This window comes from Tauraco erythrolophus, unplaced genomic scaffold (genome assembly GCF_009769465.1).
Source record: "Tauraco erythrolophus isolate bTauEry1 unplaced genomic scaffold, bTauEry1.pri scaffold_45_arrow_ctg1, whole genome shotgun sequence".
NCBI classification, from domain to species: Eukaryota; Metazoa; Chordata; class Aves; order Musophagiformes; family Musophagidae; genus Tauraco; species Tauraco erythrolophus.
Window position 1 is genome coordinate 153,479 of NW_028238615.1, and position 62,467 is coordinate 215,945.

Below are 62,467 nucleotides of genomic sequence, written 5' to 3' on the forward strand. Positions count from 1 at the left end.
GACACAAACAGCACCAATGGCCTCATCCCGCCCTCCTCACTGGCTGTGAAGGTCTGTTAGTGGGAACACATGCGTACAACATGGAGCTCCCCAGTAGCTGGGCTTACACACAGTCTGCCCATAGGTGCCCCGGATCCCCAGTCTCCCCAGTTGCTGACACCTGGACGTGCAAGTCCCTGAGGCCACTGCCCCACTCCAGCTGCTGCAAACCCACCCCTAAAGAAACCAACATATGCAGAGACACATATGCTGTGGATCCCTGTGGTAAGTGGGCTTAGAAAATCAGTCTCAATAGCTTGCCTCTGGATCTCCTCTCCTCCTGCTGCCTAACACACAGATGTGGACACACGAATGCTTCTCAGTTATCTCCAGACCCTACAGTCTCTCTGGCAGTTGGTCAGGACTGCCCCGATCCCTCTGGCAGCCTTCTCCCCTGTGCTCCTACTCCCTCCTACACACACACTCTCACTCCCCTCCCTCCCAGGCCACTTCACCTGCTCACTGCCTACTCAGGATTGCTATTTGCTAGCAATGGCACTCTCACTCACACACCTATACTCACTCTCTCCAGTCACTGGCACCATGGGCACGCTGGCCCTGTGACCTGACTCCACATACATCTGATGCACACACATGCACACAGAATAGAGTCCCCCTGACCCTGGAAAATACTTAGTAATAGAGTTTAAGAAGAAGACAGGACAGGCTGTGCAGTCATCAGATGCAGGACATGGCCAGAAAAATGTACTGACCATCTACATGTGACCAGCCACTTCTATCCCTTTTTCCCTGTTTTCCCATTTTTTGTTCCTCCCCAAACCATCTTGATCCTTCCCTTTCCTCACCTTTTTGTTCCCCTGCTGAACATCGCGTAATATCTTAGTCCTAAAATGCTCTGCCGTTTGCTTCCCATAACGTGTCCCATAGTCAGGCAGTGCCCCTCCGGCCTGAGGCATGACTGGGAGAGCAGCTCCCATTCCCTCCTTTTGATGGGTGCCACCCTCAAGACAGTGGGATTGATCATGAGCCAGCGACAGCCTGGGCAGCGCTGGGGAAGGGCGTCCCCTTCTCTGACGGCATTATTGGGGTTCCTCTGCCTGCCCCTGTTTCTCTGTGATACTTTATCACACAACCTAACACCCTCCATCTCCCTGACCAGTGGCAACAGCAACACCGGCGCATGCCGGGCACGCTCGCTTCTCTGTGGCTGAGACCGAGCTGGTCTTTGGCCGGCAGAAAGGCCCTTGATGTTACTGTTCTCCCCCTGGCATTGCCTGACCTTGGGTAGTCCCGACTGTACAGAGGAGGGGGCACACTTGCTTCCATCTGCAGGAATGGCACACAAGCATGCTCGGGGCGAGCAGAGCTCTACCAGGACACCTTGGCAGCTTCACTGGATCCTCAGGCTCTCTTGTCCCCTGCCTGCTGCAGATCAGCTACTCAGACTAGCAGCAGATGCTTGTTAGAGTAATTAGCTCTGTCAGGGCAGCCTAATCTTTACTGGCCAGACAGACGCAGGAAATAATCTCCTGCAAATCTCATCCCACTTAAAGTCCTGCCCAAAGCTGTAACCAGCTGGACAGCTGGGTGGGCTGCAGCTCTCCAGCCGCGCACACTGCCCAGCACCCCAGGCCCCCAGCCAGCGCGCGTCAAGGCTGAGCAGCAGCGAGTCCCTCCAGGCTGCAGCTGCAGCTGCTGGGCCAGTGCCATACGGGCTGGGGCAGGGGACCGGGAATGGGATGGTGGTGGGACTGGGTGAGGGTGGGGACACGGGAATAGCTGTGTGCCCAGGTGCAGGACGAGGAAGCAGTAAGGGCTGCACAACTGAGAGTGCAGTGCAGCAGACTGGGAACAGCCAGAGGTGGCCTGGGTGCAGGGACTACGCTCTGCCCTGCAGCCGCTCGTTCTGGTGCCATCAGGGCCCCACACACCTCCCTGCACATCCCGAGTCTTCGTTTCCTCACAGGGTCCTGGGAAGGGATCACACCCTGGGCCACCTCCAGATGGGCAGACCCATCCTTCAGCACGCAGGACAGGTGACTCCCAGCCCTGACAGGCAGCTACCTCCGTGCGGCTGAGGAACCTTCCTGCTGCACGGCAGAAAGCTCTTCCCACCACCGAGGCTGGGGGACAGGGCTTGGCTGTGAGTGAGGTGGTGCTGAGCTGCTCCCTCTAAGCTGCCTCGGTTGCACTGGGCCCCGTGTCCCCTGGTCCCCAAGCCCTAACGGCTGCCCTGCACCCACCATGCCCAGCCCCTTCCCTTGTGCTCCCTGGCCACAGTCCCCCCCCCCGCCAGCTCCCCTGCTCACCGCCCCCCCCCAGCCCCAGGGTGCAACTGCACCGCTTCGGGCAGGAACCAGCTCCAGCTGCTGCAAACCACACAGTGCCACATTCATGGAAACTCCGCATCTGCTTCCAATTGCAGGGACCAGAAGTGCCCCAGGACTTCGCACAGACACGCACGCTACGGGCAGCACCCACAGAGGAGTGCTGGTGTCCCACAAGGAATGGGGATGGAGCGGTGGGTTCCTAGAAGGCACAAGAACTAGCCTCGAGGTGGCAGGGGAAGCACCTTGGAGGCCAGACAGGGGCTTGGGCGAGCCTGAGGAACGCAGGCCAAGGTCCCAGTGCCAGGGAGTGATGTTCTGTGAGCAGGAAAGATGCTGGTTAAGGCCCACTGTGTCTCCTGGCTGCCTCCCTTCACCCAAAGGGAGCAGGGCCAAAGGTCTGCAGTGGGCACTACCTGTCTGGGCACATGGCATCCCCACCATGTGGAGCTGCACACATGGGGCAGCAGGAAAAGCACTGCCAACACAGCAGGGCTAAAAGCGGGAAGGAGGACTGCAGGACTGCTACAGCAGCCTCCTGGCCTGTCCTAGGAAAGCACCTCCACCTCCTCTGCAACAACCTGAGCATCAGCCCACTTCTCTAGTGGTGCCTCATGCTGCTTCTAGAGGCAAGAGAGATCATAGAATCACAGAATGGTTTGAGTTGGAAGGGACCTCAAAGATCATCCAGTTCCAACCCCCCTGCCATGGGCAGGGACACCCTCCACTACACCAGGTTGCCCAAAGTCTCATCCAACCTGGCCTGGAACACTTCCAGGGATGGGGCAGCCACAGCTTCTCTGGGAAACCTGTTCCAGTGCCTCACCACCCTCTGAGTGAAAAATTTCTTCCTTATATCCAAGATCCTCGGGGCCTCTCTCTCCCAGGCAGCTGCTGCTCTGGACAGCCACAGTGGGGCTCTGGCGTGGGAGACATGGCAGCCTGGGCCAGGCAGGTGGTTTTCCCATTGTCTGTCTCTTCCTGGCTTGGACTCTGCTCTACAGAAGCAGGAAAGCAACTGGGAACTGCTGGAGCCACAGAATGCAGCATGTCTGCACATGTGACCAGGGCTGGGAGAGGACAGGCGAGCTGAGCCCAGCCAGCCTGGGGCAGACAGGGTCACAGCACCCTCTGCCTCACCAGCCACCTCCGAAACACCCCTTCCAGCACTGCCCTTGCGCTCGTGGGCAGGGGCACAAGCTCCATGGTGTCTGAGGCACCGCCTCCAGAGCTCCCTTGCAAAAATTGCTTGAACCTTCCACAACCCTGAGATCTGCAAGTATCGTAATACCACCGTTGTGATCCTAATCAGGAGAGCTCCTAGTGCCAGAACAAGTATCCAAGAGAACGACGGAGAAGCTCAATATGAGCCGGCAATGTGCTCTTGCGGCCCAGAAGGCCAACCGCGTCCTGGGCTGCATCAAGAGGAGCGTGGCCAGCAGGTCGAGGGAGGTGATTCTCCCCCTCTACTCTGCCCTCGTGAGACCTCACTTGGAGTATTGCGTCCAGTTCTGGAGTCCCCAACATAAGAAGGACATGGACCAGTTGGAGAGGGTCCAGAGGAGGGCCATGAAGATGATAAGAGGGCTGGAGCACCTTTCCTATGAGGACAGGCTGAAAGAGTTGGGGCTGTTCAGCCTGGAGAAGAGGAGGCTCCGGGGTGACCTTATAGCGGTCTTCCAGTACCTCAAGGGGGCCTACAAGAAAGATGGGGAGAGGCTGTTCAGGAGGGCCAGTTGTGATAGGACAAGGGGTAATGGTTTTAAAATAGAGGGAGGTAGATTCAGGTTGGATATTAGGAAAAAATTTTTTACCATGAGAGTTGTAGAACACTGGAACAGGTTGCCCAGAGAGGTGGTGGATGCTTCATCCCTGGAGACATTCAAGGCCAGGTTGGATGAGGCCCTGAGCAACCTGATCTAGTTGGAGATATCCCTGTTCCTTGCAGGGGGGTTGGACTAGATGACCTTTGAAGGTCCCTTCCAGCCCTAATGATTCTATGATTCTATGAACAAGCACAGAAATTGGGAGCTGCAGCTCAGCAGCAGTGGGAGCCAAGCGGCTGCCTGTGACAGTGCCAGCGGCACAGCCGGCTGCACCAGGCACTGGGTGGTGCGGGGTGGACACAACTCCTGCCGCATGGCCCATCACCCCCTCGCAGCCCACTCCCACGACCAAGCAAGAACATGTGCTCGTAGTCCCCTCAGCCTCCCCTACACTGCTGTCCCTCCATGCTCCTGACCAAGACACCCAGGGCCCACAGCTTCCCATAGCCCTGCATGCAGTCCCAGCTGGCTGCGGCGTGAACACCAGCAGCCCTGGACACGCAGGGTACGCAGCTGTGCTCTGCCGCCAGCTCCATGCCTCCTCGCCCCTGCTGGACTCACTGGTGATGCCCAACCTCTGCAGAGGGCAGCCTGGGCACTCACGCCCTGGGCTCCAGCCTGCTCCTACAGCTTGCTGCGCCAGGTAAGCACAGAGGAGCAGTCCCAAGGGGAGCTCAGACCTGCCAGTTGCTTCCCTGCAGCCACTCCCTGGAGCAAAGTTCCACCGAGGTGCCAGCCAGATGGAAAGGGGACCTCCAGCCCCACCCTCCCTGTGCCGGCCCTGCTGCTCCCGAGCACCCCTCCCTCGCCAGGGCCCGCTTCCCCCAGCACACCCCCCAGCCCTGTGGGGGTGCTGGGCAGGACCCCTGCCTCTCCGCAGCCGGCCCCCAGCCCGGGCTCCTCAGCCCAGGACGCGCACGGGACCACCACCCTACGTGGACCCGCGCCCCAGCCCGGGACCCCACACGGACCCTCGGGCCAGGGCAGCAGCCGCGGCTGCATCTCCCGTCCGGGCCGCTGCCCCGGGCTGCCGCGGTGCCGGCTCCGCCGCGCTCTGGGAAGCGGCTGAGAGAGAGACGGGGAAGATCGGGCCGGGGCACGGACGGGACCGAGCCGGGAGGCGGTGGGCTCCGTGCCCGGCGAGCTCCTCCGGGCCTCCGGCAAGCGGCCCTCCCCATCGAGCGGGTGACCGGAACCCGCCCCGGGCCTGGCGGCGGGGCGCACCGCGGCTGGCGAGTGGCCGGGCGGTCGGGCTGGCACCGATCCCGGTGCTCTCGGCCTCGGCCACGGCCACGGTCCCGGCCCCAGCCCGCTCCGGCGCTCCCCGCCACCGCCTGCGGCCCCGCCGGACCCCGGCGGCCGCGACCGGCGCTGGAGGCCCCGCCCACCACGTGACCGCGGCTTCGGCCTCCTCACGTGACCGGGACTCATGCGCCCTCACACGTGACCGGGGCGCTGCGGCGGGAGGCGGCGGGATGGCGCGGGGGTAACGGGGACCGGGGCGACGGGGGGGGTCGGGCGGGACTCCCGGCCCGGGGCGACGGGGCATCGGGGCGGGGGGTCGGGCGGGGCTCCCGGCCCGCGGTGACCGGGACTCGGGGGTTCAGGCAGGCACTGGGCAGTTCCCGGGTTTCCCCTGGTGCGACCGGTGGCCCCGGGGCTGCGCCGGTGGCCGCCGTCCCCTGACGGCCTGTTGCAGGTGTCGGGGGGTGCCCGCCGTGCTGGCGCTGTGTGCAGCCGCCTGGAGCTGCGTCGCGGGCCTGGCGCTGGAGCGGGACCAGCCGTTCCGGTAGGTGCTGAGGTCGGTGGGACGGGACAGGGCGCTGGTGCCCGCCTGCCGCTCACAGCCTGCCCGCAGCGTGCCCCCCGGCTGGAGCCATGCCGGCCGCGTGGGCCCGGGCCATGAGGTGCAGCTGACCTTCGCCCTCCGGCAGCGGGGCGCAGGGCCCCTCGCCCGGCTCGTCGATGCCGTCTCAGACCCCGGCTCACCGCGATACGGTAACGCCTGCGCGCCTGAGCCCTGCCGGGCCCCGCCAGGCCCTGCAAGCAGGGCGTCCTGACCCTCTCTGTGCCTCACAGGCCAGTACCTGTCCCTGGAACAGGTGCGGGACCTCGTCCAGACATCTCCAGCCACACTCATGGCAGTGCTGAAGTGGCTGCAAGGCCATGGTGTCGAGGACTGCAGGAGCGTTGCCACCCTTGATTTCCTGGAGTGCCGCATGGCAGCGAGGTGAGCCCTGGATGGGGCTGGGTCCCACTGTGGTGGTTGTGCCATTCCTGCAAAGACAGGAGAAGCCAGACCCTGACCCTGCCTGCTGCGGCTTCCCCTTCCCCCAGGCTCTGCGGTGCAGGCCGGGTGACGGAGGGCTGAGCCTCATCTCTGCGTGGGCTCTGAGGGCTCCGCAGCCAAGAGCTGGCTGCCTCTGTGCTGTCTTGGTGCTGGGAAAGCCACAGCCAGTGATCTGGAGTGCTGGAAACAAGGCGTGCCTGTCCATTAGGTGCTTGGGCCAGCCCCACGTCTCCTCTTGCCTTCTGTGGGGCTGCAGGTCCCCACTCGAGGACTGGGGATAATAGACTGGCAGAGGACCCACCCCGCAGCGCCAGACCTCCGGTTCAGTTTGGTGGTGGGCATTGGTCAGGTGTGGAAGGTGCTCTTTGCTTTATGAGGTTAACTGTGCTGGTGACTCATCGTCCCTTGCTCATCCCAGCACCAAGCAGGGTGGAGAGGGTGCGGGAGGCAGGGCAGAGGGCAGGCACGCTGCTGGACAAGTGCGCTGGCGGCTCTCGCGGTGGCGCGAATCCTCACGTGGCGGCTGTCCCTGTGTTGCAGCACGGCTGAGCACCTCCTGCCAGGGGCTGAGTTCCACCGCTACGTGAAGGGCCAGCGCAGCGTTGTGCGCTCCCCGCTCCCCTACGCCGTCCCCGAGGAGCTGGCTGAGCATGTTGACTTTGGTATGTCCTACACGGGTGAGCTGAGGCTGCCCCGAGCTCTCAGAAGCTGGGGTGCAGGTGGGAGGTTCAGCACTGAGCAGCCAAGACTGGCCATCTTGGTGTCCCAGAGGACAGGGTGGCAGGCCCTCCAGCCATGGTCCTGGCTGCCCCGAGGCCACCCTGAGGTACTTTGTGCATAGGATGTAGATGCCCCATCCCTGGAGACGTTCAAGGCCAGGTTTGACAGGGCTCTGAGCAACCCGATCTAGTGGAAGGTGTCCCTGTTTGTGGCAGAGGGAGGTGGACTGAATGACCTTTAAAGGTCCCTTCCAACCCAAACCGTCCTGCGATGTGGACAGGCAGCATCCATAGTGTTGCTTACTGGTGGTCTCTGGTCTGGCCTGGATGCTCAGTGTGGAGAGCTCAGGTGCAGCCTGTCTCTCTGGATGTGCAGCTGCTTCTGAGGTGGAAAAATTCCCTCCTGTGAGTCCCTTGTGTGTGGGCTCCCACGGCCATTCCATGAGGAGAGCAGAGGGGTGCCAGGCTGCAGTAGTGGCCTGGCAGTGTGGAATCTGAGCCGTGCAGCTTGGGAAGATCTGAGGGCTGGCGAGGAAGCCGAGGGAGTACTTCCTCACCTCCTGCGCAGCGCTCAGCGCCAGTGCTGCAGGGGATGGGCTCTCCTGAGCCCTGCTGCAGGTCAGCCCTCTCGGACATGAAGCCTGAGTGAGGATGGTGAAGGGGGAGCTGAGGGACCATGATACTGTCCTGCCAGAGCTCTGGGCCCCAACAGCTGCTGCTTTTTCTGCTTCCTTGTGTGCCAGTGGGTGGTCTGCACCGGTTCCCCGCGGAGAGAAAGGTGGTCAGCAGAGCCTGGGCCAAGAAGGAAATGGAGTCAAGGCAGCACTATGGAGGGAGAGCGGCGTTCCACCTGGGCGTGACGCCGTCCATCATTCGTAAGCGATACAACATGACAGGAGACGACATCGGGCTTCTGCCAAACAACAGCCAGGCCTGCGCCCAGGTAACTGGTGGAGCCAGTCCAGGTCAGAGGCCTGTAGGCTGTGGGAATTCCACACATTGGTGCTTCTCCAACACTTTGCTGCTCTGGTGGTCCCAGGACAGCTGTGGGGATTCCTCAGTGGCTGGTGGGAGTGCTCAGTGGGCTAGCGTTTCACAGACCTGCACTGGGCCAACTTTCTAAGTCAGGAGAAAAAACTTACCTTGTTTTTTCAAGAGAAAATGAGAAAAAACTTGTCCGCTCCTTGTCCCCCCAGTTCTTGGAACAGTATTTCCACCAGGCCGACCTGGCTGAGTTTATGCAGCTCTTTGGCAGCAGCTTTGGCCACCGCTCTCAGGTTGACCAAGTGGTTGGGCACCAGGGCAAGGGCAAGGCTGGGCTGGAGGCCAGTCTGGACGTGGAATACATCATGAGCACGGGTGCCAACATCTCCACGTGGGTCTTCAGCAATGCAGGTACTGATCCCCCTCCAGAGCTGCCCTGTGACTGCTTCCATGCATCCCACTCGCTGTAGCACCAACACACCTGCCAGCTGTTAAGGGCGACGCTTGCTCTCTGCATAAAAACGTCTGTGCCAAGTCTGTCTGGTGCCTGTCAAAGGGGTATGCCAGGAGGGGCATACAGGAGTGGCATGCTGGCTGTGGTACATCCCAGAGTGCTTTCCCAGCTGCTGTGGCCACGTACTTTGTGGGCTTCTGAAGTTGAGGCTGATGCTGGTTTCTAATGGCTTGTAGGGAAATCATCTTCCATTGATTTGTGTAGTTCCTTTGAACCTGTGAACTTTCAGCATCCAGAGTATCCTGTAACGGGAACTTCAGCGCCCGGACTACACAGAGTAAAGCAGTCACCCCATTCTGCTGCCTTTCCGCGGAGAGAGCGCAGCAACTGTGTCTTTTTCTTTTTTTCCTGCTTCTTTGGGGTTGAAGCTGATCTCTCACCTATGAATCTACCAGTAGAGTGAATAAAGGGGAGTGAGGCGATTTGAGAAAACAGGTTGCAAAACAGCCTGTACAAACAGCTGCAGTGCTGTAGGACGGTGTCATCTGTCCCAGATCAGAAACTGGCTGAACAGGCGACGGAGCGCCCTTAGGACTGCCAGCTCTGTCTTCCTGATGAAGGTGGGCACAGCTGTGCATTAGCTTCCACCTCCTCCGTGCAATTAGTGATGTGGGAAGGGTGCAGAGATGGGCAGTTACGGGAGCAACCGAGAGTGAGAAGGGGTGGCTGGGGCTCTGCTCTCCCCACCTCATGGAGAGAGGGGGGTGGGCAGGAAGGGACCTTGGAAGGTGGAGGTGGGATGTCAGACTGCTCTGGGACCCGCTGTTACAGGTAGAGGGGCCAAGGCTTGGCTGAGTCTCAGAAGGGCTGCCTGGATGCCAGGGGTGGCTACAGCCCTGCAACATGCTCAGAGGAGTGGGTGAGTGTAGATCACCTGCTCTGGGGTTCAGGGCGACCCTTTCACTGGAGCTGCTGGCAGAGCTGGAGCCTGGTGCTGTCCACCGTGACGATCCCCGAGATCAGCCGTGCTGCCAGCACGAGCTCACGGGAGAGCTGTGAACCAGCTGTGCTGTGGATCTGCTCTCTGTAGGCAGAGCAGGAGCTGGCAGGACCCCCATCCCACTCCTGGTGCTAGTGGTGCTGGTGGACGTGGTCCCCGCCTCTGCCATCCCCCACTTTCCCTCGAGCCTGGTGTCCTAGGAGGAGGTGGACCTGCCCCCCTTCCCCTCTGTCTCTGCAGGGCGGCACGAGAGCCAGGAGCCCTTCCTGGCCTGGCTGCTGCTGCTCAGCAACATGTCGTCGCTGCCGTGGGTGCACTCCGTGAGCTACGGGGATGACGAGGACAGCCTGTCCCGAGCCTACATGGAGCGTGTGAATGTGGAGTTCATGAAGGCGGCTGCCCGGGGCTTGACCATCCTGTTTGCCTCAGGTGGGTGCTGTCGCTGGCACGGCACGGGTGAGTCCGGGGGTCCCAGCGCGGTGGGCAACCCCCATGCTGAACACCGAACAGGGACGCTGTGCCTGGGCAGTCGGGATCCCCTGCCTGGGAATCCAGGCTGGGAGGTGGAGAGAGCCCTCCCCCGGGTCGCTCCTGGGAGCGTTTGGTGGACGGGGACGGCTCGGACATTGCCGGATTACCTGGTCCATCTGCCGGCAGGTGACGATGGCGCTGGGTGCAGAAGGGTGCCTGGCGGGAACCACACTTTCCGGCCCAGCTTTCCAGCCTCGAGGTGGGTGTGGCGAGGTGAAGCCGGGTGCTGCGGAGACGCGGGGCTCTGTGCAGAGCGGGGCCAGCTGAAAGCTGCTGCGGGCGCTTGGAGCCCCAGCCCGCAGCCGGCTGCTGCCTGGCACTGCTTTTGGGCCCCACTGGGGCACTCCTGAGGGTCAGCCCCACCAGTGCTCCCGGGGACGCTCACAGACCTCCAAGCCGGGGGGACCTGCGCAGCGCCTGGGGAGCGGCAGGGCTGTGGGGTGCTGCTGTGGCCCTGGGCAGTCGGGTGCTCACCGGCAGTGCCCACCTGTCCCCTCAGTCCCTACGTCACCACCGTGGGCGGAACGTCCTTCAAGAACCCCTTCCTGGTGACCACAGAAGTGACAGACTACATTAGTGGGGGGGGCTTCAGCAACGTCTTCCCCATGCCCGGTTACCAGGTGAGGCGGCGCCCGCTCCGCCGGACCCAGGGGCTGCAGCTGGGGCCGGGGGGGGCTGCATGGCGCTGGGCAGGGGTGACGGTGGGCCGTGGTGGGCACAGGCAGCTGTGGTGGGCACAGGTGGCCCTGGGGCTGGGCTGCGGGCCGGGGGAAGGAGGGGTGGAGGTGAGCGAGGGCAGGGTCCCGCTGCCAGGCGCCCTGCTCCTTATCTTGTGCTCCTCCAGGCTGCTGCAGTCGGGCGCTTCTTGCGCCGCACCTCGAAGCTGCCTCCCAGTTCCTACTACAACAGCAGCGGCCGTGCCTACCCGGACCTGGCCGCCCTCTCTGACAACTACTGGGTGGTGACGAACCGCATCCCGCTGCCCTGGGTGTCGGGGACGTCGGTGAGGAGGACAGCCCTGTGCTGGTCCGTGGCAGCTGAGCCGCTGGGTGCTGAGGCAGTTGTGTCTCCCGCAGGCGTCCACGCCCGTGGTGGGGGGCATGGTGGCACTCATCAACGACCGGCGCCTGCAGCGGGGCCTGGCGCCCCTGGGCTTCCTCAACCCCGCGCTCTACCGGCTGCGGGAGCAGGGGCACGACGCTGCGCTCTACGACGTGAGCTGGGCAGGGGGCCGGGGCTGCCGTGGGGTGGCTGGGCTGGCACGGGTGGGTGCTGGTGGGGAAGCCCGGGTCTCCTGCGCCCAGGGCAGGTGTGGGGGTGATGGTGCCTTCCTGCGGGAGGGGTGTCCTGGGCGGATCCATGGCCTTCCTGTGGGGTGCCCGGGGCAGGGTCTGCTGGCGGTGGCTGGGGGGGTCTCTGTGCTGCGCAGGGGTGTGTTGTCTGCGGTCGGTCTGTTGCTGCCAGGGGAGAGGCTGCCCGTGCCCGGGGGGTGTCCCGAGGGTTCCTGTCCCGCAGCGGGCTGCGGGGGGTTCCTGTTCCCCCGCGGGGCGTTGGGAGGGAGGTCCCCGAGTCTTCCCCGGGGGTGCGGACAGGCGGAGCCCGTTCCCCGGGGGCGCGGGCCGGGGGAGCCCGTTCCCCGGGGGCCGGGGGCGCGCCCGCCCGCGCTGAGGCTCGTCCCCGCAGGTGACGCAGGGCTGCCACCTCTCCTGCCTGGACGGCACCGTGCAGGGACAGGGCTTCTGCGCCGGCCCCGCCTGGGACCCGGTCACCGGCTGGGGCACCCCCAACTTCCCCCGCCTGCTGCAGGCGCTGCTGCCGGCCTGACGGCCCGGGCCCGCCCGCCGAGGGGCGGGGCCGCCGCGGGCCCGCGCCGCGCCGGGGCCAATAAAGCCGCGGGGTCCCGCCCCTCCCGTCTCCGTCTGTGCCGCGCGGCGCCGCCGGGGGGCGCGCGGGTGCGCGCGGGGCGGGGCGGGGAGCGGCGGGGCCAATGGGGCTGCGCGCGTGCGCAGGCGCGGGGGAGGCGGCGCTCGGTTGTCGCGCGGCGGCGGGCCATGAGCGGCAGCGCCGAGGCAGACGCGGCTCCCGCGGCCCCGGCCGCCCCCGCGCCGCCTGCCCCCGCGCCCGCCCCGGCCGCCGACAACAAGCCCAGCCCGGCCGCCGGCGGCAGCGGCGTTCCCGGGGCGCCGCCGGGCGCGGTGGGCGGCGCGGCGCGGGGAGCCGAGGGCGGCGCGGCCGGCGGGAGGGGGCCCGGTGAGCGCGGGGCGGGGGGGGGCGGGCCGGAAGGGCCGGGGTACGGGGCGCTCGGAGCCCGGGCAGCGCCGTGGCCGGGGGTGGCGGAGCGAGGCCGCGGGCGCCTGGGCTGCCCGGTGGCGGCGGGGGCGCGGGAGGGGGTGGGCCCGGCGGGCACGACCCGTGCGCTGCGCGGGGGGTTCCTGCGTGGTGCGCGGCCCTGAGCCCGTCCGTCCGCCGCGGACGGGGTCTCGGCAGGTGGGGGGCCGGGCCGGGGGCAGCGGCCCGCTGAGCGCCCTGTGCCCGCAGTGCCCGTCTCGGCAGCAGTGGCCGCGGCTCCCCCGGAGGGGGCTATGTCCAATGGGGTGTACGTGCCACCCAGCGCGGCCAACGGGGACGTGAAGCCGGTGGTCTCCACGACGCCGCTGGTGGACTTCCTCATGCAGCTGGAGGATTACACGCCGACGGTACGCGGGGCGTGCCGGGGGCAGGCTGGCGCGGGGGACGGGCTGCCACGGGGACGCAGAGCGCCTCAGGTTTTCTCTCGTGCAGATCCCGGACGCTGTCACAGGCTATTACCTCAACAGAGCGGGATTCGAGGCCTCTGATCCACGCATGTAAGTGGCAGCAGGTGTGGCAGAGTGCGGCCTCACAGACCCCGCACAGGGTCTGATAGCTGGGGACCCCCGCCGAAATTCCTTGACCCCAGTGGTGCTCTGCGCGGTCTGTCTGGAATCACCCTCTCTCTCTCTCTGCTGGGTAGCATCCGATTGATCTCTCTGGCCGCACAGAAGTTTATTTCTGACATTGCCAACGATGCGCTGCAGCACTGCAAGATGAAGGGAACGGCCTCAGGCAGCTCCCGCAACAAGAGCAAGGTGAGAGAAGGACAGAGCGGCTGCTCGGATGAGGGGACACATCCTCTCCTGGGGCTGCGTCGAGCCGAACTCGCCGCCACTGCATGCGGCGATGTGGGTTGTAGTAAGTCCTAAACCTGTTGTGTTCCTGAAGGGTCGACACTCCTAGCAGTAAGGTAGAGTCCTGCTGGTGGAAGAGGGACACTGGTGGGAAAACGAGGTGGGCAGTGGAATTTGTGGAATATGCTTTGATGGCTTCACAGGAATGCGTGAGTCGCTGCACCTCATCAGACGGAGGGCCATCTAGCCTCATGTCCCTCTGACAGTGACCAAAACTGATGCTTGGTGAAGAATGTAAACGGGCAGCAAGCATGTAGCAGTAGTTTCTGGGAATTCTCCCAGTCATCATCTGTTTGTGGTTCGGGGGCCTCAGGAGGGCGACATGATTTGTCTTTACAGTGTTGAGTAACGCTCAGTGTGTTCCTGCCCGTTGAGCAGCTGAGGGCTCAGAGCAAACGAAACGTACGGTACTTAAGAGCCAGTTAATACCCCAAATGCTGGTCTGCAGCTGCTGCTGGGGATTGTGCACGTACAGCTCTCCACAGCTTGTAGGGGAAAAATCCTAAATCCACAAGGTTTTGAGGAATGCCTGGCGTCTCAGATTGTCCTCGCTGTGACTGATGCTACTCCTTGTTCCTTCAGGATAAGAAGTACACGCTGACCATGGAAGACCTAGCACCAGCACTTGCAGAATATGGCATCAATGTGAAAAAGCCACATTACTTCACATAAAGACTGAGGGATTGTCACTGGGAACTTTTTTAGGGTCGCTTCTGTGCCATTAAACAGCTGGGTAGTTTTTTTTTTGTGGGAAGGCATCTTGTCTCCTGCTCATGCGCTCATGCCCTGCCTACAAGTAAAACAGCACACGAGCCGACCTGCCAGGGGCTTCTGTTCTTGCTACACCAACGAAAGCTGGCGCTGTGCCTTTGAAAGGCCAGTGCAGAGGGGCTGGCTATAGGGCTCGCACCTGGGGGATTGTGGTTGCACCTTCTGCCATCCCCAGGACTCAGCCCTGCCGCAAGAAGCTGAAGGTACGTGGACAGAGTGGGAATAGGGCTGCCCAGCCATCTTCGTTTCTTCCTCCCCGGCGTACCAGTTGCCTGCCAAGAGGAACGCTCTGGGGCCTGTGCAGACAGCGCTGCAGACAGAGCCTGGGCCCTTCTCGCAAAAGAGGGGGCTGCTGTTGGCCCACCTGCCCGCCCCGCTCCAAGCACTGGAGAAGGGTTGGTACAGGTACCGATCCAGAGCCTGGGACCCTGCAGACTGTGGGGCATCCCCTGCGTCACTCTTCTCCCCTTTCTGTGGACAGCGCCCTACGCACATACACACCCCGCCACCCGCAGCCAGTTTTCGTAACAAATGTTTATTTCGGGTGCTGGCAGCTTTTCCACATCGCCTGGATGGAGACGATAAAGAGTGAAGCGCGAAGCTGGGGTGGTGCTGGGCGCAGCGGGCAAGCTTCACCCCGCTGTGCTGCGTAGGGACGAGCACCAGGACCGGGCATTGCCTAACGTGAGGCTGTTACACGGGTGCGCTGCTCTGGGCCTGGGGCTGAGGAGGACAGGGTGGCCCCGCAGTCCTGTCCCAGCCCCGCAGGTCGCAGAGCCCAGCCGTGCTCAGTGCCACGGGCCAGGCCTCCTGCTCACCCTCCGCCCATAGCTGCCAGGGAGGATGGAGGCGCTGCCATTGATTTGGTGCTACGGCGTCTGAAGCCTGCAGAGCAGCTCCAGAGAAGGCAGCGCGCTCTGTACCGTGTGTCCGTGGCTGGCTCAGGGGAGGGGTGTTCCCTGCTCCCCCTTGGCTCTGGGGTTAAAGAAGGCACTTGGGGGTGGTGGGGAGGGAAGCGTGGCAGCGTCAGGTGGCTGGGAGGCACCTCCCTCTCTACTTCTCCTGCATCTTCTCCAGGATGGGCACAATCATGTCAAACTTGGGGCGCTTGGCTGGGTCCTCATTCATGCAGATCTTCATCAGCTTGCAGATGTGTGGGGATATGCCGGGTGGGATGGTTGGGCGTAGCCCCTCCAGTGCCACCTGGGAGCATGAGAGAGCAGGGCAGGATCAGAAATCTGGTCCCAGCCCCGCGTTGAACAGGCGCTCCTGTGGTGGGTCCAGCCTCCCCTCCCTGCTGCCCGCTTGGGCCCCGTTACACCCGGGCCGATGGGGTCTGGACTGGTGCATTTCGCCCTCTCCTCACCTTCATGCCTATCTCCATGTTGGACAAGTCTGCGAACGGCACCTCGCGGGTCACCAGCTCCCACAGCAGCACGGCGAAGCTCCACATGTCAGCCGAGCGCCTGTTGATCTCCTCTGGCTTCTTCTGCAAGGCTGTAGGGAACACAGCACAGGGGCTGAATGGGCAGAGGGCGAGGAAGGGGCCGGGCAGCAGGAGGGGCCTGGCTACCGGGTGCTCACCTTCCGGGGCCACCCAGGCTGGTGCGTACATCCTCCCCGGGCACTGGAAGGAGAACTTCACGTCAGCCATGCTGATCCGTGCCGTCATGTCCTCGTCGATCTGGGGAGAGCGGAGCGGTCAGAGGGGAACCCACCCTGCCCCACGCTGCAGGAGGAAGGGCTGGGCTGTGCCACGCTGGCGCTCACCATGATGCTGCGGCTGTTGAGGTGGTGGCGTGGGATGAGGGGCTCCAATGTGTGCAGGAAGGCCATGCCCCGTGCGATGTCAAAGGCGAATTTCACCGCCTGCATCTGGTCCACCACAAAGTCTGCAGGGAGGGGGGGTGGCACGAGGGTGAGAGAAGGGGGTGCCACGCCATCAGCAGCGCGTGTGGGCAGGGAGCAGTGCTGGCAGACACACGGGGTGCGGGAAAGGTAAGCGGGATGGAGACCCAGCTCGCCTCACGCCCACCCTGGTGTTGCAGCTGGAGGGGCCCCCTGCCACCCCCTCCCCGAACACACAGAGAAGCAACTTCTCAAGGATGGGGAGACGCCTCTGCCCACGGCTCTGTCACCCCCATCAGCACTCACTTGTCCCCTCGTGTAGCACGTTGTAGAGGGAGCCGTAGGGCATCCAGTGGCTGATGATGATGGGGTGGGGCGCTGGGGGGGACTGGCAGGCACCCAGCACCGGCAGCACGTTGGGGTGAGAAAAGATCCTGCAAGAGAAGCGACAGCCCTGAGAACAGCGGGTGCTGCCTGCGCCCCCTCACTGCCTCCCTGCCCTTCGCACCGCTGCCAGCGCGCTGCCCTCCCAGGGCCTCCTCGCATCCCCTGGGCACCGCTCCGAAGTGCTGCCGCCCAACCCTGCAGCACTGCTCGGCTCCTGCCTACCTCGTGTGCCTCTGGAGAGAGCGGCTGCCCTCAGGAGCCGCGGCTGCCTCGAAGCAGGATGCTGGCACTTACCGCAGCTTTGGGTATTCCTCATTGAAGTCTCGGCTCTTCCGAGTTGTCCAGTCCCGGATTTTCAGCATTTTGATGACAATGTCGTTGCCTTGCCAGCGCCCTTTCCACAACTGCAGGGAGACAGGTGGAGACAGTCACTGTGAGAGGGACGCGCGGTCCCCGAGCACCTCCCAGCCCTGCGCAGAGGAACCTTCCGTGGGGCCCACGGGACTGACAGGTGCGCAGCATCGCGGCGTGGCCGATAAACCACGAGAGCGAAGCAGGGCCCTTCCGTCCCGGGCAGGCGCCTTCTCTCTGTGTAGGCCGGCCCCGCGCCTGGACATGGAAACCCACCAAGCAGCTGTGCCCCAGTTCTGCACCCCGCAGCCAGCCAGGGGATGGGGAGAGAACAGTGGTCTGCGTGGGTGCCGCCCCCCGTCCCAGGGCGGCCTACGTACCTCTCCTGACTGGTTCTCATTGAGTTTTTGGCTCAAGCTCAGCTGTTTGAAGTCTATTCCAGCAAGTTTGTTGAGAGTCCCATTTCCTGTAGGAAAAGGAGGAGATGCAGCCTGTGGCTGCAGGGACCTTCCCCCTGACGTCCACCTGGGACCGCAGAGGGAGGCAGTACCAGGGGCGTGCCTCACCCCCACTCCCATGAGAAACCACCTCCAGCGAGGGGACTTCCACCTCCAAACTGAGCCGTTCACAGTGCAGATTCCACCCGTCCCCACGAGCCTGCCCAGCTGCGCAGGACAGCCGTGCTCTCCCCTGCACCAGCACCCCCAGCAGGGAAGGCGCTGTCCTTACTGGGACGCGTGCGGGTTGTGCCCTTCCAGAAGGTGTCCTTGTAGGGGATCTTGGTGAGGCTCTGGCCCAGCTTCTCCGCACGCTCTGCAGAGGGACAAGGAGTTGGCAGCACAGGCAGAGAGGTCGCTGACGCTGAGCGCAGGGGCTGCAGCAGGAGCCAGAGGCAGGCCGGGGGGTTGGGACAAGAACCTCCTACCTTTCAAGACCTCTCGCAGTGGCGTCTTGGCTTTGTCAATGGGCGTCTCACCATACTTGTTAGCAATGCTGACCAAGGCCCCGTTGCCCACGAGGTCCTGAGGGAGGAGAAGGCAAGCATCTGCGGTTTGCTGCCCTCTGCTCAGCCTCTTCATGCGCCCCCAGCCTGCTGCGTCGCCCCTCCTCTCCCTCCCATGCCCCCTCGGCCACCCCCCTCACCCTCGACTCCTGTCCATGTCCAAGCGCTCCCACTCACCTCCGCCACCTGGTCGTGGCCCCAGAAGCAGGCATAGTGTAGAGGCGTGTTCCCGTGCTCGTTCACGGCGTTGATGTCTGCTTTGAATTGGATCAGCTGGGGGCAGGAGGACAATCCCCGTAAATCTAGAGCAGGTCCCCTGCCCTCCAGCACCTTGCCCTGGTGCTGATGAGGTGCTGCTGGGAGGAGGCTGAGGCTGGATGTGCTCAGCGGCACCGAGGTGAGGATGCCGCAGGCTCACGGCAAGGAGCCCAGCGGGTGACAGTGGGGATGGAGCCCTGGGGGGGTGGGCAGAGGGCTGCCCAGAGTCCCACTCAGTTTGCCCTGTGTGCAAGGCATGAGGTGGGGGCCTGGAAGGCAGCGGGCAAGGGGCTGCAGCAGGCAGGTACCTTCTGCACGATGTCGCGGTGGCCGTGGCTGGCAGCCAGGTGCAGCGGGGTGTCATCGCCGCGGTTCATGACGTTGATGCGTGCTCCACGCATGATGAGCATGTCAACCACGTTGGAGCGGCCCTCGCGGCAGGCCCAGTGCAAGGGGCTGAAGCCGTGGTCATCCCTGCGGAGACGGCCAGGACAGCTCTGCTGAGCAGCTGCCATCTGCTCACCGCGTCCTCCCCCAGCCCGGGTGGGGGAGAGAGAAGGGCCACGTGTGGCCGGGGCGCTGCCGACAGCACCAGTGCCAGGCGGGCATCGCTGGGCGGGCATCGCCCTGCGCACCCGCACACGGGCTGCGCAGGCGAAGGGGACAGGCCGAGCGTCTCTCCCGCTCTCTCCCGTCCCCGCCGGGGCCCCGCAGGCCCTGGCCAAATCCCATCCTCTCTGGGGCTGAATCACGGAGCCGCTGGCAAGAGCCGGGTGCCTCCCCCGCCCCCCCCTCAGCTCTGCGGTCCCTGGCCAAGTACGGCCCGAGGAGACCAGCCGGGCCTTAAAAGGAGACCAGGGCCTGGCAGGGGCGGCTGCCACATCCCCGGCTGCCCTCCCGCTCCCCGGCATGGCACAGCCCCTGTCTCCGTCCCCCCCGCACAGGCAGGGGCTACCCCAGCACGGGCACCCAGCACCAAAATGCCCCAGTGAGTGCCAGCCGGCCCCGGTCTCTCCGGCACGACCCATGGGACTGGGACAGCTCCGTGCGACTGGGACCCCCAGGAGGGACCCCCAGGCACAGCCCAAGGCCAAGGGAAAGCCCCTCGCCCAGAACGAGTTCAGGACAGACGCTGCGCCTGGCCACTGGCAACGGAAATGGCTGCGGGACACCTCGGGCCTGGCCAGAACGCTGCTCCTGAGAGGCCAGCGGGCAGCATGTCGGACCACAGGGTCCCAGGCTAGCTCCGGAGCTGGAGATGTGCTGCAGGGAGGGGAGTGGGGCACGCACGGGCAGGGCGCGGGTCGGCCCGGCGCAGCTCCTCACCCCGGCGGGGTTCCCAGCCCTCCCGTCGGACCCCGGCCATGCCTCCACACGTCAGACCGAGTGCTCCCGGGAGAAGGGACGGGGGAAGCGGTCACCCGGGCACACCAGCCACCCCAGGGATGGGGATGGGGAGATTCTCCGCGGCACCCCCAGCCCAGCCCCTGCCTGAGACACATCCCAGCCCGCGGCCGGGGCAGCGGCGGCCAAGGAAGCGGCTGGAGGACGTGCAGCCTGAGGATGTGCAGCCCTCATGCCTCGGCGATGCGGTAACTTCCTCCCGGCGGGGAGGAGCCGAATCCCACCCCCTCCCCAGGACATGGAGCGCAGCGGAAACCAGCTCCAGCCCCGGTCCAGCGCCCGCAGCCCCTGGTGCAGCCGAGCCGGGATGGCACCCCGGGGTGCAGCCCGGGCCACGTCCCCTCCTGCTCACCCCTGGTTCAGGTCGTTCTCGGTGTTGTCCAGCCAGAGGCGCACGGCCACCGCGTTGCCCTCCCGGCACTGCGTGAAGATGTCGTCCATGGCGGCTCCTGCTGCGGGGAGGGGTGCGGGGGTGTGAGGACATGAGGCCCCACTGCTGAGCGCAGCTCCCTGCTCCCCTTTCCCTCACGCAGCCCTAGGACCTGGACATCGCTTTCCACAGCCCCTCTGCTCCTGGCAGCCCCTCCACTGGGGTGTCTCCCTGCAGGAGCGGGACGGGAGCCTCACGTCGCCCTGCTTGGCAGCCCTACGGAAAACCGCGGGGACTGCGGAAGGCCGGCGATGGAGCTGGACTCACAGCAGAAGGGGAAGTCCACAACTGACTCCACGGTCATGGGTGCCTGCGGCAGCTCTCAGGAAGCAGATCTGGCATCCACAGGCTTATCTGCAGGCCCAGCCAGACCCGGGTGCCCACATCTCCTGGGAGGTGGTTGGGACGCAGAGCTGGAGGAGGTCCAGCACCACCCCGCACAGGATCCCATAGCTCCACAGACCCTGCCGATCCTCAGCTCCAACCTAGTCTTGGCTGAACTTGGCACGCTTAAGAAACTGGGAACCCAAAGGTCCACAAGCTCCCCTTCTCTCCGCTCAAATCAACAGAGTCCAGCCCAGAGCCAGGCAAAGAGAACACACGGTGGTTCCATTTTTAACCCCTTGACAACAGCAGCCTCGCTGAGACCCAGGGCTGTGCCGCCTCAAGCTCCCCGGCAGTGCAGGCAGGAACTTTCCTGCCTGGGGGTCTGCGGCATCAAGCAGGGACATGGGGCTGCTCTTGGTGAGTTCCACAGTGCAGGTGCAAGGACAGACCAGGCACAATGCCCCTGACATACACCCATGAGGGCTTAAACCTGGTGCCCCTTGGGGCCACCACAGGGTCTGGCGCAGCGGCAGCGGGACCCCCACCCACTCTGTGTGGGCAGGATGGGCCCCAGTGCGCTCCTTGCGCCTGTGCGGGCAGCAGCTCCCCAAGGACAGCTGCTCCAACTGGGTCGTGTGCTCCAGGCGGCGACACCGGGTGAGGGGAGCAGCAGACCGGCCTCATGGTCCGGAGCCCCAAAGGGGCCTTACAGGCACCAGAATGGGCTCCGGCACTTTTAGGGAAGCACCAGCCCTGCTCCCAGATCACCAGCTGTGGAGGACAGGGCAGCCCTGCCCGGGAGCTGCAAGGAGCCAGTGCTGCACCTCGACCCGATGTGCTGCAGGTCCTACCAGTCCCAGCACCCCAGGGCTGATGGCACTGCCCCAGGCTGGACTTTCACCCACCCACGTGGGACGGGACCAGGGAAGGGCATCCCCTCACCAGCTGCGTTCCCTGCCCGGGGCTGCTGCGCTCCTGTCCGTGACACCAGACCCTGCCTTGGCCCCGGCCGCGCTGCCAGGTCTCCCCCAGCCCCATCCCTGCCTGAAAAGAGGGTCCCTCTACTCCATTGCCAAGTGGCCACATGGGCCCTGCTGAGCCCCCCCATGGCCCCTCTCCCCACCACTCAGGCCGTGGCCCCATGACGCAGAGCCAGGCCCACCCCACGCTGCCCCCCCGGGCCCTCACCAGCCCTGACCCAAGACCCTTCCCCAAGACCAGCTGCAAAGGGCTCACCCTTCCCGCAGTGCCCCCACCCCTTCCAGCGCAGTCCCAGCGCCGTGCTGCCCCTCGGGCCCCAGGGCTCGACCCAGCCGTGAGCTGCCGCCTGCCCTGCCCCGGCCCACCGGCACGGGGGCCCCGCGGGTCCCTCCCTGCCCGCCCGCCCCAGCGCACCCCAAACACGGCTGCCCCAGCCAGCCCCTGCCCGCGCAGCACAGCGCAGCGCTCCCTGACCCCCCTCTTTTGTTTCCAGCCCCATCCCCACCCCGACCCCATCCCCGCCCGGCCCGGCCCAGCCAGCCTGCGCGAGCCCCAGCGCTGCCCACCCGGTTCTCATCCCTCCCCGGCCTGCCGCAGCCCAGGCCGACCCCAGCCCCGGCCGCGGCCCGCTCGAACCCACCCCGACCCGTCCCTGAGCCCGGCCCAGCCCCAGCCCCAGCCCCAGCCCCAGCCCCAGCCGGCCCGACCCCGACCCGGACCCGGCCCGACCCCTGCCTGTCCCAGCCCGGCCCGACCCGGACCCGGACCCAGCCCCAGCCCGGCCCGGTGCGAGCCGATCCGCAGCCCCGGCCCCGCTTCCTCCCGCGCCGGATCGGGCCCGGCACGGCGCGGCACCGCACGGCCCAACCTCCGCCCGCAGTCGGCGCGGCGCGGCCCGGGCCAGCCCGGCTGCCCTTACCGGCTCCGGCGGCGGCGCAGGGCGGCGGCTCTGCGGGCGCGGGGCAGAGCGCGGGCTCCGCCCCGGGCCGGCCGCCGCCAGCGCCTCCTGCCGGCGGGCTGCCGCGCTGCGCCGGCTCCGGGCTCCGTGCGGGCAGCGGGCCCCGGGCAGCGCAGCCGCGGCGTGGGCGGCGCTGGGCGCGCCGGGCCGGGTGCGCGCCTGGGCGGGGGCGGGGCCACCGGCCGGGGCGCGCGGCGCTGGGGGCGGGGCGACCCGGGCTGGGGGCGGGGCACCCGCGGCACCGCCCCGCGCAGCTCCGCTGCTCGGCCTCCCGGCCGCAGGGGGGCGCTGGTCCGCGGGTGCTGCCGGGGCCGCTCTAGACCCTCCCGCGGATCGGCCGGCGGGGCGCACGTGGGTAGCGGCGGCGGCGGCGGTCGCCGTTCCCGTTCCGGGCAGGCTCTGCAGCTGCCGGGCCATGTTCGCGGAGGAGGAGTGGAACGACGGGGTGGAGGGCCCCGCCCGGGGGGCTCGGCGGGGGCCCCGTGGCGCCCCCGAGGGCCCGGGCCGGCCGGTAAGAGGTGCGCGCATGGGGCGGCGGCGGGCCGGGCCAGGCCGGCCCGGCCCCTGGGCGCGGGGGGAGGTGACCGGCCCCCCGCCCTCCGCAGGCCCCCGCGGCGGCGGCGGGGGAAGCGGCGCTGGCGGCTGCCGGGGGACCGGGCGGCCGAGTCCGGCCGAGATGGCGAACCCGCGCGGAAGCGGCCCGGGAAGCGGAAGCAGGCAGCCGGGCGGCAGGCTGCGGCGGAGGGGCGTCCGCCCGGCTCCGGGGAAGCCCCAGGCGAAGCGGGAGCCGCAGCAGCGCCCGGACAGAGGTACCGCCGCCCGCCCCGCTTGGCGGCGGCGCCGGGGGCAGAGCGGGGCTGCTGGGGGTCCCCGGCAGGGAGCCGGGCGCCGCCCGCCGCCGCCCTGATTTGCCTCCCGGTGCCCCCCAGGCGTGTCGGCTGAGCCGCCCCGGCCGAGCGCGGAGCCTGGGGCGCCGGCGGCCGCGGCCGAGGAGCCAGCGCGGAGGCCGAGCGGGCGGCAGTACAAACGGCGGAGGAAGCGGCGGCAGAAGGACGAGCCCCAGGCGGACCCCGGAGGGGAGCGAGGCGCGGGCGGGCCGGCGGGCGCGGGGCCGGGCGCCCCGGAGCTGCCCAGCCTGGAAGCGGCCCCGTCGGGGCGGTCGGCGGCCCTGAGAGCGCGGATGGAGGAGCGGCTCCTGGCCGCCCGGTTCCGGTACATCAACCAGCAGCTCTACACGTCCACCAGCCGCGAAGCGGCACAGCTCTTCCAGAGCGACCCCGAAGCCTTCGAGATCTACCACCGTGGCTTCGCTCGGCAAGTGGGGCGCTGGCCGGAGAACCCCGTGCATCGCATCATCCGCTACCTGCGGCGGCGGTGAGCGGGCAGAGCCGAGGGGAGCGGCGCAGCCGGGCCCGAGCTGCCTCTGAGCCCGGCCCCCGCCCGCCCCCAGGCCAGCCTCGCTGGTGGTGGCGGATTTCGGGTGTGGGGACTGCAAGATTGCGAGCAGCGTCAGGAACAAGGTTCACTGCTTCGACCTGGTGCCCCTCAGCCCGCTGGTCACCGTCTGCGACATGGCCGAGGTAGGGAGGCCGGGGCGAGGGGCGGCAGCTCTGCAGGGGGGTGGCGGCGCCGCGGCGGCGTGTGCACCGCGCCTGCCGGGGTGGCGGCAGGGTGGGCTGTGTGCCGCCTGGCAGATTGCAGGGGCGTGGGTTGGGGTGGCGATTGTGGGGGACCCGAGAGAGTGGAAGGGTGAGGGTCTCGTGCGTGAGAGGGAGCACGCGTCTCTTCGGAAAACTGGGGCACCTCCGTTTGCGAAGAGGCTCAGTTGAATCCAAGAGCCCAGGGAGCAGCGAGGCACAGAAGGGCTGCCTCAGCACTGCTGCCATCCTCCTCCTCCTGGGGCGGGCGTCCCGGTTGGCAGGTGCCTTTGGCAGCCGAGTCAGTGGACGTTGCAGTGTTCTGCCTGGCGCTGATGGGCACCAATCTGCAGGAGATCCTGGAAGAGGCCAACCGCGTGCTGAAGCCCGGGTAGGCAGACATGCGTGCCAGGCAGTGGGGGCCAGGAGGCATCGGGGCGAGCCTGGAGGCGCTGGGCTGTGCCCCAGGAGGTGCCTGCAGCACAGCTGCGACCAAGGGTTGGGGTGTTTCGCAGGGGTACCCTGATGGTGGCTGAGGTGGCCAGCCGCTTCGAGGACATGCGAGCATTCATGAATGCCATGGCTCAACTGGGATTCAAAAGCATCTCCAAGGTATGTCCTCAGGTGTGCCCTATGCTGGGTGCACTGGGCCCACGGGAACCAGGGAGCCGTGAGAAGGAGCCTGTGGTCCCTGTCAGCCAATGACCACCTGCTCCGGCAGCAGGGCAGGGCAGCCCAGCCCAGCTTGGTGCCAGCGGGGAGCATGGCATATGGAGGTGGGGGGGGACCAAGGGCATGCAGGGGCTGTGGCGCTGGGATCTGGGAGGAGGTTTGGTGGACTCGGGGCACATGGGGGATGTGATGCTGAGGTCTGGCAGAAGGTTGGAGGGACCTGGGGACTGTGGTGTTGGGGTCTGGGGGACCCAGAGCCTGTGAGGGTTGTGGTATGTCTGGGCTTAGAGGGACCTGGGGCAGGCAGGGGTCGTGGTGCTGGGGTCTGGGACAGTATGGGGGGGTCTGGGGTGGGGTTTAGAGAACCCAGGGCCAAGGAGGTTGTGGTGCTGGGGTCTGGGGTAGGGCTGGCACCCAGGGCCCATGGGGGTCGTGGTGCTGGGGCCTGGGACAGTACGGGGGGTCTGGGGTGGGGTTTAAAGAACCCAGGGCCCATGGGGGTTGTGGTTCTGGGGTCTGGGGTGGGGGTGGCACCCGGGGCACCCAGGGACGCGGTGTGGGGTCCGTGGGAGGTGGTCCCTGGCCCCGCAGGGACGCGGTGCGGGGTTTGGGGTCGCAGCGGTGCGGGCGCTGAGGGCGCGCTGCCGCAGGACCTCTCCAGCGCCTTCTTCCACCTGCTGGAGTTCGCCAAGACGGGCCCGCCCCGGCGGCGGCCCGCGCCCGGCCTGCGCCTGCGGCCCTGCCTCTACAAGCGCCGCTGACGGCGGGGCGGGGCGGGGCGGGGGCGGTGTGACCCCCGCCCCCCGCGCGGCCCCGCCCCCCGGCGGTTCCCAATAAAGCGGCTGTTTCCGCGCGGCTCCGGCTCTCTGTGGGCGGGGCGATGGGCGGGGCGGGGCGGCGCCTGCGCAGTGCGCGCGGGGCCTGCGCGGCGGCGGCGGCGTTTGGTGCCGGGGGGATGTCGGGGCCGGGCGGCCCGGGCCCCGGCGGGGGGAAGCTGGACATCAACCGCGCCGGCGTGGCCGAGCTCGAGGGCGCGCTCAGCGGCATCGGCCGGCGCCGCGCCCGCGGCATCGTGCGGAAGAGAGAGGTGCGGGCGGGGGCGGCCCGGCGCCGCCGGTGCTGCTGCTGCCGGGCCGGGGCGGGGGCGGCGGGGCGCGTCGCTCGGCGGTCCGCGGGGTCGGCGGAGCGGGGCAGGGAGCGGAGCGCCTCGGGGAAGCGGAGCCAGGGCAGCCCTGCCCGAGGACGGCCCGGACCGCGCGGCTCGGCCCCGGGGCAGCCGACCGCCTCCGCTGACCTGCCGTGCCCGGGAGCCCCGGGGCGGGGGCCGTGCGGGCCGGGGCGGCGGGCAGGCTGCGGGAACGCTGCGACAGCAGCACGGGTTCCTTCGCTTTCCGCGGCCGTGCCCGGGGCGGGCGGGCGGGGCCGTGCCCGGGCCGTGCGCGCCCCCCGGGACGCGGGCTGCCGCTGGGAGACGGGCCGAGGGAGCCCTTCGTTGCCCCCCCGTAAAGAGCTCGCTGTGCCGCGGTCGGCAGGCGCTCACGGAGCGCGGGGCAGTCGCCGCCCTGGCACGGGTGCCGCCCGGCGCAGGCCGGGTCCGCGCTCCCCGTGGGGAGAGCTCTGCCCTGCTGCAGGCGGCCCAGCGCGGTTCGGCAGTTCCCTTGTTGCTGGGATGTGGGGCAGAGCCGCAGGGACTGGTGGCAGGTGACGTTGCACGCTAAGAGCGGAAAACAAGGCGTACCTGGGTGGAATGGGCAGGGGCAGAAGCCTGTCCGGTGCGGTCACGACGGCTGGAAGCCCTGCCGCTCCCCTGTGATTGACCGTGTCATTTGGAAATGACAGAGCGGGAGGAAAGCCTGTGCGGGGTAGTCACTCGCAGGATGACTGAGCTGCCAGTGTGACACAGCCGTGAAGAAGGTGAGCGTGATCTGAGGCGGTGCCTGCCGTGGCACTCCTAGCAGAGATAGGAAGATTAGTGCCATCTTTTTGCCGTGAAGAACCGGTGAGATCATGGCTGGAATACGACATCTGTGAAGCAGGCAGAGGAGCAAGGCAGGAGAGCCCAGGGAAAGGGGAGGCTGGCTTGACAAGGCAGGACTAGAAGAGCTTGGCTTTTTTTGGCCTGGGAAAGAGGAGGCTGAGAGAGGCAGGGTCACTGGCTATAAATCCAGCAGGAATGTAAACACCGTGAGGCGGAAGAGCGAGAGCCATTTAAACAAAAGGGCTGCTGGTGTCAGAACAGGTGAGGACAGATTTGTAGAAACGGGGTTTATCACTAGAGCTGTGCTTTTGCGTAAAACTCTTTGTAGGGGAGAAGCAGCAGAAGTGCCTTAAATATCCATGACGAATTTGAAAGGATGATCAGAGCCTTATCTTGGCCCCAATGTCTGTGTTAGCCGGAAAGGGTGGATGCTTCCCGCCCTGGGATCCTGCCCCCCTGGGAGCAGCCAGGCCGTCCCTGTTGGGTTTAGGTCCTTGGGGTTTGTGGCAGAGGTTGCTCGGAGTCTACGGGGTGGGAGGTGACGCGTGGTTCCAAGCGCAGGGCTGGGCAGTACTTGAGCTGGTGTTTTGCAGGATGGCGGGTGCCTTGCACACACATAACTGTGTGTCTGCGTGTGCCTGGCAGGATGTGGGTGCTGCTCCCATTACCTGGAGCTGCGGACAAGGGAGACTGACATCCTCAGTCCTGGTACTAGCGAGCTGGAAGGCACAATTCCCCTTTCTGAGCTTTCAGCTTTTGCTTTTGGGCTGCTGCTCCCTGCATTCCTAGCAGCTCTAGTGCTGTTGCCTGTTCCTTGCAGGCATGGCAGTTGTTGCTCAGGACAGGGAAGGTTTTTGTAGAAGTGGGAGGGATTATGTAGGAAGGGCTGTTCTGGGTGGAAGGCCTCCCTCACCTTGGATGGGAGCAGCAGCGAGGGCTTCCAGTACAAAGGTATCGTCCCACTGTGGTGCTCCAACCCTCCTTCCCCTGAAGGGCTCGAGGAAGCTGGTGGTTGTGAGTGAGATGCAGGCTGGTAGGTCTGGACCAGCCAGGAGAGAGAGCCTGTCTGAGGAGGACGTGAGCCAGCTCAGTCCTGCTTTGAGGCCGCTCCCTGGGTTTCTCAGCTCCGTATCAAATCTCACTTCCCTTCTCACAGGAACTGAAGGGCTTCAACTCGCTCGACGATCTTCTGCATGTCAAAGGCATCACCACACGCATCTTGGAGCTGAACAGTCAGCGGATGACTTGCAGGAGGAGGCCAAGCAGTGAGGAAGCTGCGAGGGTGAGCCCTGGTCTGCAGGGGGACAGTAAAGCTCCCGTGCCTCAGGTAGGAAAAGGTAGGGTTCCTCTGCTGCGGAGGCGATCCGCCCTCCAGCAGTGCAGGAACTGGGGAGGGGTATCTCGCACTGGGAGAGGTGGTAGCTGGTAGAGGGATGAGGAGGTTTATGAGGAGGAGACATACCTGCTTTGGGCACTGGAACAGGGATACCCAAGGAATGCTGCGCCCTTTGCAGCAGCCTGGTGGTCTGTCTGCAGCCCCCCTCTAAGGTGGCAGCGTGCTTCGAGGAGCGTCCTGACAGGGCGGCTGGGAGACTCCAGGGCCAGCTGGCTTTGCGGTGTCCTGCCAGAGGTTGCAGTGGTCTCCTTGAGCGCAGAGCCTTGCTGGGAGCTGCTCTGGCTGCCGTGATCCATCTGCCCCAAAGTCCCTGATAGAAACAATGCTCTGAGCCCAGAGGATGCTCATGGCTTCCTGCTGCCTCCCCCGCCCCGGAGCAGCTAACCATCTATGGGGTTCCTGCAGACACTTGTGACGTTCCACTAATTGTTCATTGCTGGAGGCCAGAGCTGGGTGTGGAGAGAGATTCTTCCCCTGGACCGACCGCTGAGGAGGCCAGAGTCTGTGTCTCCTGCCAAGCTCTCTACCCTGTCATCTGCCTTCTCTGCAGAGAGCAGTGGCCAGCGCGCTGCCTGCCTGGCTGGCACACTCCCAGCTGGGCTCCGGGGACTCCTTCAGGAGTGCATCATCCTGCGGCGCTGTCTGTGGGGCTGAGGAAGCTCGCTGGCCGAAGAGCAGCTCCGCGCTGCCAGGCTCTCGAGCGTGCTGCGCAGACAGGGGAGGATGGTTCTGGGAGGTGTCTTACTGCCTGGAGATGGCGGCGGCTGCCCCAGGCGCATGGCCCCGAGGATTGTTACCACCTGAGCCCGAGATGTGACCCGCAGTTGTAGGTGCGGGGAAGCCCTTGAGAAGCCTGGATTCAGTGCTCCCTCCTGGAGAGGTGTGTCGGGATGGGGCTGCTGTGTCGTGCCTTCTCGTCTGGCCCAAGAGCCCGACCCTGTTCCAAGCCCACCTGCCAGACAGGCTCCAGTCTGAGTGGGTGGTGGGAAGAGCTGGTATCTGCCTGCGACCTCAGGAGTCTGTGCAGGGCTGGACACTTGAGCGCGTGCGCGCCGACGCCTCGTTTCTCGTGTGAATAACCCCAGCCCGACTGCGCTGAGTGTTGCCGTGGGTAGGGGCCCTTTTAAAGCAGCAGGATTTTAACTTCTCCAGGTGAATGTTTGTGTCGCAACCAAATCACCTCTCCATTTCTTTTCTTCTCCTAGCAGATATCTTCTCCAGTCTTTGAATTGTTTCGGGGAGGAGATTGCGCAATGTCTTCGGGTTTTAGGCATTCTGTTTAAAAATGTGGATTGGGCATTGCAGGACTGGAGTGTGTAGGGCAGCGCAGGGGGTAGTGCTGCTTCTCTGCTCCTCTTCTTCCTGTTCAGATTTCAGAGCCTGAACCCCTCAGTGCTTTTCAGCTGCTGCGTTCCAGGAGGTGCAGTCCCTGGTGCCCGGTGGGCCCTGCTCTCCCTGGCTGCAGGGAGAACATTGCCCCTGGGTGTGTTGAAACGCGTTTAATTTGGGTGAGCCCAGCGTTAACACGCGATGTGGATCGCTCCGTGCGACTGTTCTGTCCTTGTTACCTACCCCAGTGTCGGTCTTAAAATGTCATCAGGAAAGATTTTATCTAGTTCCATTTATGAATAAAAAGAATATTGACAGCTGTGGTTTTCCACACCCCCCGCCTTATGCATCTGCGCTAACTCCATCAGCAGGAAATGCGCAGTTTCCCAGCGACAGGAACCTTTTGAGATGTGTTCACGGGCTCCTTGACCTGAGCCGTCTCATCCAAGAGCCCTTGGGAGCCTGTGGAGTGCCGGTGGTTCGAGCAGAGCCCTGGTCGGGCACTCAGAAGTGTATAAGGAAACCTCAGCGACGTGATTTGTGTCATTGCTTTTTAACCAAATGTAACCCTTCAAGGAATAAACTCAACTGTACTTGAAAAGACCTATTTTTATGAAGTCTCATCAGCTGGTACCTGGCACGTCCCTGTCGTTTCTCTGCTGCTGGTTGAATCCTGCACCAGCCCCCCTTTGCCAGACGTTGGGCTCTGGAAAGACCCAGTTTTCTCCTGCTTTTCTCACTTTTGGTACAACTCACGCTCACTTGGTCTTTGCAATTTCTCCTGTACTCGAAGAGTTACCAGAAATAACTGCTGTGGGCCAGTGGTCTGCTTGTTCCACTCTGTGGGACTCCCAGGTGCAGGTTATCCTGGGCTGCGGATTGAGGTGTTTTACTGGAGAACAGTTCCTCGTTCCACATGCGACACGAAGAGTTGTTCTGCCTCCTCCCACTGATTACCGAACGCTTCTGCTTTTTTGTGTGTTTTTTTTTTGTTGTGGTGTTGTTCACAGTGCTGCTTTCTCTGGGGACAGAAGGGTTGCAGGTGGCATCTGGGGACATGTGCCACTCACGACCTCTCGAGTAATCGTTGCTCCTGGTCAGGCTTGCTGGAGGGCGCAGGAACCTCCGCACCGTGCCGAAGGCCGAGACGCAGCGTGCACCTCCTTTCTGATGCCAGGGTCGTGCCCAGCCGCGGCAGCCCGCCCATGCAGCAGCTCTGCTCCCTGCGTTGGCAGACGAAGGGCCGAGGGCTGTTCCCGGCTGCGGGCAGGCTCGTGGCACAGAGGCGGAGCTGGCGCTGGCGGGTTTGGTGGTCTTCAGTGCCAGTGATGCGCCGGCAGCGTTGGCGTTTTGTGCTCGGCCACAGAGTTGCGGGCTGGCGTGTAATTTGGTCCCGTTGCAGCTGCGCTTCCCTGTAGGGCTGGGAAGTCTCCAGAGGTGCTTGGCCGTCGCTGCCCCGTGACCCCAGAGAGCACCTTGGCTCAGTAGTCCGCTCCCCTCTTCCTGCCTTCGGCTCTGCTTGGCACATCACCCCCCTTGCGTCCTGCGGAGGGAAGCCCCCGTGTTCCTTGGGCCGGTGCTCTGACTGGCAGCCCCCTCAGCTCCGCAGCGTGTCCCCCAGCCCGGGGCACCCTGAGAGCTGGGGCACCGAGCTGCCGCAGGCAGACCTGACCCTGCCTCTCCCTGTATTGCAGGTGGTGGCTGCGGAGGAGGACGTGTCGGGCCCCTGGGAGCCAGAGCGCCCTGGCAAAGGGAGCGCAGGGCCAGGACAGGAGGCTGATGGCTCCAATGGGAGAGGGGTGCAGGAGCCAGTCACCTCCACAGTCTGCAGGGAGCAGGAGGAGGAGGAGGAAGAAGAGGACGAGGAAGAGGGAAGCTGCTGCAGTGAGGAAGGGGAAGATGGCAGCAACGTCTACTTCTATTACACCATTGGAGAGCGCTGGATAGACTACCTGCAGCGGACAGAGGATGGTGGCCTCCTCCGTCACGTGCGGCCCAAGGTAACCCTGCTGGGCTTTGCCCCTAGGAGCCGGGCTGCCCGTGTGGCTGGTGGCCCCCCCGCAGGAGCTGACACTGGCACGTTGCCTGTGGTCCTGCTTCTGGTTGCCGGTGGCCTCAGAGCCTGCGGGCACCCACTCCTTGCCGTGGCAGTGGTGCCAGAGTGAGCCACGGGCTGCCATGGCACTTCAAGCTCCTGCTGCATGACGTGTGTGTGTGGCTGTCGCTGCTGCTGCAGACCCCCGGGACACGCCAGGGTGCTGTGGACCAGCCGGGGGACTCAGGCTGTCAGCTGGGTGCTGGCAGAGCTGGGAGCTCCATGGTGCAGATCATCCTTGGCGGTGGTTGGCCTGCCTGGCTGTTAGGGCTGGGGGAAGGAGGTGCTGTCCCAGTCTGCACGGGTGCTGCTGGTAGCCCCCGCCATGCCCGTCCCCAGTGGAGCCGCCCTGCTCTGCGCTGGGCTCCCCACGTCGTGCAGAGCCTGAACTGGGGCAGCAGGGGTCTGCTGGTGGGGTCGAGCAAAGGCCTCGGGGAGCTTTCTGCAGGGTGTGGGCATTGTGGTGAGAAGCCCTGGCCAGCCGTGAGCACAGGGCTGCAGCTGGTGCCCGGGTCGGTTACCCTGTTGGGGTTTGGGGAGCCCCCTGTTCACCTTCCAGTGCCTACCAGACGGGAGCCACCCCGCTCTCCCCACGTTTCCTGTTAACTCCGCGCCTCTTGTGCAGAGGTAGGATGTAGATTCCCTTCGATGCAGCCACGTCAGGGTATGGTCTGCCACGCGTCCCGGCACAGCTCTCCCCGTGGGCATCACGTGTCCGGCTCAGCTCTCCCCGCGTCCCGGCACAGCTCTCCCTGTAGCCACCACGCGTAGCGGGGCGTGCTGAGCAGCTCTGGGGCCCAGTGCCAGGACCCTGCGTGCCAGGAACCCCTGCGTGCCAGGACCCCTGCGTGCCAGGACCCCTGCGTGCCGGGACCCCTGTACCGGCTGCAGGGGCTGCCTGCTCCGTGTGGGACTGTGCCCAGGGAAGCGCCGAGCAGGTGTACCAACCAGTTGGTTTTCTCAGCCGCCGTTTTGGTCCGTGCGCAGCAGTTTCGCTGACGTTCCTGGCCAGGTCTGATACTCCCCTTGAAGGACGGAGTTCTGTTTCTCTGACAGAAGTTAACTCTTCTGCCAGCTCCAGAGCTCAGGTGGTCTCCACCTTCTCCTGCAGGTCCCCAGCACGTGTCTGGGCCTGGAAGCCTTGCTAGGCTGGGTCTGCTGGTCTGCCGCTTTGGATGGAAAACCAGTGACCCAGAGCGTGTGCGGAGGGCTCCGCTCCAGCCTGCTTTAACTTGCCCTCTCCTTGCAGATGAAGCGCAAGTCAGAGAACGGCCTGGATGGCAGGGCCCTCTCCCCGGGCAAAAGCTGTGCAAGGGCTCGGAGTACAGCAGGTACGATGAGAGCTCTGCGTGCTGAGCAACAAGTTGACCTGGGGGTGGGAGAAGACCTTCTGCCAGTCCCATCCCGCAGTCATCTAGGTTGTCTGCTAAGATTACGGAGTCTCCATCCTCAGGCCAATACAAATGCCATGTGGGTGGTCCTGCTTGAGCAGGGGGTTGGACCAGTCGACCTCCAGAGGTGCGTCCAGCCTCAGCCCATCCGTGATGCTGTCCTGTAGGGCAGGCTGGGTAAGGGGCTGCACGTGCAGCAGTGGTCTGGTGGAAGTGATGGGGAAGGGGTCTGGCTTGTGGGGAGCCCCATAGCTGGTGGGTTTTGGGGACCTCTGTTCTGAGGACTGTTGGCACGGTGTGGCGCAGAGCAGCCTTGACATGTCTCGCCTTTGCTTTGGTCTCTCCCCGCTGCAGGTCCAGGACGCTGGGTCCCTGCACGCCAGTCCCACCACCACCTTTGGGGACCTGCGCAACGCCAAAGCAGGCCCGGCACGGCAGGCGCCGCATCCCTCGGTCGCCCCTCCTCCCGAGCTGCAGGACTGGCTCCGCACCTTCCAGGTAGGCTCGGGACCTCTGCCAAAGGGCTCGCCCCGGCGGGGACGGAGCAGCTTTGGGATCGGCGGGCAGGAGGGAGGGGAGCCAAGCCCTGGGGAGTCTGTCTGCATGAAGCCCTCCCACAGGCAGGGGTTTGGGTCCCACGGTGGATTTTTCGTGAGCTTTTGCCTCAGGTAAAGGAGCACAGAAGTGGTGTTAGCCCCTTCTTGCTCCTCTTCGTCCTGGAGTGCTGTTGCTTTGTCGGCTGTCACACGGCTCCTGTGTCCATCGTACGCGACTCATGGAGCTCGCAGCCCTGTCTCTGCGGCTCCTCTCTGCCTTGGGATCTCGGTGCAGAGCCCTGGCCTGCTCCAGAAGCCCAGCCAGACTGTCTCGCTGGGCTGGTTGGTGTCTCTGCCAGGCTTGGGGTGGGGGATAGGCACTGTCAGGCCACAGGGGAGCCTGTGAGGGGCTGCCATCGGTGCAGGCGTCGTGGCTGATGTCTCTGTCCTCAGCGGTGGAGTGGCCCAGAGAAGCTGCTTGCTCTGGATGAGCTCATCGATCGCTGCGAGCCCTCCCAGATCAAGTACATGATGCAGGTCATTGAACCCCAGTTCCAGAGAGACTTCATTTCCCTGCTGCCCAAGGAGGTGAGTTGAGGCGAGGGACAGGCTGGCCCTGGTGCTGGGGCACCAGTTGTGAGCCACGGGAGCCCACTGTGCCCTTGTGGACTCGGCTTCCTCTCCTGCAGCTGGCACTCTATGTCCTCTCATTCCTGGAGCCTCGTGACCTGCTCCGTGCTTGCCCAGACCTGTCGCTACTGGAGGGTCTTGGCTGAAGATAACCTGCTCTGGAGAGAGAAATGCCGCGAAGAAGGTAAAGACCCCTCCTCCATACCGCGTGTGTCGCGTTGTGGCTGGGATCTGCAGAGGGGCAGCCCACAGCTCCCACGGATGCGCATCATCTCAGCTCCCTGGTAGGCTGAGGGCATGGACCAGCTGTACACTGTGAGGCATCCCGCTGTGTTTTCCTCCTACAGGCATTGAAGAGCCCTTGAACTGCGGAAGCGGCGCCTGCTGAGCCCTGGCTTCATGTACAGCCCCTGGAAATTTGCCTTCATGCGGCAGCACAAAATCGACATGAACTGGCGCAGCGGGGAGCTGAAAGCCCCCAAGGTGGGTGCCTTCACAAGTCCTTGCTGAGAACCAGACCCTAGAGCTTTGACATGTGAGAAGCTGGTACGGAAAGGAAGTAGCAGAGAAATATCCATGACCGATAGGATGAGGACTACACTAAGAATTTTAAAAAGTGTCTCAGGAAAGATTCAGGAGTCCAGCCTGTCTTCAGAAGGCACAGGCCAGAGGCGTTCACCTGGAAATATTTGAATTTAAAGGTCCTGGAAGCTGTAGGTCCTGCCAGCTTCCTGCACCTCCTGTCCTGCCTGCACAGAGCAGATCCACGGCACAGCTGATCCCGGGGATTGCCGCAGTGGGCGGTACAGGGCTGCACTTCTGCCAGCAGAAAAAGGGTTGCCCTGGACCCCAGAAGAAGGGGCTTTCCATCCCTTCACCCCTTCTCTGGGCACCTGTGGCAGGGCTGTAGCCAACCCTGGCATGCAGGGAGAGGTGCAGCCCTTTCTGGGGCTCAGCCAGGCCTTGGGCCCTGGTACGAGGTTCCGGAACACTTGGGTCTTCTCTCCCTGCCAAGGTCCCTGCCCGCCCCTGCCCAGGAGGCAGGGAGAGCAGAGCCCCAGCCACCCCTCCCCTCAGTCTCTCAGGCAGCAGTCTCATCCTGCTGCTCTCCACCTCCCAGGCCTTTCTCCAAGCCCCTGCCCTGGCAGCACCCCGGGCGAGCAGCAGTGCTCTGTGCGGTGCCATCGCTGCAGGGACTGCACCCGAAGCAGCAAACTGTCACCAGTTCCTGAGCCCCCCAACACCCTGGTCTGTGCCCCCTCCGTGAGCAGAGCTGTCTGGGGCACTGCCTGCGGGGACTCTGCCCACAGGGACATCTGCCTTGTGCCTTTCCCTGGCTGCGGGGAAGTTAACTACGTTCCGTGCAAAGAGTGGCTCTCGGCTTGTTTTCACACCAGGCTGCTGCTCGCTCTCGTGCTGGCCCCTCCCTGTGCCTTGGCCAGGTCTTGTCTGATGTGCCTCCTCGTTCCCTGAGGTCCTGCCTGATCTTGCCCACCTGAAGATGTTGCTCGGTTGTCACCACACCTTTGCTGCCCCTGTCGCACATCACCGTGTTGGGGAGGTGGCAGCTGGTGCACGGCTGTTGTGCTCTGCCTGCCTTCCCACCGCGTGGAAGCGCAGCTGGTGGCCCTAAACGTGCTCTGGCTGATGGCCACCAGTTCTTGGTCTAGGACAGAACGTCAGCTCTGACCTCGACAGCTTGCATGGCCTTAATAGCCCATAAGGGTCCATCCGTGTTTGGAGCCCCCTGGTAGCCCACTGTCCCCCAGCAGTAGCCGCCAAATGCCCCCCCAGGCTCCTGCTGTAGCTGCCACCCCACAGAGGCGCAGCAGGGAGGTGGCAGGCGTCACCAGGACCCCTCTGTTCTTCCTCCCCTCAGCACTTACTTCCCCACCGCTCTCAAAGGCCGCTTTGGAGGCACGAGGTTCCGCAGGCTCCGGGGCTGCGAGCTGCCCTCTCCTCGCTCCTTACTCGTGTCGTTCTCTGCGCAGGTGCTGAAGGGACACGATGACCACGTCATCACCTGCCTGCAGTTCTGTGGCAACCGGATCGTCAGTGGCTCGGATGACAACACGCTCAAAGTGTGGTCGGCTGTCACCGGGGAGGTGAGCTGTTGTCCATGGTCGCGTCGCAGGGCTGCTCTGCTGGCACGTGGAGAGCTGTGCTGGTCCTCCGCGTTGCTGCAGGAATGGGTGGCGGGGTGAGAGGCATGGTAGCCTTTTAGGTGGGTTTGTCTTGTCTCTGGGCAAGTGTAGCTGGGGAGAGGATTCCATAGGTCCCGTGACTGCAGGAGCAGTGGGAAGAGCTGTCTCAAGCTACAAGGTGTTGGTGTGGTAACAAACAAGCAAGAGTGGCCAGAGTCAGGAAGTGTGGACCACCCTCCTGGCGATCTAGGGAGGGCAAGAAACTTGGCTGGATTTAGAATGGCAAGTGATCATTATCACAGAGGGGGCTCTGTGGTGGGGGCCTGAGTCTGCAGGGAGATGGATCATTGGCCCGAAGAGCCTCACCAGTCCCTCGCCCGGAGAAGTCCTACACTTTGCTTTTCCTTTTAGCTGTGGTGTTCAGCCTTCCCCACACCAGCATCTCACATCTTCTTTGCAGTGTGTGCAGACACTGGTTGGCCACACAGGGGGGTGTGGTCCTCCCAGATGAGGGACAGCATTGTCATTAGCGGCTCCACGGACCGGACGCTCAAAGTGTGGAACGCGGACTCGGGCGAGTGCGTGCACACGCTGTATGGGCACACGTCCACGGTGCGCTGCATGCACTTGCACGGGAACAGGTACGGCTGCGACGGTGTTCTGGAACTGGCCTCTGGAACTCACTGGGGCAGGTGAAGGTGTAGACAAATCGGGCCTGGGCCAGTCTGTGGCGTGGGATATAGGGCAGGTGAAAGCGCAGAGGTGGTGAGGGCTTGGACTGATCCGTAGCTGAAAGGGGGAAGAGGTATCCCGGTGGGGGGATAAGCTGGGGCTGCCCCTCGGGGAGGCTCGTGTATCCAGGGTTATCTCCGCTGGGCGAGATCCAGAGCCGGCACCGTCAGCTCCAAGCGCACCCTTGCCCGCAGGGTTGTCAGTGGCTCACGGGACGCCACTCTGCGCCTCTGGGACATCGAGACGGGGCAGTGCCTGCACGTGCTGATGGGGCACGTGGCTGCCGTGCGCTGCGTGCAGTACGACGGGCACAAGGTGGTGAGCGGTGCGTACGACTACACGGTGAAGGTGTGGGACCCGAGAGCGAGAGCTGCACTCACACGCTGCAGGGACACACGAACCGCGTCTACTCCCTGCAGGTAGGACCCTGCCTGCCCCTTCCCCCTCGCTCATGTGCTGCAGCGACGCGAGTCGTGCCCGTTTCTGCGAGTAAGAGGCTGCCTCCCCGCCCCAAGCACATGCTGCAGGGACACACAGGCCGTGTCTGTTCCCTGCGGGTCGGGCTCTCTCCGCCCCTCTGCCCCGATGCCCACACACGTGCGCTGTGGGAACACACACCGTGTCTGTCTGTTGGAGGGAAGAGGCTGCCAGGCACACGTGCACCCTGATCAGCCAGAGGGTACGCCAGCAGTCGCTTAATCTGCCGTGCCCCAGTCTCTGACGCCAGACTGCCAGGATACTGCCCCCCTTCCTGGGCAGGCCGTGCTGATCTGTGTCTCTCCGGGACAGTTTGATGGGACCACATCGTGAGGGTTCTCTGGACACGTCGATTCGAGTGTGGGACGTAGAGAGTGGAAACTGCCTGCACACCCTCATGGGGCACCAGTCGCTCACTAGTGGCATGGAGTTACGTGACAACATCCTTGTGTCTGGCAATGCCGACTCCACAGTCAAGATCTGGGACATCAAGACGGGCCAGTGCCTGCAAACGCTGCAGGGTGAGTGCGGGAGGGTGGAGCGGCTCCTGGCACGAGGGCTGTTGGAGAGGGGGTCGTGTTGCTCCTGGCTGCCAGGTGTGGCGGAGGTGGGGCAGGTATTTCCCAGCAGCGGCTGCTCCCCAAGAGCCCGGGCTGGAGGTGTCAGCGCAGGAGGACTAACGGATACCCTCTGCTTCCAGGGCCCAGCAAGCACCAGAGCGCCGTCACCTGCCTACAGTTCAGCTCCAAGTTCGTGGTGACCAGCTCAGACGATGGTACGGTCAAGCTCTGGGACCTCAAGACGGGCGAGTTTGTGCGCAAACTGGTTGCACTGGAGAGTGGGGCAGTGGGGGAGTGGTGTGGCGCATCCGCGCCTCCAACACCAAGCTCGTGTGCGCGGTGGGCAGCCGCAACGGCACGGAGGAGACCAAGCTGCTGGTGCTGGACTTTGATGTGGACCCTGAAATGAACCTGGCCAGCCCAGGCTGGGACGGAAGATCCCGCGGGCTGGGCGTAGCAGCTGGTCTTGGTGGGGCTGGCCCCAGAGCAGGCGCTCGCCCGCCGCGGGCTGTAAATAGTGTTTGGAGCTGTCTGGGCCTTATTTATATATGTGTGAACTCCCCGTGGGGAGCCCGCGCCCGGCTGGGGCACTGTACAGAGGAAGCAGCATGTTTTGTACACACTAATATATCGATTTATTTCTGTACCTCGGCCTTCTTCTCCACCCCTGCGGTTCCCTGCGCCCTTCCTCCCTGGAGCTTGTCTCTTCAGGGAGCAGTCGGTGGCTACAGCCCGTCCCATCTGATTCCGGGCAGAAGCAGGGAGGGTACAGGCTTCCCTTAGAGTCGCTGGCCTTGGAGACCTCTCTTCCTGCATGCACAAGCCCCTGTCTGGTGGAGTGCCCTCCTGGCCTGGACTCCCATGGGCTGTGGACTCCAGCTTCTTTATTTTGGGCACAGTATCAGGTCTGGCAACATGCGTGAGGCGCTGAGCACTCAGCGTTGGGGAGCTCTTGCAGGGCAGAACCACAGCCTGATGGCTAGCCGGGCGTGTAGGCGCACGGCGCTGTCCCAGGAGATGTAGCCCTGATATTACACCGAGGGGAGCAGTACTGTGAGCAGACATGGGGTTTTTTCCTTCTGTGCTGCTCTGGTCCAGCAAGAGGGAAGCAGGCAGGGCTGGGCGAGGTCAGAGATTGGTGCAGCTGGTAGCAACCAGCTGGGCAGCACCTGGAAGCAGACCACAGGGAGATGAGCCTGCCCAGCTCTGCTGCAGCAGGAGGTACATCCATGGTGGGGAGGGTGGCACTGCCTGCTGGCCTGGCCTTGTGACCTGCCGGGCACCCGCAGAGCGGTGCCAGCGGGAGGTGCACAGGTGCTGGAAGGCAGAGGGGGAAGGCAGCACGGGCTGCCCTGCCATTGCACCCAGGTAGGGGCACACCAGCCTTCCCAGCTGATTCCCTGGGATCCGTGGCCCTGCGGGGAACAGCTGAGCCGCAGCCGTGGCAGGCGTCTGTGCTCCTTGCTGCAGAGCCGACAGGGGCACAGAGCAGTGGGGTGGCTGGTAGCCCTCCCCCTCCTCGAGGCCGTCCTGCAGACAGCCAAGGACCCTTCCCCTTGGAGCAGTGGAGCCAGGAGACTTCAGCGCTCCTCCAGTGGGGAGGACGGCTCACTGTGCCAGAGCGCTGCGTTTTCCAGCGGGCCTTTCCCAGGCACACGCACTGTCCCAGAGGCAGCCCCAGAGAGGTCTGGGGAGGCTCCCAGATGCAGAGAGGAGCCGGGCTGCGGTGTCCGGGCACTGCTGGGCCAGGCTCCGCGCAGCTGCTGGGTCTCCATCACAGAAACAGCCTCCGTAAAGAACGGACTCTGAAGGAGGAAGGACTGTCGTCAGCCAACTGGTTTGCATATCCTGGGCTCGCTCTTCCCAGTGCCTGAAGGTACAGCCCGTGCCACGTGCAATACTGAGCGATGGCGAAGGTGGGAGAGCAGCCGAGAGGCTGTGCCAGGGCAGCCTGCGGCAGGTGTGGGCTGGGGCCGGGGCAGCAGTGCTGCTGCCAAGTGCTCGGGGCTCACCGATGGCCAGCGTGTGACGGTTGCTAGCACCGGGGCACCCTGTGCCCTGCCGCCTGTGCTGGCACAAGCACCTGGCTGTGGGTGTGCGAGCGGAGCGCCGCTCAGTCCGGGGCATCGGCAGAAGAGGATGTCGGTACTGGGTGCTGTGGGGCACGGGCTGTTGTCCTGCCTCTCCTGAGGGCAGGGAAGGTGCGCGGGGGTGGGCTGTGCCATGGCCCAGGGGGACTGTGGCACCAGCGGCCCATGATGGTCCCCCACCCACTGCGGCAACGGCTCAAAGTGTTTGTCCTCCTGGCAGGCCACTGCCCTAGAACGGCCTCGGAGAATTCCCGGAGTAATACGCAAAGACGTTTTCCTGGGGATACTGCTGTTATCCGTTAAGGCTCTCAGTCTGAAAGCCAGGCAGATAAAGCTCTTGCCTGTGCTGTGTTCCTCAGCATGGGCAGGGAAGGTGATGGCTGTCCCCCTCAAAAAGTGCAGAGCGTCTGTAAAACCACCGCGAAGGTGTAAACCGTGCGCGTGGCGTGTCTGTGCCGTCACACACGGCTGCAGCGGGACCCAAAGAGGCTCTTCTGGGCCGTGGGGAGAAGGTGGTGGCTGCAAAAAGCACCTGGTACAGAACAAGTGCTTCAGCGCGAAGGGCATGCCCACTTTTTAAAGACAATATAATGCAAAGGGAGAAGAGTGTAGTGCATGGCATGACTGACGTTGGTGCAGTAAAACGCATTGGGGTTCCCCAGGGCTCAGTGCTGGGTCCAGTTCTGTTTAACATCTTTATCAATGACCTGGATGAGGGGATTGAATGCACCCTCAGTAAGTTTGCGGACGACACCAAGCTGGGAGGCTGTGTCGATCTGCTCGAGGGTAGGGAGGCCCTTCAGAGGGATTTGAACAGACTGGATCGTTGGGCTGAGGCCAATGGCATGAGCTTTAATAAGGCCAAGTGCAGAGTCCTTCACTTGGGGTATAAAAACCCCAAGCATCGCTATAGGCTCGGGGAAGAGTGGCTGGGAGAGCTGCCTGGCGGGAGAAGGACCTGGGGGTGTTGGTTGACTGTCGACTTGATATGAGCCAGCAGTGTGCCCAGGTGGCCAAAAGGCTAATGGGATACTGGCGTGTGTCAAGAATGAGTGTGACCAGCAGGAGCAGGGAAGTGATCCTGCCCTGTACTCGGCTACTGGTGAGGCCGCACCTGGAATATTGTGCCCAGTTTGGGCCCTCGCTTAAGAGAGATATTGAGCTCCTGGAGCGGGTCCAGAGAAGGGCGACCTAAACTGGTCAAGGGGCTGGAAAATAAAACTTATGGGGAGCGGCTGAGGGAGTTGGGGCTGTTTAGCCTGGAGAAGAGGAGGCTGAGGGGGGACCTGATTACGGCCTATAAATACTTGAGAAGGGATGGTGGGGAGGTAGGGGAAGGGCTCTTTACATCAGTGATGGGTGATAGAACAAGAGGAAATGGGTATAAGCTTAGTCAGGGGAGATTCAGGTTGGATGTTGGGAAGTATTTCTTCTCTGAAAGGGTTGTCAGCCACTGGAATAGGCTGCCCAGGGAGGTGGCTGAGTCCCCATCCCTGGATGTGTTTAAGAAAAGGGTGGATGATCTACTTAGCGATATGGTTTAATGGGGATTAGGGACGGTTGGACTGGATGATCTCTAAGGTCTTTTCCAACCTAGAAAATCTATGAAATCTATGAAAATACTGCAGTCAGTAGCGTTCGTCCGCAGATACGCAGCGAAGGAGCACAAACAGATCCAAGGAAGGTCCAGAACCTTCATCTGGTACAAAGCGGGCGCCGGCAGTGCCACAGCCCGGCACTACGTACACGGGCAGCGCCACAGGCAGCAGGGGCAGGTGGGGCTGTGGCAAGGAGGGAGCTGCTGGAGCTTCAGCAGGGAGACCTGGCCTCAGCTGTACCCGTCACAGCTTTACACGTGTATGCAAAACAGCGGTCTGCTCTCAGACAGGCACACTGCGCTGCTTGGCTGGCGCTCAGCATCCCACCGATTGCCACATGCCCTCTTTGCTTCCCAGAGAGGGAATGAGAGGGGGGACCTCGCAGTCTGGTGTGCGTGGGAAGTATCTTCCAGGTGAAACCCAGCACAAAAAGAGTGACCAGCTACCATAAGCTCTGCTGAGCCAAAAAAATGGAGGATATGAGACGTGGTGTGGTCTGGAGGACAGGAAAGACGCGGCACAGAAAGCCTCGCAGGAAACCCGCCGGTCTGCGCAGCAGGAGGAGCCCTGGCAGCGCTGGGTGCGTCGTGAGTTGAGAATCGCCGTAATAAGCCATCACCAGCTGTGCCGCGAGGGTCCGCTTGTGCCCTGAGCTCCTGTTGCACCGATCAGCTGCACGGAGCCTCAAGCAGTTGTGCAGGCTGCAGTGCACAAAGACGTGTCACCGGCGGCCGTGCCCTGCCCTGCCCTCACCCCGGTACAGTAAGCAACTTGGCAGCGATTGCCCAAACAAATCTGCCCGCTTGCCTCTAGGATAAATTATTTCCAAGAAACAATATAAATCACCAGGGCCCCTACTGTAAACTGTTCTGGATCGTTTTGCCTTTTCAGAGACAGCTGCAAAGCATCAGTGATGAAGGAATTGAGTTCAAGAATCTTAGTTCTCACCCTGCACATACGCTGTCTTCTTGAAAGCCGCAGCAGATGCCATTGCTCTTGGTTGCATTTTTTGTGACGTTGTTTATGGGCAAAACTCAACTTTCCCAGTGGAGAAAGCTCCTCCCAGCAGAGGAGTTTGTCAGAGACCTCTGCAACAGCTCCAGCTCCTCTTTTTGTCATTTATGGAAGCAATTGGGAACCCTCTTCAGCAACCCCTGGAAGAACACCTGATTGTCCACATGATGAACGGTCCATAAAGCTGTAAGTGACACTGTTTGTGTGATCATCCTGATCTTATACACTTCTGTCCTGACAGGGAAACACCTCCCATAACACAACAGCCAGTACATGAGGCTCTGAAAGGTTTTACCCTCTGGGAAAAGTGGAGTGAGACGTGTAGCACTGGGCAGAGCAACGAGCAGGGACAGGAGGACCAGTGCAACAGCTGTGCAGGGCCCTGGCTGCGACGTAACGTGCCAGAGCTCATTCTGCACTGGGGCACACTGGGAGTCAGATCCAACACTGCTGAGCTCCTCGTAGTGATGTCTTGGCAGTGGGGCTGCCCAGCATGATGCCATGGGCAGTGTCCGTGACACCAGCTGTGCCGCCAGTGGGGGTAGCATGGGAGACCCAGCTTGGCTCCGGTGGGAAGCACCACAGTCTGAGGAGGCTTCACATGGCTCCACTAATGGCAAACCGTGCCTGCTGAATTGGTGGCCTTCTATGATGGGGTTACAGTATTGGTGGATGGCAGAAGAGCAACTGACGTCATCTACCTGGACTTATCCAAAGCATTTGATACTGTCCCACACACATCCTTGTCTCTAAACTGGAGAGACATGGATTTGACGGATGGACCACTTGGTGGATAAGGAATTGGCTGGATGGTTGCACTCAAAGAGTTGCAGTCAATAGTTCAATGTCAAAGTGGAGGCCAGTGATGAGTGGTGTTCCTCAGGGGTCAGTACTGGGACCAGTGCTATTTAACATCTTTGTCAGTGACATGGACAGTGGGATCGAGTGCACCCTCAGCATGTTTGCAGATGACACCAAGTTGTGTGGTGGTGTGGACACGCTGGAGGGAAGGGATGCCATCCAGAGGGACCTGGACAGGCTGGAGAGGTGGGCCTGTGAGAACCTCATGAAGTTCAATAAGGCCAAGTGCAAGGTCCTGCACGTGAGTCAGGGCAATCCCAAGCACAAGTACAGGCTGGGCAGAGAATGGACTGAGAGCTAGGGGTTGAGATGGATTCAGTTCTAGGGGTTGGAACCAGATGCTCTTTCAGGTCCCTTCCAGCCCAAACCATTCTGTGATCCCATCAGGCTCCAACTGCGGGAGCTGAGGCAGCAGAGGAGAAGAGCAACCAGGACAATAGCAACACCGACCAGCCACCCTGACCGCAGTTCCTCTGCGTGGAGGCAAACGAGCAGCCCTCTGGAAGAGGAATTTCTGGCGTCTGAAGCTCTGCTCCCTGCCAGCCTGGGGGCCTGTAAAGATGACAGATATCCTGAGGCTTTTTCCTCTCTCGCTGCCAGGTTACAGCAAGGATTCTCGCATCAATCCCAGTGCGTGACATCACACTCACCTGCGTACGCACGCAGCCAGCCCTGCCAGGGCTTTCTGTCCGTAATCTGATCAGGAGCAACAACACGGATTAAAATAAATGCGTGGTGTGAGGAAAGTAACGTAACTGCTATGGAAGACACCAGCGCCGACAGCTCAGCGCCACGCTTGTGTCGGCGGTGTCTCGGGACGGCGCTCTCCAAGGAGGAGAACCGGGTGTCTGCTGCAAACGTCGGCTAGTGACACGTCGGAGAAAAGCTGTCTCGTAACGAAGGACTCCATGTGAGAGATGGACGCTGGAGCCACCGGGTAGCCCAGAGTGAATCGCCACTGGAGCGCCTGGAACAGTTTAATCCATAAATTTTAGCACAAAAGATGCTGCGGACAAACCTTTGAGCGAGACCACCCGCCAGCCAGGCGGCTGCGTGGCCAGCGCCCGCTACGCTGGCGAGCAGAGGACGAGCGCAGCCAGTGACTGCAAAAAGGTGCATTTCCCACAGCTGAGGAAAGCCCACGTGGCACTTAACCAGGAGGAAATTTTTCAGGAAGAAGGATCTTGTGGGATTTTTTTTCAGTTTCTTCCACTGTGAAGCTGTGGTTCTTGGCAAGCAGGGAAGGATAAGAAATTTAGAGGGATTTGAAGTGTTTGCTCGAACATAACACTTCTTGGAAATCAGGAGCCCTAAATGACTTGCTTTGCACAAAGCAGTTTGCTAAAGCCGTATTCCGAGACAGACTGTGAGCAACTGCTGCCCCCACCCCGGGATCCGCTGTCGGTCACAGCAGGATCCAGTACAGGAATGGAGTGAGCAGCTTCTCCCAGCAAGGATGCACGGCCTCACAGCCCGCTCGCTCCCTCCAGCCCTTTGGCCACCCTTGCTGCCGCTCTCTGGACCTTCTCCAGTTTGAGAAGGGACCATAAGGATGTTCTGCTTTGTCCTCCACTGTTGCCTTTTCTCCTTTCCCAGCACGTGATTTGCTTTCTGACCACCCCTGAGCAATTGTCCCCTGGAGACCCGACTCCTGAGGGGCAGTGGTCAGCTCAGAACTCACGGTGCCACACGCAGAACGGGAAGCGGGTGCCCCCTTCCCTTTGTACGCTGAGCTCATCCCGCCCCCGTATCACCCAGTCCTGCTGCAGCTCCTCAGAGCCTCATTCGCTGCGTTAGTTTCGGTGCTGGGAACAGACTTTCTCCCCGCTCTCCGCCACTGTGCCAGATCATCCATGGATCATCCCTGCACAGGCTGGGCAGCAGTCGCCCCACGGGGTCTCCATGGCACTCCCCTGGCAACCTCCTTCCACAGGGAAGGGAGAACGACCCTTCTCCTCCAGTCCTGTTCTTTACTTGGTGACTTCCCAGCAAAGGACCTGCCCCTCTCTCCAGGTGCCCATGGCTCCTCGGCAGCCTTCGCCGTGGGACCTTGCCGAAGCAGGGAAGATGTAGTGCCAGGCACCCTGTGCCAGTGTGGCCCCCGGTTGCCGGACTCCTGCCTGCCGAGGCCAGCCGGACCAGGCGTTTCTGCATCCCCGTGGTCACCCCTGCGCCAGGCGGGGAGCGAGCACCAGCTGGACTTTGGATAGGGTTTGTATTCCTGCCCTGTCCACTGCCGGCACCAGTCAGGGGCTTCTGCTCCAGGGCCTGTAGCTATGGCACCTGGAAGCCGTTCTCGAGTGACTGCGTGCTGCTCCTCACTCCTGTCCCAAGGCAAAGGTCCGGGCTAGCAGAGGACTTTGCTGGAGGGGGACGGCAGAGCCCTCTTCCTCGGAGCTGCTGAAAGCTCCAGGGAGAAGCAGGAAGGATAATGTCATCCATTCTCCCAATTTTTGCCTTTCTCAGAGCCCCGTGCAGTAAGGAGCTTCCCAAGGAAACACTGGAGTCAAAACTGTGGTGTTTGGAAGCAAATGTGGTCACGGGAGCCCACCAGGGCTCTGCTCAAGGACATGGTCCCTGTGGCCCCGTAGCTGGCTGGGCTGCCCTCGCCCTCCCTTCAGGGCACCTGTGCAGCCCCATCACTGCCCACTGCGTGTTGCCCACTGCCCGCTGCCCACTGCCCGCTCACGTCCCTGGCCGCTGTCTGGGAGCCAGGCGAGGGGCTGCTGCGCTGGGCTGCGGAGCCGAGGCTGGACATGAGAGCCACAGTCCCACAGTTCGGGAGAGGAGCTGAGGGCGGCACCGGGGCAGCAGCCAGGCTGGGGCATGGCGTGGATGGGGCAGGATCCTGCCAGGGAGCAGAGGCGATGCCTCGAGGAAGGATCTGAGGAATGGGGTGCACGTCCAGCTGCAGAAGAGGGAAGAAAGCTCCCAATGCCGGTTGGGGCCGTAAGCTGGCAGCAGGACGTACGGGCAAGAGAGGGCCTGGAAAAATACCAGAGGGGTGGCTGTTCTGTGGTAAGCCATCAGTGGGCTTCAATGTCCAGCACCTGGGACAGGTGTCGGATGGGAGACCCACAGTACCTGCACCCCAAAGGGACCGCACCGCGGAGGTGCCCTCCCCTCCCCGGTGAAGCCAAGGGCAGACCACGCACCGTGCCAGGAGCAGCATCTGGTCTCTGGAGTTTATGAAGTTTGACAGGGACGATAAACAAAAGGAGAGCGGCCTGAGTTCCCTCTGTTTGCCAGAGCCATTTCTTCTCACACCAAGTCATCCCAGCAGTTTCTCCCAAGCCCGACCCCCTCGGAGCCGTGCTACGGCACGAAGCAGCCGCGGGCTGTGCTGGCACTGGGCACAGGGCACAGACGGCAGGAGCAGCCGTTGGTGCACGGGATCGGCAGGAGATGGGCACCGTGCTGGTGTGGTAAGAGATAAGTTAAACCAATACTGGGTCACTGGGAATTCAGAAAAGCCACCAGGGTTGACTCAATCGTGGCTGGAAGGAGCGCGACATCACACACACGTGACGTTTATGCTCTTTTGTTTCCGCGTCGTGTTTCCAGTCGCTGCGACACAAACCCCACTCGCTGCACTGGAAGCACATGTGCCGCTTTCGTGTGAGCCCACCTCGTGCCCATGAGCGCTCGGGGCCAGCCGACGCCAGGACGTGCCGTGCCCTGCGCTGCCCAGCAGTGCCCGAACAGGCAGTGCTGCACCAGGAGCTCAGGGCGTGCTCCTGCACAGACAGCTCTGCAAGCACCGGGCACCTCCCGTGAGGCGAGAAAGCAATTCCAGAAGTCAGACTGTGCTCCGGAAGCTGCGGAGAGGAAGGAGGCGGCGAACGTTCGCTGATCTCCACGGGCCGGTGACGGACACACTGACACGTGTGATGGGGCCGTGTCCCCTCCCAGCAGCAGCCATGCCCGCAGGTGACGCGTCCCTTCCATAATGACATTCCCAGACCTGTCAGTAACCCAGCTCCCACCTCCGTCAGGGAAGCGTTTTTATTTCACAGACCCGCGGAACGGCTGTGGTTGGCTGGGCCCTCTGGCGATCACCCAGTCCCACCCAGTCCCACCCCGGCTCAAGTGGGGCCAGCCAGCGCCGGTCGCACAGGACCCTGTCCAGGCGGGTGCTGACCGTCTCCAGGGACAGAGGCACCACAGCCCCACCGGGCACTCTGCGCCAGCGCGTGACCACCGTGGAATTTCCCGGATTTCAGTTTGTGGCCATCGCGTCCACCCTTGGGACGCCGTTCCCTCACAGGCGAGCCAACGAGGGACGGGTCAGGCCAGCGGCCAGCGGGGTGCACTGAAATCCGGCCGCGTGGCTGGACTCAGAGCGCTGCCTCAGTGGCACAGAGCCCACCTGGAGACCCGTCACTACGGGAGTCACCGGGGCTCGATGCCGGGGCCGGCACTGCTCAACACTGGACAACGTCATTCACTAACGACCTGCACGACGGGGCAGAGTGCGCCCTCGGCGAGTTGGCAGGTGATGCAAAGGGGGAGGGGTGGCTGATACACCAGAGGGTCGTGCCGCCATCCGGAGGGACCTGGACAGGCTGGAGGAACGGGCGGAGAGGAACCCGTGAAGTTCAACAAGGAGAAATGCAAGATGAGCCAATGGACAAAATGAACACACTCGGAATTCCATCTGAGCTCCAGGAAACTCTTTTTCACATGAGGGTGGTCAAACCCTGGCACAGGTTGCCCAGAGAGGTGGTGAAGTCTCCCCCCTTGGGGACATAGGGACGCAGTCCTGGGACGCCAGCCTGGCTGGCCCTGCTGGGCAGGGGCTGCAGACGTGACCTCCAGGGGCGCCTGCCAACCTCGACCACTGTGTGACTGTGTCCTGTTGCTGGCAACCACCGCGAAGCGCCTGGCCCCGCGTCTCTGCTCACCCTCATCTGCTGTTCACCCACGGCGATGAGATTCCAGAGCCACCTCCTCCCCAGGCTGGGACTGCTGCGCCCAAACTGGCAGGTTCAGCTGCCGCTCTGCCGGGACGTGACCTCTCCCGCGCACCGGCAAGCGCTGCTGCATGTCCTCCCAGTCCGTCAGGGTTGTCCTGCGCTGGGCACAGCCAGCGCCAGAGCTGTGGCTGGCTGGGCGGCCCCTTCCACCTCGGGGCTGTTCCGCCTCTGGGACAAGGGGCAATGGCTTTAAACTGGAAGAGGGGAGATTTCGATGGGATCTAAGGAAGAAATTCTTCCTCTGAGGGTGCTGAGGCACTGGTACAGGTTGCCCAGAGAAGCTGTGGCTGCCCCATCCCTGGCAGTGTTCCAGGCCAGGTTGGATGGGGCTTTGGGCAACCTGGTGTAGTGGAGGGTGTCCCTGCCCATGGCAGGGGGGTTGGAACTGGATGGTCTGTGAGGTCCCTTCCAACCCAAACCCTTCTGTGATTCTATGACTCACCCATGAAGATCTCCTTCTGGCTGCTGCTTTTCAGGAGTGGGGCCCTCAGCCTCTGGAGAAGAGACATGGGCTTCTGGAAGCTGACCGTCATCTCCGCAGGTCTGTGGGACAGGGGGGATCAGCTGCTGGAGACTCATCCACGAGCAACGGTTCCCTTTGCCACTCGGCCGTTGTCCCCACTGCCAGGGAATAACTGAAGTGTTGGGAGAGAAAGAGCAGAGGGAATTCACGTGGGAGGAGAGCCAGGCCCTCCCAAAGGTCCGCCGAAGGGCTCGCTTCCCCCCACGGCACCAGAGCTGCGAGTGAGAGGCACTTACGGAAGCAGATCGGGGCAGGGTGGCTGTGCCAGTCCCTGCCCGGGCCTCGCAGCCCGAGGGCAAGAGCGTGTTTACACCTCTCTGGAAAACGATCATTAAATGTAAAAATAGAACAGGAGAGCTGTCAGCTGGGAAGACTGGAGCCACGCAAGCTCCAGCACCGGCTGTGTGCCACCCTACCCTCTGCCTGCCCAGGGCCGGTGCAGACCCCAGGCCCTGCGGAGCAGGTGGGCACCACTGCGCAGGGGGTGAGCGGTGTCACCCACGGCAGCGGGGCACCGACAGCACAGCGCCAGCAGCCACCTCCCAGCACCAACACGGAAGAGGGCAGCGAAGGCAGATGTCCCTGCGGGCAGTGCCCCAGAGAGCTCTGCTCACAGAGGGGGCACAGACCAGGGTGTTGGGGGGCTCAGGAACTGGTGCCAGTTTGCCGCTTCGGGGTGCAGTCCCTGCAGCGATGGCACCGCACAGAGCACTGCTGCTCGCCCGGGGTGCTGCCAGGGCAGGGGCTTGGAGAAAGGCCTGGGAGGTGGAGAGCAGCAGGATGAGACTGCTGCCTGAGAGACTGAGGGAGGGGTGGCTGGGGCTCTGCTCTCCCTGCCTCCTGGGCAGGGGCAGGGGCGGGCAGGGACCTTGGCAGGGAGAGAAGACCCAAGTGTTCCGGAACCTCGTACCAGGGCCAAGGCTTGGCTGAGCCCCAGAAGGGCTGCACCTCTCCCTGCATGCCAGGGTTGGCTACAGCCCTGCCACAGGTGCCCAGAGAAGGGGTGAAGGGATGGAAAGCCCCTTCTCTGGGGTCCAGGGCAACCCTTTTTCTGCTGGCAGAAGTGCAGCCCTGTACCACCCACTGCGGCAATCCCCGGGATCAGCTGTGCCGTGGATCTGCTCTGTGCAGGCAGGGACAGGAGGTGCAGGAAGCTGGCAGGACCTACAGCTTCCAGGACCTTTAAATTCAAATATTTCCAGGTGAACACTCCCCGAGTACTTCACCAACCAGCCCAAGCAAGCAGCCTGGGAGCAGGAGCACGTGTCCGGGGCCAGAGCAGAACAGGGTCTGGGGCACCTCCTGGGCAGAGTGCCAGTGCAGACACCCTGTGCCTGCACTCCACCGGCACCCATCAGTCCTCACCAGCAAGAAAAGAGCCGGAGGCCGCAGCCTGTGCCGGTCAGGTCTGGGCAAGCGCTGGGCATTCACACAGGTGCCAGCAGAGGCACTGCCCCGTGCGATCTGCACCTGCCACCAAGGCTGCCCGTGTGTTGTGCACCACCTGGAACGTGCTCGGCCTCGGCGGTCGGACCTGGCAAGCCCTGAGCCACCGCAGCCTCGAACCGGCCTCGCGCCGAAGCTCACTGGGTTCAGCCACCCTCACCCCCTCCTTGCTGTGCCAGGGCCAGACCTGGCTGTGCTCCACAAAGACGCTTCCACTGCCTTCCTGGGGAAGGGCTTGTGCCCACAGAGCCGCACCTGCAACCTGCACTGATGCCAACAGCCAAAGCGCTGCCGGAAAGGGCTCCCGGAACGAGCCCTGCTGACCCTCGGCCCTGGGGGGAGTGGCCCTTGCCCCGGCGGGGTGCTCTGCCCCGGAGGGACCAGCCAAGCCAGGGCTCTGCCCACCCCTGTGACGCGCGAGCAGCAGGATGATAACTGGGAGATGGTTTATTTCATCAGGAAACCGTTTCCTAGAAATACGGGAACCCCAGGTCCGGACAGGAAAGCCCAGTGCCGGGGCTGTTCGGCCAGAGTTCAGGTGGGAGCTCCCGGCTGGACGGGTGGGCACTGCACGGCTGTTTCCTTCTCGGTGCCCCCCGTGCCCCCTGCCAGCCTCGGCACCACCCGGCACAAACCGGGCTTGGCCACTGCCCGGAGCCTGGCGGTGCCAACGCACGGGAGGACGCAGACCTGCCAGGCCGTGTGCTGGCACAGCGCGGGTCTGCCGTGCCGGAGCACCGCCGGCAGCGCGCGGGGCCCGGGTCGCGCCGCAGCACCCAGACGTTACCTCCGCCGGTAACTCGGGGCCCGGCTCCGCCCCGCAGCCCCCCGCCCCCCCGCCGCCGTCGGAAGGTGCGACCAGGACACCGGCCGCGCTACGTGCCCGCGGGCCCCTGCGAGGGCGCACCGGGGCCTGGGGCCGCCGGCGGGTCAGGCGAGGCGGCGGGTCCCGCAGCCCCCGGCGGGGCGGTGGGTGCCGCCGCTCCCTCCGGGGCCGCGCTGGCATCGTGGTCGGCGGCGCGGCGCTGCACGATGGCGGGCATCAGCGCCACGTAGGCGCCCATCAGGCGGTGGTTGGAGCGCACCAGCTTCCCGGCGCAGCCGTCCAGGCAGCTCTCCTGCGGGGCGGGGCGGGACGGGGCGGTCAGCGCGGCCCGGGGGGCACCCCCGCCCCCGCCGGGCCGCCCCGGGCCTCACCTCGCGCCCGGTGAGCAGCCGGTAGTTGAGGTTGGAGACGCAGTGGCGGAAGCAGAGCTCGGTCATGCGGTTGTAGACCAGCAGGAAGTCCCGCAGCTGCAAGACAGGCGGCACCGGCACACGCTCAGCGCGGCGCCCGCCCCGTCCCGTCCCGTCCCGCCCCGCTCCCGCCCGGCCCCCGGCGCCCCGGGCCGCCCCCCCCCGGCCCCGGCCCCGGCCCCGGCGCGGCCCGCCGCCCTCACGCTGCGCAGCTGCTGCCGGTGCTCGGCGCCCGGCTCCATGCCGGGGGGTCCCGCCGCGCTTCCGGGCGGGGAGGGCGCGCCCGCCCGGCTCCCGGCGTGACGCCACGTCCGGCCCGGCTCCCGGCGTGACGCGGCTTCCGGCGTGCCCGCGCCGAGGCGGATCGGCGCTCCGGGCGGCGGGGCCCGGCCCGCGGCGGGCGGCGCAGGTGGGCGCGGGGCGGGGAGGGGGCGGCGGGGCCGGGTGCCCGGGGCAGGAGGGCCGCGGGCCGCCGGGGGAGCTCGGCCGGCGGGGCCGGGGCCGGGGCCGGGGCCGGGGCCGGGCCGGGCGCTCCACGCCGGGGCGCGCAGCCGGAGCCGTGGGCGCCCGGTCCCCCCGCCCGGGGGGCCCGCGCCAGGCGGGGCCGGGCTCTGCGCCCTCCCCGCGGCGGGCGGCAGCCTGGCCAGGGCGATCCCGCGGCTCCGGGGGCAGGTTTGGCCGGGACAGAGCCCGGAGCGGGGCCGGTGTCGCAGCCGCCGCCCGGGCCCGTCCCGCCGGGCTGCTCCCCGCGCCGGGTGCTGGGTCCGTGCGGGACCGGCCCTGCAGAGCGCCCGGCCCGAGCAGCCGCCGCGCCGGCCGCTCCCCCGTGGGACGGACGGTTCCGCCCGCCGGGCGCCGCGCGGCTGTGGGCGGCGGGGGGCACCGGGCGCTCGGGCAGCGGGTCCCGGCCGGGCCTCTCCCGTCGGGCGCTGCAGCCGCGGGGCTGTCGCGGGGCCGCTCCGCAGCTGTGGCCCGGGGCAGGGCTGCCGTCCGGCGGGGGAGCGCACCGGGACGCGATGTCCTCCCTGCACCGGGCCGGACTCGTGCCTTCCCGCCGGGCCCTCCCAGCGCAGGCAGGTAACGGTGCGCCAGGGCTGGAGCCGGCCCCAGCGCAGGTGCCTGGCACCTCCCGCCCGGAATGTGCCCCGACCGGTCTGGGCGCAGCGGGGCCCTCGCCGCTCGCCCCTCCCGTGCCCGTGCCTGCGGACGTGGCTCTTGGCTTCCTTCTCCCGGGCTCTGGGCCAGGAGCTGCTCTGCTGCAAAGCCTGGCTGTCCCGGGGCAGGGTCTGCCACCCGGCCAGGACAGACAAACGGCTGCTCTGCCCGACGATTCATGAGGGGCAGGGGAGCACCATCTCGTTCCAAAATGCGTGAGCCGTGTGCCGAAGGGGCAGGAGGGAACACGCCGGAGGCCAGCACAGGACAGCTGGCGGCTGCCACGCTCCGGGGTTGCGAGCAGGAGCGGGCTGGGGCTGCCTTCTCCGGGAGGCTGCAGGCAGTGCCAGTGCGGTGCAGTGCGAGGGTCTGCCGTGCTGTGCCATGCTGTGCCGCGGTGGGCAGTGGCTGCAGGAGGCCCCCAGGCAGACCACAGAGGCTGCTCAGCGCACGCAGCTGCCAGCATGGGACCAGCCGCCTGCGTCCTCTGCTGCTCCATGGCTGCTGGGAGCTCAGCCCTGGCCTTGGCCCTGCGAGGTCCCGGCTTGGGAAGCCCAGGGTTCCCTGGCTGGGTGAAGCCCCTCATGGGTGGTCTCCCTCTCTGCCTGGTCCCTGGGCTCCAGCAGAGCGTCTGTGTCCTTGCAGGCCCTGAGGATGTCAGACGGGATCCTGAGCAAGGCCGCCACCATGGAGATCCCCATCAGCAGCAACGGGGACACAGGCAGCCTGCCGGAGGACGACAGCTTGGAGCAGGTTTGTAGCGGGAGCCGAGTGGGGACGTGCTGGACCCCTGGGTGGTGTGTTCCGGGCTGCGTGAGGCCGGGCCAGGCTGGGCCGTGCTGCTCTGCCCCAGGCCCTCTGCGTCCAGGTCGTGCTGTCCTCTCGGCCACGCACACCGGCTTGGCACCTCAGCTGCCTGCGCTCCTCCCTCTGCTCCAGGACCTGCAGCAGGTGATGGTGTCGGGGCCCAACCTCAATGAAACCAGCATCGTCTCTGGCGGCTACGGCGGCACCGCTGAAGGCATCATCCCCACCAGCAGCATCAAAGGTAGGCCAGGCTGCGGCGCAGGCTGGCACGGATGGGGCTGGGGCAGGAGGCGAAAGCTGCGGCTGCCTGCCGTCAGCAGTGCCGCTCCTCGTGCGATGGCAGAGGTGGTAGAGAGAGGGTCTGTCATGGGAAGGAGGGCACAGCTCACCTCACCACCCCCCTGCTCCCCGCTGGGCTGCAGGAGCACACGGGTAAGGAGGCATGCTGCTTGAGCCGCAGGACCCGGCACCCTTGTCCCTCTGGTGTGACACTGCCCATGGTGGTGCCAGGCAGGGAGGGCTGGCCCCTGGCTGGGCCTCGCAGGGGGTCCTGCACAGGGGTGGAAGCGCTGTCTTCACCCTCAACCATTTGGTACAGCGGCTCCTGCCAGTGCAAGGCAGCTCCTTCCCCTTCCTCCCTGGCAGGCTTGGGCTCTGCTGATGGGTGGGTGGAGTGGGGCCGCCGGGGAGGCCCAGGGAAGCGGAGGGGCTGACGGGGAGCAGAGGGGCTGCCGAGGAGGCGGAGGGGCTGCAGCCCTCCTAACCTCGCTCATCCAGCGTTGCCCACACACGGTAGCTAACGGAGGCTGCGGAGGTGCTGCGGGAGGGCTGGGCCATGGGCACTCCCCTCTCTTGCAGGTGTGGGGCTTCCTGCTGTGGAGGGCCCGGCCGGTTGTGCAGGGCACCCCGGGGCCCCAGGCTGCAGCTCATGGTGCCCGGGCTTCGCACCATGCTGAGGCACAGCAGCTCTTGGGTCCTTCCTCCGGTGGTGGGGAAAGACTCCGGTGTCCCACCTCTTCTCTGGTGCTGGGGAGCTCTGGAGATGTGCCGGTGCCAGTGGCTGTGCCACGAGGAGCAGCGATGGCCTGCCCGCAGGGGGATGGGGCAGGGGGCTGCGAGCCCCACGTTCACCACCTGTTTCCTCTCTCGTTGCTCGGTCCCGGGCTGGCGGGTGCTGTGCTGGCAGGGTGTGGCTGCCAGCCTCCTGCCTGCCAGGCAGTGTGTGGGCAGGCGTGCCGCAGCCCCGGAGCCCTGCTGCTCCCTGCGCCCCCTGGGAGCTCTGCCCAGGAGTGGGGCAGCAGCAGCCCAGTGGGCCCACGACGAGCACTGGTCCCTCATGGTCCCGTTTCTCACAAGTCTCTGGCCCCAGGCGGCTCTTGCGCAGCAGACATCCGCTCGCCCCCGGCTGCTCCGGGCTGCACCAGGCTGGAGCGAGCGGATTTGCGCAGGCGGAGGGGACGAGTGCGGCTGCTCGCAGCCTGCTGTGCCGAAGAGCGGCACGAGCAGGTGGCAGAAGGAGGTGTGTGCTGTGGCTGCCATCCCCGTGGCTCCATCTCGCCAGGCCTGTCTGGCTCTCGGGGCGCAGTGACCCCAGCTGCCAGGACGGAGGGAGCGGGGAGGGAGCGCGGGAGGTGTCCCTCCGGCAGCCATCCGTGTCTTCTGATTCACGTCACACTCATCTGCTCCCATTGCTCTCCCCCGCTGCCATCCCGCCCGCACACTCATCCTCTGTCCTCGCCGTTCCTGCCCCTGTGCCCCTCACACCGCCCCACCTCCTCTTGCCCCTCTCTGCTGAATGCCCGCCAGCCCCTCCATTTCCAGGCTGTCTTGTCCAACCTCACCCACCCCGAGGACCATCCGTCTCCCCCAGTGCATCTGCCGCCAGCAGGATGGCCAACCAGGCCAGTGCTCCAGCAGGTACTGCGGCCGCCCAGCCCCTGGCTGGCACTCCAGGGCCCCCCTGCCTGGGTTTGGGACCCTCACCCTGGATGAGGGCATCTGGTTAGTGCTGGGGTCCCTCGGAGCACCGCCACAGTGAGGTGGCTGCGGCCCCACATAGCCACCAGCGTGCCGGCAGCCGAGCTGCCTGCTGCGGAGGAAGAGCATCCAGCACTCGCCTCCCCAGCAGCTGTGGCAGAATCTTGGTCCTGGTGCTGGTGGGGAGAAGACGGCGTTGCCAGGACCTCGGGTGGCTCGAAGGTGGGACCCAGGTGGTGCCCGACTGTGGGAGATCGTTCCTGCAGCGAGGAGCCCGCACACGTGCCTGCCCTGGGTGCTGCCGGTCACCTTCTCCTCTGGCCCGCTTGGTGAGGAGGGGGTCGGGCAGGACGATGCGCAGGGCTGCGCGGTGCAGCACGGAGGCCTCGACAGCAAAAGCAAGGGTGGCTGGGCGGGCAACAAGGCAGCTCTGGGGCCAGGCCCTGGCAGCTCTGGACAGCAGGCTGGGATCAGCACCTTCCCCTTTGGGGTCTGCTGCCAACGCCAGGGCCCTGCATGGGACCCCTCCGGAAGGGCTCGCAGGAGCAGGTTCCCTGCTGCATGCACGAGGCATCGGGTCATGCTGCCTGCGAGGCGGTTGGCAGGCACGCTGCACCGCGAGGCTGCCTGGAGCCCGTTAACGCTGCCGCCTCGTACCCTCGCTGCTGGCAGGAGAGAGCCGCTCCGGCCCAGGGCCTGAGCGGGGTGAGGTGCCTGGCGCTGTGCCGCAGCGGGCGTGGTGGAAGAGGTGGGCATGGGTGGGTGCTCCCCAAACTGTGAGTGTTGCGTGTGGGCTTTGCCGAGCCCCGGTGCAGCCGTGCCGGAGCCCTGTGCTCCTCCCGGTGCCCTGAGCGCCCCGGGCGCAGCTGCAGTGCCCTGCTGTGACAGCACCGGTGCTTTTGAGTGAGCAGCCTGGCCTGTGCCCTCTGCGGGCACTGCTGTCCCGCTGAGCCGGCACTGAATGGCGTTGTGTCTGTTCCAGGCTCCGGGCTGCACCAGCCCCACCCCAGCCCAGCCGTCGGAGGAGAGGAAGTTGTCCGTGGCATCGCTGTGGAGAAGTTTGACATTGTCAAGAAGTGGGGCATCAACACGTACAAGGTGAGCCGCTGGCCGGGGTGCCCGCAGGTCTCCCCGCAGCAGCAAGGAGCGCTTCCTCCTCGTGGGCCGGGAACGCGGCACCTCCTGACGCCGCCCTCCCTCGCCCGCAGTGTACCAAGCAGCTGATCTCGGAGCGGTTTGGCCGGGGCTCCCGCACCGTGGACCTGGAGCTGGAGACACAGATCGAGCTGCTCCGGGAGACAAAGCGCAAGTACGAGTGTGTGCTGCAGCTGGCACGGGCTCTCACCAACCACTTCTACAGCCTGGTGCAGACCCAGCACGCCCTGGGGGATGCCTTTGCGGACCTCAGCCAGAAATCTCCTGAGCTGCAGGTATGCCCGCCGGGGCGGGGGGCGCGTGCTGTGCCTTTGCCGCGGCCCCCCCTACCTGGGGACCCAAATCGGCCTCGGGCTCCGCAGCACCCCGGGCACATGAGGAGAAGCAGGAGGAGGTTGGGGGCTCAGCAAAGGCCACGGGGCAGGGGAGAGCGTGAAGGGCCGTGTCCCAGCACCTCCTCAGAGCACTCAGGGCCAGGCTGATTCCAGGCACGTGGGAGGAGAGGGGCCCTTGCTGGTACGGACCCGACTCGGCCTCCTCTCCCAGGAGGAGTTCGGTTACAACGCGGAAACGCAGAAACTGCTCTGCAAGAACGGAGAGACACTACTGGGGGCTGTCAACTTCTTCGTCTCCAGCATCAACACGCTGGTGAACAAGACCATGGAGGACACGCTCATGACGGTCAAGCAGTATGAGACAGCCAGGTAGAGCAGCGGCGTGGCCCGCGGCCGGGGCTGGGGGCGTGACGGGTGTCGGGGCATCCCCGGCGAGGAATCGCGGGGCCGTGGCGCAGCTCCGACACCAGCTGTCCCCCCGCAGGCTGGAGTACGACGCGTACCGTACGGACCTGGAGGAGCTGAGCATGGGCCCTCGGGATGCCAGCACCCTGTGCCGGCTGGACACAGCCCAGAGCCAGTTCCAGAGCCACAAGGACAAGTACGAAAAGCTGCGTGCCGACGTGGCCATCAAGCTCAAGTTCTTGGAGGAGAACAAGGTGAGGAGGGCCGTGGGGCTGGTGAGGGGCCGCAGGGCTCGGAGCGGGGGTCTGCCAGGCACTCGCCGTGTCCCTTGGCCGTGCTGCCTTGTGGCCGCCCGCCCAGGATCTGTCTGCGGGTGGGCAGCAGCTGTGAGGCAGCCGGGAGACCCCAGGGAAGGGCAGGGGAGCGCTCGTCTCTGCCCGCCGCTCGCTGGCACAGCTTCTGCCACGCAGCCTTCTCCTGGCTTTCAGGGCTGGCTTTGGGCAGCTGCCGGCAGCAGCTCCGACCTCCCCGTCCTGCGCGAGGCGGGGGCCGGGTCCCTGCCCCTTCTCCGGGTGCAGCGGGGCCGGCTCGCCGCAGGCCGACCTCTCCTGCTTTTCCCAGATCAAGGTCATGCACAAGCAGCTACTGCTCTTCCACAACGCCATCTCTGCCTACTTCGCTGGGAACCAGCAGCAGTTGGAGCAGACCCTCAAGCAGTTCAACATCAAGCTGAAGACCCCCGGTGCTGAGAAGCCCTCCTGGCTGGAGGAGCAGTGAGCCGCCCCACCGCCCCCGCGTGCTCTGGCCGGGGGTGCCATGGACCTGAATTCTGAGCTCGAGCTGCTGGCGCGGGGCCGGGCCGCGTGCGTGCGGGGGACGCGGCCTGGGCCCTGCGGCAGCTGGGGGCTGCGCAGCGGGCACGGGGGTCCTGGTTTGAGGAGGAGTGGGAGCCTGCAGGCCTGGTCCTGCCTGGGGAGAGGAGCCTGGAGAGGCTGGGCCCCCCCTTCCCCGCCTGGCTCACATCTCCCTTCGGGGCAGAGTCCGGCCCTGCCTAGCTCATTTTCGCTCCCTTAGCACGGACCCCAGCAGGAGGGCTGGGAGACCCCCCTGCCTCCCAGCACCCCTGTGGGGCAGCAGACACCTCCCTCGCTGCGGCCGTACACCCCCGACCCCACCACGCACTGGGGTGGGACTGGACACTCCACAGCTCTCCTGCTGCCCCCCCAGGGCAGGACGGGCACGTGTCCCCCTCCTGTCCCTGCCCACCTCCTTGCCCCCTTAGCCCAGGAGGACCCCTGCCCCACGGCAGATGTTTCCAAATGAAGACGAAGCTACGGAGGGGCAGTGCCGGGACTGCTGGGTCCCCTCCCTGTCCCTGGGGGGGCCGTGGGTGCCCACCCACTGCTCCAGGGCTCCTGCCTTCTCCCAGCTGTGGGGCTGCTCCATCTCCCTCCTGCCTGATCCCTGGTCTTTCCCAGGCAGCTGCTCTTGCACTCCCTCCCCAGCCGACCTGGGGGCAGCCCCCCCAGCCTCACACTACACTCCCGGGCACACAGGGCGTCTCTGGGGCGCAGCGTGCCCGTCCTCCCCTCCGTGTCGTCTGGCCATGGCCGTGCTCACCCGGTCTGTGGTTGGCGGGGGGGGGTCCCTGTGCACTGCCGCTAGTGAGGTGTGGGTGGGTGGGTGCTGGATGGACGTGGATTCTCTCACCGCCCTGACACTTGGACGCCAGTTGGCCGCCCGGCTTCTGCCCAGTGCTGGCGGGAGCTGGGCCGCTGCCGCGGGAGCTGCGGGGACTCAAACCAAGGACCAAACGCTGGCCATGTCCCGGGCAGGTGCATGTGCATGTCTGTGTGCGTGGGGCGAGGGCGCGTGTGCCACGCGCAGCGGGGCCGGGGCCTCGGCCAGTCCCACGCGCCAGAGCTCTGTCCTGCTCCGGCTGAGTGTTGCTTCTAGCCCTGACCACGTGCAGCACTTGGGCACTTTCTCCTGAGACAAAACGGTTTGTTTTTCTTGCTAATTTAATCCCTGGTAATTTAATGTCTGGATCTGACACCCTCCCCTTCCCTGGTGAAGGTCTGACCCCCTCCTCCCTCCAACTTCTGTAAGACTCCGGAATAAAACGGTGCGGATCATTTGTGTGTGCGGAGCTGCGAGCCTGGGCCCCCCTGGGCTGGAGGTGGGGGGGGCAAGGCGAAGGTGGAGACCAGGATTGGGGGGGGAAGGGGAAGGTGGAGACCACTTGGATGGGTGCTAGGTGGCGGTGGGGTGAGGTGAGGCCATTCCTGATGGCCGCAGTGGCAGTTCCTGCTCCACTGCCCTCCAGCCAGGAGGGGCTGGGGCTGGGGTTGGGGCACAGGAGCCCACGCTGTCCAGTGCTCTGCCTGCCCGGCTGCAGGGGCTGTGTGCCCCTCTTCTCCCGAGGCTGCCGGCACCAGAGCGAGGGGCTGTCAGTCCTGTCCCCTGCCCGCTGTGCCCACGGAGCCGCCGGCTGGAGCACGGAGCCGTGCCCGGCATCGCTGATTCCGGCTTGTGCCCATCTGTACCCGTGTTAGTGGCTGTGTAGGAGCGTGTCTGGGGGGCTCGGGGCTCCTCCAGCTGGGCCCTGCCCTGCGGGGGGGATGCAGCCAGGGCCACCCCATGACACCGCTGGGCACGGGGCAGCACCGGGCTGCGGGGGCCGGGGCCTGGAAAGGGAAAGTGAACTTGAACGGGGCAAGTGCTCCGGACAAAATCCGCCGGAGGGGCTGCAGGTGCCCCCGGCTGAGAGAGGCGGGAGGGGGCTCTGGGGCAGGTGATCCCTGGGCATCTGCTGCTGCTGCCGTCGGGGTCCTGGAGCGACGGGCCTTGGCTCTGACCCCGCGCGGCCGCCCTCACCTTCCCGAAGCACCGGCAGGAATCGGTACGCGGCTGCCGGGGCGATTCCTGGGCAGCGGGTAGGGAAGACGCTGGGGAGCGGTCCCGGGAGAGGGGGCTCGGCGAGGCTCGTTCCTCAGCCCGCTGCTCCCGAGGGTCCCGGCACTGTCTGTCACCGCAGTCCCGCTGACGGCACCGGGGGCTCGGCGGGGCTCGGAGGGTCCCACGGGGCAGCCGCGGGCAGCAGGGCCCGTTCCCCTTCCCCGGGCGCGGCTCCAGCCGGGGGCTAAAGCCCCGAGGAAGGCACCGGGCTGGGCACCCGCGCCTGGCTCCCCGCGACGGCATCGCGACCCCGGCGCTCCCCTCCGCCGCCAGCCCGGGGCGGGACGGGGCCGGGACCGGGGCGGGCCAAGCCGAGCCGCAAGAGCCGCGGGGCGCCCGGTACCCCCCGTCCCGTCCCGTTCCGTTCCGCCCCGTCCCGTCCCGGCCATGGGCTCCCCGCGCCGCCCCGCGCCGCCGCCCCCCCCGGGGCCGCCCCCCGGGGCGCTGCCGTCCCCGCCGGCCCCGCAGGGCGGGCGGCTGCGGGCGCTGCACTGGGAGCCGGTGCCCGCGGCGCGGGTGCGCGGCCGCCGCTCGGTCTGGGCTCCGCGGGCCGCCCCGCCGCCGCTGGACCTGCCGCGCCTCCGGCTGCTCTTCCGAGAGCCCCGCGGGGCCGCCCCGGGGCAGCGCCCGCCGCCCGCGGTGAGACCCCCCCGCCCCACCGCGGCCGGGTCCCCCCGGGGTCCCCCCGCGGTCCCGGCCGCCCTGACCGCCCCGTGCCCCCCAGACCGCGCTGCTGGAGCCCAAGCGGAGCCTCGCCCTCGGCGTCTTCCTCAAGCAGGTCAAGCGGTGAGCGGAACTGCCCCCGGGAACCCCCCCGGGACACTGTCCCACCCCCCCGGGGAAACAACCCCCCGGCAACCTACACCCCCAGGGAACTGGCACCCTGGGTCCCACACACAGACGGGTAGGGGAGGCACCCATGTGCATCCCCCGGGTCCAGCACACGGGGGGGCACAATGAGACCCGCCCCAGGGGTCCCGGCGTGGTACCTGCCCCCCCCGGGGTCCCGCACACGGGTGGGAGTAGGGCTCCTGCTGCCCTGTGCCCCCAGGCACAGACGGGGGGGGTCGGATGGGTGTCTGCCCCCCCGGGAAGGATGAGGGTGTCCGCTGGCCGCCGGGGGGTGTTACCCCATCGGGGAGGGGGGCAGAATGCTGCCCGCGTGGCTGGGCCGGGGGGTCACCCGTGTCTGATGCGTCCCCCCAGGCCCGTCCGCCAGATTGTGCGGGACATCCAGGAGGGTGTCGGGGCGCCCTACGGGGCAGAGAAGCTGCTGGAGCTCTCCCGGATGCTGCCCGGCGCTGCAGAGGTGAGGATGGGGGTAGGGGGGGGCCCCGGCAGCTCCCCCTGACCCCCCTGTCTGCCCACAGGTGGCCCGGCTGCGCTCCTTCCCCAGCAGCCCCCACCAGCTCCCCGACCCCGAGCTCTTCATGCTGCTGCTGACCGAGGTGCCCAGGTGGGAGCCGGAGGAGCCGGGGGGCGGGTCCCGTGCACTGGGGGTCACGCTCACCCTGCACTCACCCCCAGCTACACCCAGCGCCTGGAGCTGCTGGTGCTAAAGGAGGAGTTCTTCCCCCGCCTCAGTGCCCTGCGCGGCTCCATCCAGACCTTGACGGACGCCGCTGTTGGTGAGTGGCACCGTGGGGTGCACCAGGACCAGGGGGGACACACACACACCACCCCTGTCCCCGCTGACCCCTCAGCCGCTCCCCAGAGCTGCTGGAGTGCGAGGAGCTGCACACCATCCTGCACCTCATCCTGAGCGCTGGCAACCACCTGAACTCGGTGAGTCCGTGGCGTGGGGGCCTGCCGCCCACCCCCCACTCCCCCTGGCACAGCGGGGCCGCGGCAACTCCCCCGCTCTGCTCCCAGGGCGGCTACGCTGGCAGCGCCGCCGGCTTCCGCCTCGCCTCGCTGCTGAAGCTGCCCGACACCAAGGCCAACGAGCCGGGCATGGACCTGCTGCACTTCGTGGCCATGGTGAGCTCCGGTGAGGCCATGGCATCTGGCCTCCCCGCACTGCTGGGGACAGGGCTGGATTTACTGGGGAGCTCGTTCTTGGCAGAGCATTGGGTCCATGCCCAGAGTGGGCTTTGCTGGGCTCTGCGGCAGCCGCTCTGCCCACCAGCCGCTGAAAGCCCTGGGCTGGCCCGGCCACAGGTGTCCCCCACCGCTGATGTGCTGCCACCGGCACGTCCCTGGCTTTGTCCAGCTGCCCAGCAGGCGCAGCGTGCCACTGGACTGGGGCTCACTGGGCTGTCCCCATGGCTGTGGGTGCCTGCGTGTCCTTGGGGAGACC

The 62,467-nt window shown here is 65.1% G+C and overlaps 6 protein-coding genes across 15 annotated transcripts; 4 read left to right on the plus strand and 2 right to left on the minus strand.

Moving 5' to 3' along the window:
* Positions 1–5,628: 5,628 nt before the first annotated feature.
* TPP1 (tripeptidyl peptidase 1) lies at positions 5,629–11,955 on the plus strand. The gene is made up of 13 exons (XM_086630635.1): positions 5,629–5,639; positions 5,853–5,942; positions 6,012–6,151; positions 6,233–6,383; positions 6,984–7,105; positions 7,906–8,105; positions 8,359–8,557; positions 9,841–10,029; positions 10,258–10,330; positions 10,631–10,751; positions 10,976–11,134; positions 11,208–11,345; positions 11,815–11,955. Exons 1-13 carry the CDS (start codon positions 5,629–5,631, stop codon positions 11,953–11,955), a joined length of 1,734 nt encoding a protein of 577 aa, XP_086486761.1.
* A 227-nt stretch (positions 11,956–12,182) lies between these two features.
* Positions 12,183–14,159, plus strand: TAF10 (TATA-box binding protein associated factor 10). The gene is made up of 5 exons (XM_086630627.1): positions 12,183–12,381; positions 12,670–12,827; positions 12,913–12,977; positions 13,124–13,238; positions 13,920–14,159. The coding sequence occupies exons 1-5, from the start codon at positions 12,183–12,185 to the stop codon at positions 14,007–14,009; spliced, it is 627 nt and encodes a 208-aa protein (XP_086486753.1). The 3' UTR covers positions 14,010–14,159.
* Positions 14,160–14,633: 474 nt separating this feature from the next.
* On the minus strand, positions 14,634–22,046 carry ILK (integrin linked kinase). 2 transcript variants are annotated; one of them, XM_086630625.1, is made up of 13 exons: positions 22,017–22,046; positions 19,712–19,811; positions 18,264–18,429; positions 17,875–17,970; positions 17,620–17,716; positions 17,424–17,507; positions 17,075–17,160; positions 16,638–16,747; positions 16,263–16,390; positions 15,879–16,000; positions 15,693–15,792; positions 15,475–15,605; positions 14,634–15,311 (listed from the first exon to the last, which is right to left on the minus strand). In XM_086630625.1, exons 2-13 carry the CDS (start codon positions 19,798–19,800, stop codon positions 15,162–15,164), a joined length of 1,359 nt encoding a protein of 452 aa, XP_086486751.1. In that variant the 5' UTR covers positions 19,801–19,811; positions 22,017–22,046; the 3' UTR covers positions 14,634–15,161. The 2 variants fall into 2 exon arrangements, with proteins under 2 accessions (XP_086486751.1, XP_086486752.1); XM_086630626.1 differs by having other exon boundaries at positions 19,712–19,808; positions 22,017–22,030.
* A 424-nt stretch (positions 22,047–22,470) lies between these two features.
* Positions 22,471–47,511, plus strand: RRP8 (ribosomal RNA processing 8). Its single transcript, XM_086630637.1, is given in 27 exon segments — positions 22,471–22,573; positions 22,661–22,864; positions 22,985–23,429; positions 23,506–23,635; positions 23,977–24,083; positions 24,208–24,304; positions 27,499–27,669; positions 30,762–31,067; positions 32,412–32,454; positions 32,457–32,493; positions 32,908–32,941; positions 32,944–33,051; positions 33,543–33,677; positions 33,779–33,829; positions 33,831–33,927; positions 34,078–34,202; positions 35,711–35,824; positions 36,324–36,354; positions 36,357–36,504; positions 36,790–36,953; positions 36,956–37,019; positions 37,202–37,220; positions 37,407–37,593; positions 37,773–37,910; positions 37,913–38,247; positions 46,760–46,813; positions 47,419–47,511. Coding segments are annotated over 27 exon segments (3,540 nt in total).
* A 3,504-nt stretch (positions 47,512–51,015) lies between these two features.
* TIMM10B (translocase of inner mitochondrial membrane 10B) lies at positions 51,016–51,618 on the minus strand. Its single transcript, XM_086630638.1, has 3 exons — positions 51,580–51,618; positions 51,338–51,433; positions 51,016–51,258 (listed from the first exon to the last, which is right to left on the minus strand). Exons 1-3 carry the CDS (start codon positions 51,616–51,618, stop codon positions 51,016–51,018), a joined length of 378 nt encoding a protein of 125 aa, XP_086486764.1.
* Positions 51,619–53,185: 1,567 nt separating this feature from the next.
* On the plus strand, positions 53,186–58,024 carry ARFIP2 (ARF interacting protein 2). Of its 9 annotated transcripts, none has more exons than XM_086630668.1 (8): positions 53,186–53,284; positions 53,471–53,579; positions 55,145–55,255; positions 56,298–56,413; positions 56,524–56,745; positions 57,017–57,174; positions 57,290–57,464; positions 57,832–58,024. In XM_086630668.1, exons 1-8 carry the CDS (start codon positions 53,186–53,188, stop codon positions 57,985–57,987), a joined length of 1,146 nt encoding a protein of 381 aa, XP_086486794.1. In that variant the 3' UTR covers positions 57,988–58,024. The 9 variants fall into 9 exon arrangements, with proteins under 9 accessions (XP_086486794.1, XP_086486795.1, XP_086486797.1 ...); XM_086630669.1 differs by having other exon boundaries at positions 55,160–55,255; XM_086630671.1 differs by lacking the exon at positions 55,145–55,255 and having other exon boundaries at positions 53,186–53,302.
* The last annotated feature ends 4,443 nt before the right edge of the window (positions 58,025–62,467 follow it).

Bases quoted from the DNA above. Each gene is read 5' to 3' on its own strand.
- ARFIP2 (XM_086630668.1), top strand. From the start codon at position 53,186: ATGTCAGACGGGATCCTGAGCAAGGCCGCCACCATGGAGATCCCCATC. The intron at 56,746-57,016 runs GTATGCCCGCCG...CTCCTCTCCCAG, and splicing joins AGAAATCTCCTGAGCTGCAG to GAGGAGTTCGGTTACAACGC. The intron at 57,465-57,831 runs GTGAGGAGGGCC...TGCTTTTCCCAG, and splicing joins AGTTCTTGGAGGAGAACAAG to ATCAAGGTCATGCACAAGCA.
- TAF10 (XM_086630627.1), top strand. From the start codon at position 12,183: ATGAGCGGCAGCGCCGAGGCAGACGCGGCTCCCGCGGCCCCGGCCGCC. The intron at 12,382-12,669 runs GTGAGCGCGGGG...CTGTGCCCGCAG, and splicing joins GGCCGGCGGGAGGGGGCCCG to TGCCCGTCTCGGCAGCAGTG. The intron at 12,978-13,123 runs GTAAGTGGCAGC...TCTGCTGGGTAG, and splicing joins GAGGCCTCTGATCCACGCAT to CATCCGATTGATCTCTCTGG.
- TPP1 (XM_086630635.1), top strand. The intron at 6,152-6,232 runs GTAACGCCTGCG...TGTGCCTCACAG, and splicing joins CCCCGGCTCACCGCGATACG to GCCAGTACCTGTCCCTGGAA. The intron at 8,106-8,358 runs GTAACTGGTGGA...TTGTCCCCCCAG, and splicing joins ACAGCCAGGCCTGCGCCCAG to TTCTTGGAACAGTATTTCCA.
- TIMM10B (XM_086630638.1), bottom strand. From the start codon at position 51,618: ATGGAGCCGGGCGCCGAGCACCGGCAGCAGCTGCGCAGC. The intron at 51,434-51,579 runs GTGAGGGCGGCG...CCTGTCTTGCAG, and splicing joins ACCGGCAGCAGCTGCGCAGC to CTGCGGGACTTCCTGCTGGT. The intron at 51,259-51,337 runs GTGAGGCCCGGG...CCCGCCCCGCAG, and splicing joins GGCTGCTCACCGGGCGCGAG to GAGAGCTGCCTGGACGGCTG.
- ILK (XM_086630625.1), bottom strand. From the start codon at position 19,800: ATGGACGACATCTTCACGCAGTGCCGGGAGGGCAACGCGGTGGCCGTG. The intron at 17,508-17,619 runs GTAGGAGGTTCT...GTCCCTCTGCAG, and splicing joins ACTGCGAGAGGTCTTGAAAG to AGCGTGCGGAGAAGCTGGGC. The intron at 17,161-17,423 runs GTAAGGACAGCG...CTTTTCCTACAG, and splicing joins CACAACCCGCACGCGTCCCA to GAAATGGGACTCTCAACAAA.